Here is a 60,948-nt window from a genome sequence, read left to right on the forward strand (position 1 = left end):
AGATCCGCACAGCCTCCAGGCACTGAGACATCACTTCAAGGGCATCGTTGGGGTGGCCTGGGGTGGAGATGTACAGCTGGGTGTCATCAGCATACTGGTGGTACTTCACCCCAAAGCTACGGATGATCTCACCCAGCGGCTTGACATAAATGTTGAACAAAAGGGGCGAGAGGACCGACCCCTGAGGCGCTCCACAGATGAGAGGCCTCGAGGTCGACCTCTGCCCCCCTGCCAATACAAACTGCGACCGGTCAGAGAGAAAGGAGGAGAACCACCGTAACACGGTGCCCCCCATCCCCAACTCTTCCAGCCAGTGGGCAATATCTTAAATATTGCCCAATCTCCAACCTTTCATGCTGGGAAAGGTTGTGAAGATAATTAGGGAAGGCTCTGGGTGGAGTGGATACCGTATTTTTCAGGCTATAAGATGCTCCGGACTGGAAGACGCACCTAGCTTTTGGGGAGGAAAACAAGAAAAAAAATCTACCTCTGCCTCCCAGCAATTTGCTTCCTTGCAGCAAACAGCCTGGTCAGCTTCAGTACAGCCTGATTTAGAATGAGCAGCTGACTGGTGGTTCGCTCTGCCTCCTGGAATACCACCTATCAGCTGTTTCAGGCTGCAGGGATCGCCACCGCCCATCGCTGCCGATCGCTGCCACCATCTATTGCTGCCTCCACACACCCCGTTTTCGGCCTCCATGCACCCCACCTATCCCCGCCGTCTGGAATGGGCCGAAAATGAGGCGCGCAGAGGCTGAAAATGGGGTGCACAGAGGCGGCGATAGGTGGCAGCGGCAATGGGAGGCGACAGTGGAAATGGCTGCTGGTGATCCCTGCAGCCTGGAACAGCTGATAGGTGGTATTCCGTGAGGCAAATCCAACCACCAATCAGCTGCTTGTGCTAAATCAGCCTGTGCTGAAGCTAACCAGGCTATTTGCTGCTTGCTGCCAGGAGGCAAATTGCTGGGAGGCAGAGGCCGAAAGATGGGGGCCGGCGGGTGGGCAGGGCTTTGGCAACATTCGCACTATAAGACACAGACATTTCCACCCACACCGAAAAATATGGTAATCTTGGTCCTTGTCAGGAACAAGGAACAAAGAACAACACAAGGAATTACTTTGGAGCTGTATCTTGATTGTTGCTTGCCTATAGACAGGAATCTTGCCAGACTAAAGCACAAATCTGCATAAGTATTAAAAATACCCTGTGAAAGGATAGGAACTGTCCTCCCTGGCTCTATTCCTGCATACCAAAGATTCCATACTGATCTGCCTCTTTGCTTTTTAGTGACTGTATACATTCCACCTCAGTCTTTCTGGTCTAGGTTTAAGCCTTGGTACTGAATGAAAACTGCACTGATTGCTCTTATGGAAGACTTGTAGTGGGACTAGGATGAGGGGGAGCTGTATTCCTCCTTCTCCTACCATTTTCCATGTATTAAAATATCCTTTTGGACCACTGCAAGAATTGGAGATTGGGACATTTTTTCAGAGGTTTTACTTCTTCATGAGGGGTGATTCCAATTAGCACTGTTTGGGTGGATAGGTTGAACCACACCTCTGTGTGAGCTCCCCAAGCCTTCATCCTCCCCATCTCTGAAACAAATCATCATGGGGAGGTATCATAAATATGCTGAAGATAGCTACCTGAAAGTTTCTACCCCAGGCCAAGCAGGAGATGAAGTGCAAGTTTTGATCTGGTTGTTCGAACCTGGGACAGATTGGATGGGATTGGACAGGCTCAGAAAGAATTCCATCAAAATAGACCTACTTTATTCAGAGAGCCTCTAGTATAGGGGTGTCAAACTCACATCGTCACGTTGTCGTCACGTGACGTATCGGGACTTTTTTCCCCTTCGCTAAACCGGGCGTGGGCGTGGCCAGCACGTGATACATCTGGCCCATGGGCCGGGAGTTTGACAGTCTTGCTCTAGTTCTAGGCTAACACCATCTTTAGTTCATGACTGAGTAACATTCTCACTGAAGCACCATGCATGGATTCTGGATATCCCATACAGCTTCAGCTGGTTCACCATTTGCAACTTTTTCAGGGCTAACAAATCTTGGCTACCAAGATTTATGCCTTTGTATTTTCTTGGTTAGATTATTGCAATTTACTTTACATGGACACAATGGAAACTATAGCTGGTAAACAGGGTGGCTTCTTCCATCAGTTGCTGACTGATGGAACCCAGTACAGCAAAGATAGATATTTTATTTATTTCCCGCTCTTATCATTTTTACAAATAACTCAAGACAGCAAACATATCCAACACACCTTCCTCCTCCTATTTTCCGCACAACAATCCAGTGAGATGGGTTGGACTGAGAGAGAGAGTGACTGGCCCAAGGTCACCCAATCTTCTGCTTTCTGACTGGTGCCTTAACTATTAGACCAAACTGGCTCTCATTAGATCATCAGATATTGTAACTACTGGTTGCTGAGAGGCTTCTGGGACTAATTCAAAGTACTAGTTTTTTCCTATAAAATTTTTTATGATTCTAGTCCTCATTATCCTTAGGACCGCTCCTCCAACTATAATCTGCCTGTGCAATATGTGCAAGCTAAGAAGATGTGTGCCACATTTCTATCCCCAGGGGTAAGGGAAGGACCTGGCTTTTTCTAGTACATTCCCATCACTTTGGAACAGTTTGCCCCCAAGGTTAAAATGGCCAGGTGTTGTTTTTCCCAAAAGCAGTGTAACAGATTAGTATAGTACTTGGAAAGGAAAGAGATCCATAACAATGGCACATCTAATCGAGAGAGTGGCTACTAGGATGGCTTATTTGATGTTGTTTAATTATTGTCGGTTTTGTAGCTTTCCGGGTGATTTATTCCTGTACTATGTAGTACTAGGAATTTGCAGCATATAAATATTTGTATAATTGAAATATTTAAAATATTCATAACATGGCTAGGGACAAGTAGAGTGCTGTCTTGTACACAAAAATCTATGCTGTGTTGTTATTAAATCTGCAGTTGGACTTTTATAACAATGATGTAACAGAAAATAGAGATTTCCTCGATGTATTTGCTCTCTATTTACGGTATGTATATATGCATTTGAGATTGATTTCCTGACCTTAATGTTAGTCACTTGAACATCTTTTTAAGCTATTTATTGGCATGATGCCCATGATTAATTTCCTATTTTTATCTTTGGATCATGATCATTGTATACAATGTCTTTATATATTCATTGCCCTGCGTGTATATTCAAATGTTCATATGCATTTTATAGCCCTGTTGTTGTCATCTCTGAATTTTTATGTAGTAGTTTTAGTCAGATCCCAGAGGATTTTGTGGGGGAAATTGCTCATAGTACTTAGGAAAATAACCTCAGAAAATATTCCGAGACGAACTCTCAGAATCTTAGATTTACCACCTTGGCAACTTGAGCCCTTCTCAATAATTTATTTTCCTTCCTCGTGAACTGCTTCCTATCTTCCTGAAACCCAGGTGCTCCATGGAACTTGGAGTCCCACTGGCACTATTTCCCCTTGTCTTCCTGGGCCCCGGAACTACCAAACCCACAATCCCAGGCGTTCTCTCGGCCCTCCGTGGCAACTTGAATCTTACCTCTTCGCTCATCTTTAATTTACGAGCAGGGAAAGAGAACTACAACTCCCGGCAGCACTTAGAGCTCCACCGGCCTCCGCCTCTTCTCAGCTGGCTTGAAGGCTGTTATTGTTGTTACTAAAAGATTAGTGGACCAGCTGGTTGCTCTCTGGGTAAGAGACGTCTTCTGTACTGGGGAAAGGGCTTTTCTATTTTCTCTCCTCCTTGCTTTATCTTTGTTAATTGCTCGGAAGCATCAGATTTGGGGTGCATTTGGGGAGGGGGAACACCCCTCCCTCCCTCTCTCCCGAGTTCAGGAGTTTTTAACCAACTGTACTTCCTGTCGGGACAGAAATCAAAATCAAAAAGGAGGCTGTGGATGCACAGGTTTTCACTTCTCCCTGCATGAAAGGGGAGAGAAAATGTACGAAAGGCTTCAGTGGGCCTTTAACTCTGAACTTGCTGCACAAAAAGCAGGCAATTGGGAAGAACACTGGTTGAAAAAGAGAAATTCTAACCTGATTAGCTTGAAAACTCTTTTATTAACCTCCGTTTCACATCGATCTGCCCGTTTCCTTTATATACAGACAAGTACTGTTCGGTGTTGGGACACCCCAAATCTTTTCTTCCCGTTTTAAGTGCTGGAGATATTCGCTGCCTGCGATCTTTCGCTCCTTTCTACTAATCTAACTTCGGGATCCATTTTGACTCCCAAAAGTCTGCCCCCTCCCCGAGCCCCCAAATCCCCTCCCATTCCCAAATCCTAAACGTAACTGCGACGAAGCTTCGAGGTTCGCACGATTTGGTGTTTATGTGGGAGAACTAGGCAGGACGTGATGAGACTTGTGGCTTCTTGCAAGCTTACAGTCATTTTCTTTGTTTGGCTTGAAGCTGCCCAGTCTTAAACCGTGTGACGCCAAGAGGACGGCGCCTTTGCAGCAGAAGAGTTACAGCTTCCCCCCCCCCCCCCACCAGCCCTAAACAAGGAGGGGGGAGGGAATGAAGAGCTGCCTCCATTCCCTAAAAGTCCATCAGAAACCGGGAAGGGAGGGGAGGGTCTTTGCGCAAACCTCTCGCATCAGGCCAGCGAGGCGCAACATCTTCCCACGCCTCCGTCGTCTTTTCCCATAAGCGGCTCCCCGATCGCTAGTTTGTTTTGCTGGGCTCCTTCTCGGTCTCTGATTGGCGTTTGTCTTGGAGAAGCCCCGCCCCGAGGTTCTAGTTGCTCCCGGGGAAAGGAATGTAGCAGCAGTGCCGGGAGCTGCCAGGCTTGGGTTTCGTGCCCACGTGGCTCGTCTGGGTCACGCGGGGGAGGGGGGAAGCTCCTTCCCTTGGCATGCGGTGGAGAGGAGAGAGACTGTCTAGTGCGGGCAAGCCTGGCTCCACCTGGTTTCATAACAGGCCTCTCTTGTGAGGGAGGTTTGCCACGTCCGAGCATTCCCCACTCTCCCACCCCCGGTTTACACTAGTAATATGGAAGCCTAAGAGGTCTTCACAAGAACGCCCTTATTTATCTGAAAAAAAAAGATTCCTCCGTTCCCCCGAAGATTAGATAGAAAAATATCTTCTCCCTTTGCTGTATTCTCAGCTTATGTAAGATCATCCCCTGTTGTAAATATAAATTATCTGCAAGGACAGGAGGATTGGTCTTTTCAGCTGAATACTGCAGCTGGGGAGGGGACAACGAGCTCTCCCTTTTGCCTTTGAAATAATACAAGAAGCTGAACGTCGGCTAGAAAGGTAGAAAAAACCACCACTGCGGTATCTCCGTGGTTAAAACCGGGAAACAGGGCATTGGTTGTCACAAGATGTAATACTTAGTAACTTGAAAAGGCAATTAAATTCAGAGAAGATAATCATAGGAATAATTAGGAAAAAACATCTTCAGGCCGAGTTTAATGTTAACATTCAAGAAAGACAACATAACAGCGAAAACTCAGCCACCCAGAGTTGCATATGTATGTGAGATGGGCAGCTGTACAATTTGAATAAATAAAAAGAATGGAATAATAGAGCTTAGGAAATGATCGGTGGCCACAAGCCGCTGTAATAACATTAAATGTCAAAAATGCCAAGATGAATAAAATGTGAATGAAAAAGGATTTTTCCCTATGCATCTTGACTTTAATGACAGGGAAATCCTCTAAAGAGGAGGCTGTTTCTCAGGATGGGAGTCTCAACAGAAAAGCTATTCTTGTTTCTTGATACCCAATGTCCATAGGATGCAACAGAACCAACAGCACCTTGTGCGATCATCATGGCCATTAGGCAGAATTCTTTGGGAGAAAACACTCAGTCATCCTGATAGGACATAAAAATACAAATAACTTTAATACTATTTGCTTTCAAAGCAAGCAGTGTCACACAAAGTCCAGAAAAGGAATAAGCTGCAAACAAAATAAATTAAAAACATGAGATAAGAAAGATAGCTAAATAATTCTCCATTTCTCTCTCTCTTACAAAGCACCTTTGTTTTTACCATATCCATACAATGCTTGGTTCATAGTGTGTTTTGTACTCTAAATCTGTCATCTGTCATCTCTCTCTTATCAGCTCTATGCAAATAACAGTTTTTTGGGTCTTCCCCTTCTCAATTTATTCTTCCATATTACTTTGATTCACATTCATTCTTTCTATATAACCAAGCTACCAAATGTACTTCTTTCATACTGGTCACTTATTTTTATGTTTAGTCCACATTCATTCATCACCTGTTTATCTTGACCCCTTATTTTTTAGTCATGTTTTCCTATACTGTACATGCTTCTTCAGTAACTCATTCCCACAACATTCAACTTTTGTGTTTCTCCTTACATGCCCTTCTCACTTCGGTGTTACTAAAACATTCCTAGGCCTGCCATTTTATCTGTCAGCAATTTTCTGCAAATTATTTGGTGTAGCAATGTGGCGGCATCTGCATACAAGTCTATATACATTTCACATCTTCAATTCACATACTTTTGATGTCATCACATGCATTATTTATACATTTTGTCCACAAATGCAATCAACTATTTTTGTCTTAATCCATGCTCAACATTGAATAAGTATTTCATATATTCTTCTATATTATTATATGTTTGTTTTACTTTGTAATTGAAGCCTATTTATTATATCATCCACTTTCTCTAAATCACCCATGGACATTCTCACATTTTTTTTCTGTTTCAGACTTATATCACATATGCCTGGCTGATTTACAAGGAGTTTACTGGTGAGTAGTTTTGCAGTAAATTACAAAGGCATAGTGTGGCCAGTGCAAGTGCATGCAGTGCTCCAGAAAATATAGGGAAGCATGACCTTGCTGATGGCTGCTCAGATTCCAGTACATCTTGAGCCTGGGTTATATACCAGGGTTTGACCTTCATCACTTGACTTCTTCGGCACCTGTTCCTACTGATTTTTCTGCTGATTCAGCTTTAGGTAATTGATTGTCACTGATTTCTGAAGCTGGCACTGGAATGGCTCATACCTCTCTGTCCAAAACACATTCACACAATTCTGAATGACCTATCAAAGAGCAAAAAAGGTAATCTATATGCCACCTGCAATGCGTAAAGCTACACCGCATTTACAAATTTTTCTCAATTACATTTCTCACACCTTTTCATTTAGAATTTTATTAAATGCCTTCCCAGACATGCTTAACAACTAATCCCCTTTACCTCTTACAACCTTTCCCATTTATTTATGAGATTTATTTATTTACTACTACAATCTGATATGAACTATAAGTGAGTGATGAAAATAATAAAAAAAAAATTGGCACAGAATTTTGGCACTGATGACTCCACACATATCAGTTCATACATGTTTTCTGGAAGAGCAGAGTTTTTACAAGCCTGTAGAAAAGCATGAAACATCTCCAGTTACACCATGTACATTTGCAGTTTTATCATTTTTCAACACTTTCTTACTTATGATTTCTTTTTCCCCATTTTTTAAAACATAGATTGTATCTATATCACTTCAATTCTGCAACGTATTACCATTTTCACTTACGTCTCTCAAATATCCCTTCCAGCATTTTCTCACTTCAGTTTCTTCCCAAATTAATTCTTAATCTCAGTCATTCAGTTGTAGGCCCCTTTGTTTAGGATTTTTTGTCCATTTTCAAAAGACTGTATTTTTAAAGCAAAACTATTCTGCATTTCTTCTGACTCTTAACTGTGTCTAGCTTTCTTTGGATATATTCTTTGTACTATCTGATTCTCTGCATATGCATTATACAGCATATTTCTTTCATCTTCATTTTTGCGGCAATCACTCTTCTGTAAGTGTTTTTTCTGAAACACAACCTCCTTTATGTCATAATTTTACCAAGCACTCTTCTTCATACTACTGTTAGCATAACTCCACCTGCTTCCATGATGCAGTACTCAGTAACATATTTATTTTAAAGGATACTCCACATTCCTTACATCCATATTCTGTTCAATCTACTGGGAAATTGATTGGTATTCTAATACTTTTTCATAATGGATGCTACATTTTCTTCCTGCTATCTTATGTTCCACTCTTATTTCTTTCCCTTCTTGCATTATCTTCCATATCTATCTTTCATCAAAATCTACTTTTATCTCTATCCCAAAAAAATGTCTGTCCCGCATTTCTCTCAATCCTTCATCATAAATGAATAATGCTTTAAGATTTATATTCATTCCATGGATGTATAAACAGAGTTATGTTTAACACTTGCAAGTGAAACAAGCTTATGTATTCAAAAGCAAATATGTTTAGTCCTTTGTCTAAGCAGCCATTTACCAAGATCACCATCTCCTCTGATCATCTTCTCTGAATGGCACCATCCTTTTTTCTGTAATTTTTTTCTTGTTCCAACCAAAACATTCATGTCACCTAATGGAATAATTTCCCCCTTCATTACTTTCAATCTGAATAATGCACAAGTTTTCTTCTAATTCATCTTTGGTCCTTCCGTTATCATAATTCATTGGAGCATAACATGCAATTATCACCAAACTCTGAAGTTTTACTTGCATATGAAACAGTGGTGGGTTTCAAAAATTTTTACCCCGGTTCTGTGGGTGTGGCATGGCTTAGTGGGTGGCTTGGTGGGCATGGCAGGGGAAGGATACTGTAAAATCTCCATTCCCACCCCTCTCCAGGGCAAGGTTACTGCAAAATCCCCATTTCCAATAAGGTGGAAATTGGGAGGCAGAGAATAGATGGGGGCGGGACCAGTTAGAATTTTTACTACCGGTTCTCGAACTACTCAAAATTTCCACTACCAGTTCTCCAGAACTGGTCAGAACCTGCTGAAGCCCACCTCTGATATGAAACCTGTAACATCCTAAATAGCACTATTTCATACTTTCTGACATATGTTTTAGCTCTTTCATTCATAATTAACCTACACTTTCACTTGCATTTATTCATCAGACCACTTCCTTATTCAGATCTATTGCATCCTTCCCCTTCCTTAAGTTTCACAGATATACACCATATATTGTCCCTTCCTTTTTATTCATGTTCCTTAACATGTGACGTATCCTTTTACCTTTCAAGTTGCACTCTTCCCTTGCCATGGCCGTGGCCATCTACCCAACTTGCAGCTATGATTTCTACCACCATGGCTTTGTACAACTTTGTACAACTATGGCTTTGACATAATATTTTTATTATATTTCACATAATGCTTTTAGTAAATTTCACCTAAGAGGTTAGCTTTAATTATATTTATGCTACTCTGCTAACAGTAATGACAGTATGGTACCAGTTAGTTTTGACATATTTTGATTGTATCTTATAAACACAACCAACATTTTTTTCACCTCAAACATGCCCAGACTATTAGTACAAACTCAAATTAGTACTTTGCAAATCAACGTATTGTTGTTCGCATTCCACCAACTAAGAGGTACATGCAGTGTACTGATCTACAAATAGGATGCATTTTCAAGTCCCTTATTTATTAAAATTATATAGATTTCCCAATTTTGAGGCCTCCTGATTTGCTAAAAGTACAACTCCTACCACTTCTAGCCAGCCTGACTTGAACTATTCTGAAACATATAGGCCCAAAATATCTGGAGGCATATATGCTAACCACAAGCACCAGATATCTATTCTGAATGCTAGTTGCCAGGTATTACAGCTATCTTGCCACTACATGTTCTGGTTTTGACTCCTTTCAAGCTCATTTCTTGCTTCAGATGTGGTGAGATTATGTGGCTGGTTTCATCCAGTATGATTCCTCTTAATGCTCCAGAATTAATACCGAAAAAACTAAACAGAGTCAGGTCCACATAGTTGTGGCCGTACAGACAGGAGAATTACATTCTCCTATCCCTAGGCTATAAATTCATTTCTCTGACGATAGCATACTGTTCAGGTAAACAATCCCTAATCTACCTTCTTAAGGTACGACCTCATTGGAAAAAGCCAAGGTTTTTATTCTTGTTTCTGCTTCCAAACGTTTATAACTGGATACCTCTGGAAACTTGATGTATGGAACAAAAGGGCTCCTCATCTCTCGGTTCTTGAAACTGGTACTCCAAGGTCCAGTGTTTATATACATGGATGTTCCAGTTTGTTTTATGTGTTTGATCTTGTGATTTACCTACACACCAAAAAAAGCTCCCATCCCCAACTTGGGTTTTATCCTATGTTTATAATCTTTAATCTCTTTGAGGGAAGTGGTGTTCTGACCCAGCCTTAGCAGAACCAAGAAACAGACTCCTTGTCCCGAAAAATCCCTCTTTATTTAGCTACTGTGAATTCATGGCATTCATACACTGAAAAGTCCAGACAATAATCCTTCCAAAGGTTAATTGCAGTAACAGACCTTATAATTCCTTGGATAATTGCCAGGCCGAGAGCTCCCAGTTGCAAAAATATGAACTGTTGTTTTCTGCAACCACCAGTCCCCTTTTACTTCTGTTTATTCCCCATCCAGGGAGGGGCCATTCGGTGTCCATGTGTGCCTTTCTTCCAGAATCGACTCCTTGTCCTCAGTTGTTCTCCTCTCCTGACAGCTCTGCGCATAGGCATCTGGAACAGGCCCCAGCTGTTCTTCTTCCCCACTTATCTCCGACTCCGAAGGCAGCTGGGAAATGTTGGATGGCCCTGGCTCTATCTCTGTTTCCGACGCAGAGCATCCATCAGAGCCTTCCCCAGACTCCACGACTGGCCCAAATTCCTCCCCAACCTCCTCATTGTCCGAGTTTGTTACCAGCTCTGCTGGCAGCTGGTGGTCCACAACAATGGGCAGTTTAGAAATCTAAAATATAAATTGATGGATGAATAAGTAAATAAATCTCATCTGCTGCAGTCAGGATTTGCTGGGATGATGATGATGTATGTTTGCATGCCAGGTAGGCTGATTTAATCTCTTTCTTAAAGCAGTAGCCATTGCGTTGTCCAGTGAAATTAATTTCACAAGTGGATTTTGTTGGAGACCATGGTTGGGATTATGGGTGCATTAGTTATGAAGGCTGTAGCTTGGTTTGGCTTTCCTGGAACTCCAATAGCCAGATGTCTGCCCAGGTGCTCAATCTGTGAGCTCATATGCTCTAGCCCTGTGTTTCCTGCCTCGGGCAGAGAGTTGATTTGATGGCCTAAAATGAGGGTGAACAGAATGCAGATTTGGCTCTGCTAATAGATCTCTTAACTTGAAGTAGAGTACCAAAAATTTCCAAGTCCCGATTGGGCAACAGCAACAATAGAAAAAGTCTTCTGCTGGCATAAAACCAGGCTGTTGAAACAAAGAAAGTTGCACGGAAGTGGATTTTATATAGGCAAAATTAATTCTAATGCAGTCCTGACCTGGACCTGGCATGGTGCTGAGAAACATTTACTTTTGAGTATTTCAGGCCCAGCCCCACCATCATTTTGAACATCTAGTCAGTGGATTTGGGAATCATGTAAAAAAAAAAAGAGAGAGAGCATATCCAATACTTCTGAAATCTTATTTTTCCTGCCACCTCCTTCCTTCCTACTGATTTATAAAGCAAGGCAGTTATATATTTCAAGCGTACATGTCTTACACACAAAGGTGTGCATGGGTGTTTCATCATTTTCGTGATGGAGCTTTCTCCTTCTTTTGAAAAAAACCCCAAAACACCAGTATATCAACTCTGAAGTGCTCTGCTGTACTACAGGGTGGCAAATTGTCACATTAGGCCTGCTTGCTCCTAGATCTCCTGGGTTGAAGGAGAAGAAGGATTGTCAAACGCAGTTATATCGTTGAGAAACCACGCTGGTTGCCATTACAATTTCATGGCCAAACTTGTTAATACTTGCTGTGACCCTTTGCTTCTGTTGTAAATGCCAGAAACAAGCAGCTATTATCTAGGCCACATCCCATTGTGAGGGGCTGATCCCTTGCCTTGTTGATAGCAAATCTTTCTCATCCTGTCCTTGTAATAATATGGTGCTAAAATGCCAGGGCCACCGCTTGGTTGCCTTCAAACAGATCTGCCCTTCATTGTGAGGTTCCAACAAAAAGTTTCATTTCCACTAAACACTACATTAAAAAAAGCCTTGAAATTACATTGCAAGTGTATATTGAAAGGCATAGGGGGAAAAAAGTCTTTTTAAAGCACTTTGTAAGGTCATGAACTGCTTGGGATAAAGAGCAACATCCTTTCTTGCTGTATGTTGGTCTCTTAAGAAAAGCTTTCACAGATTCAGGATTCTCTACAACAAAGGAAAGTTTGGGTGCCTCCCACTTCATTTTTGATCCCAGGTAACAAACTTGAAGGAAGATGTTTCATGCAGGCTATGTTGTGGTCCAACCCAAGCTTAAATTGATTGCCTGACGCCTTTATTCACTTTGGGAGTGCGGTGGCTAAGATGCTGAGCTTGTCAATCGAAAGGTCGGCAGTTCAACGGTTCGAATCCCTAGTGCCACGTAATGGGATGAGCTCCCGTTACTTGTCCCAGCTTCTGCCAACCTAGCAGTTCGAAAGCACATAAAAAATGCAAGTAGAAAAATAGGGACCACCTTTGGTGGGAAGGTAACAGCGTTCCGTGCACCTTTGGCATTTAGTCATGCCAGCCACATGACCACGGAGACGTCTTCGAACAGCGCTGGCTCTTCGGCTTTGAAACAGAAATGAGCACCGCTCCCTAGAGTCGGGAACGACTAGCACATATGCATACACAAACACAAAAGCGGGGGGGGGAGACGACCCAGATTGAAAAGTGCTGGATCCTTAAGAGCAATTAAGTTTTGAAAAAAATAAATAAAAAACTTCTTCATGTATAAGCTGAGGTTATAGAACAAAGATAAAGAGCTATTGTGGTCCTTTGGACATTATTATCAGATTGCAGCTCTTTTATCATCCCTGCTCTTTGGCCGTGCTGGCTGTGCCAGATAAGAGTTGTAATCCTACATATCCGAAAGGCCCCAAGTTAAATGGAGACTGTTCTAATCTGACTTATTTTTCCCCCTTCCTCCTCTGAAATGAAATCCCTTAGCACAGCCTTTCTCAACCTAAGTGCTCCCCAAATTGGAGGACTTCTTTAGTTCCTCAAATTCACTATCCATGATGCTAAGTAACAAGTCCACACCAGTGGTGGATTGCCCCCGGTTCAGACCGGTTTGCAAGAACCAGTAGTAAAACCGGCGGAAGGCTCCGCCCACCAACCCGGAAGTCATCGTAGGTGATCTGCGCATGCGCGCTCCCAATGCGAACTGGTAGTAAAGATAAGTAGAACCCACCCCTGGTCCACACATTGGTTGTGTTTCCAAGCTGGGGAAACCTGTCATAACAGCATCATTGCCTTCTACGCCCAGTCATAGTGAGTGAAAAATGGGCAGCGGTATGTACGATTTCAAGGAGGGAACCAGTTACAGAATATAAAGAGCCCCACATTTAATCTGTATTTGTTTTATTTGTATTTGTTTTTTTTTTATAATAAGTTTTTATTTTATTTTATAACATAAAAATTCCAATTTCAATTGAAAGTGTGTTGCCTGAGTACAAATCATTTTAGGAAATAATAAAGTGTTTACAATAATATTCATTGCCTTAATATCAATTATATTAATAATCATCATGGTTATTATTTAACCAAGTTAACATATCTTCCTTAGATCATTGATCCTTCCATATATTTCCCAATTTCTAGCTCCTGTTTTTATCAGCTAGCCACTGATAAAATAAGTCCCAAAAAGTAAAAAAAAAAAATACTCAGTTTCTTTCTTAATTGTGTTAGCTTACTTATTTCTGCACGTTCTAATATTTTTCTAATCACATCTTCATCTGTTAGGATCTCTTCACTTTTCCATTGTTGTACAAAGACTATTCTCGCTGCAGTCAATACATGTAAAATCAGATTTAATCTGTGTTCGTTATTGGCACCAATTAAGCAAGCTATAAGAAAGCACCAGCTTCAATGCATGAGGTTTATTTCCTACCAGTCCCGTACTTGTACCAGCAATCCTTGTTCAGTGACTGCCTCATTTAGCATCTGTTCACAGTTCTGATGGTAATGAAAAAGTAACTTTGCGACCAATCCTCGCAAGATCTGTAAAGCAAAGGAAAGCTGAAGTAAGTCTGTAAGGACAGCTGTGGTTTCACTTAGCAACCACTTTACTAAATGACCGAGTTGCCAGTCCCAATTGTGGCCTAAGTGAACTGCAGCAAAATAGTAAGAATTGGAAAGGCATTGATCATTCTAGTCTTGTTCAGCCATGAAATACCATTGCAGGGACAGGCAAGGAGGTGTTTTGAATACGAGTCCTACACAAGAGAAATCCTTGAGAAAGAATAATATTACTAATAGATTGATGAAAGATTAATAAGGATTAAGAGCCTGGTGGCACAGGATTAAGAGCCTGGTGGCGCAGCAGACTAATAGCCTGTTATTAACGTTCAGCTGCCTGCAATTACTGCAGGTTCGAATCTCCCCAGGCTCAAGGTTGACTCAGCCTTCCATCCTTTCTAAGGTAGGTAAATTGAGGACCCAGTTTGTGGGGGCAATAAGCTGACTTTGTATAAATATACAAAAGTATGAAGGCTATTGCTTAACGCATTGTAAGCCGCCCTGAGTCTCCGGAGAAGGGGGCATATAAATCAAATTAATTTAATAAATAAAGTGTTGGGTGTGGTTTCTCATCCTCTTTCCACATGGAGGTATAATTGTAGGGAAAAACCCTGCCATTGATTTAAAGTTTCTTGCTTTCCCTCGGCCCATCTATACATAGGATTAGTCTACCTCTATAGATTCTGTGGCCGATTCCATACATAGCATATAACCAGTCCAGAGTCATTGACTGAGATGAGCGGCTATAGAAAATGAATAAAGAAATAAAATATAAATAAATAAATTCATGTTGCTCCAGGATCAGTTCTATGTTCCCTTGTGACCCCACAATAACGCTCCTATTTGACAACTCAGTAATTCATTTCTGGCTCAAATGCAGTGCAGCTCAAAACTTACGAGTCCAGTTTTATCCCACTGAAATGCAGAGAGGTGGGGGGGCACAGGTGTTCCCCCCCCCCAACGCTGGGTCCTCCTGGTGCTTGTTCTCTAATCAAATACCATCTTAGAGGCCATGGATCAGTGAAAGGGCGAGCACAAGAATGCTACTAGGGTGGCCCTTCTGTTTAATGAATTGCTGCAATGTTTTTCTAAAGCACCAAATCAGTGAAATTGGGTGTGTGTCTGTTTGCTGCTGCCATTTTTTATACTCTCTTCTTGGAGGGAGGGAGGGAGCACTAGTTGCTTATTGGGCTTCTCGGTGTCTTGTGGCAATAAGAATGATCACAAGCTCGGTGTGAAAGCATCCCTGAGGGCTTAGGGAGCGAAAAGGATGACAGATCTATGTTCAGACTTTTTATGCAAATAAGAAAAAAAAGGGTTTCAGAGCTTTTCTCCTTCAGTTTTATTCTCTTTCCGTCCCTTCTACATCCATCCTTTGAACCGTTGGCTCTCCTGCTACCTTTCCCTGAACCCTGCTGCACTCCCTTTGCTGAAATTAAGCCATTGTTCTTACAGCTCTGAACTGCATTGGCTGACATTTTTTAAAACCCTTTTTTCTCTCTCTCTCCTGCTGCTGCTTCTTTCCATCATTAACTAGACTGTAAGTGCCTTGGGGACAAAGATTTTTCTTTTTTATGTACCTACTCTGTGTGTGTGTGTGTGTGTGTGTGTGTGTGTGTGTGTGTGTGTGTATAGGCTGCAATGTACCATGTAAACTGATGGTGTGGTATAAATAAATCATTATAACAATCAATAATTAACCAAAGTATCCCAGTGATGGAAAAACAATCTGCAAAGATTAAGAAGGCCATCCTGGCTCTGTCCCTTCCTCCTGGCTTCCATCCATGTTCCATTGTACGTACGCTGCCACTCCTAATGCTTATTCATATTTCCTTTCCTGTCAGAAAAAAAAAAAACCCTCCCCAAAATTGTTAAACGCTCCTTGTTGTTTCAGGAAAAAAACATATACTTTAGGACCAAAGTATGTGGATTAAACTCATTCGTGTGCAGTAAGCAGTTTAATGCAATTACATAATTTAATTTGTGTCTCCCATCTGTAAGCAATATTGTGCGCAAAAAAAAATGCTTGCAAATTTGAGGAAAATGCCAGGGAAAATATTAAGATGAATGACAAGTGGGTAGATGTAGTAGACTCTTCCATATTTACCATATTTACTCCATATTATTTTATTTTATTTCTTATAAACATATTGTAAATGTACATTCTCTTGTCCAGCCATATTTACTTTTAGAGCATGCACTTTCACACATACCCATCCTATCCTTACCTATGCCCAGCAGAAATCGAATTCTCCAGGAATAATCAGAAATAATATGAATTTCAGCTTTTTCCTGGTATATTTTTTTTTAAATCTATAGATACTGTATAGATAATAACTACAAATTTCCTGTTCTCTTCTCTGATGAGTAGATGATAATTTCCTGTCTTAAGACAGATTTCTTTTTCCTTTATCCTGTCTTTCTGCTCCAATTAGCAGTGGCTGTCAAGGGTTTTTAGCAGGAAGAAAGGCTTTCCTCTGTTCTGCTACTGAAGGTGGCAGGACCTGAGTGGTGTGTCACTGCGTTTTTGTATTTACCAGCTGAGCTCATTATTTCTGGACTGTCAAGACTTTCCGTAGCTTGCCAAAATTTCTTATCAGTAACTGATACTACGCATGTCCGCATTCTTTCACTTGCTTCTTCACTTTCACATTAAATATTTAGATAGTTAGATGTTTTATTTTCTTTACAATAAATATGAGTTAATTAGAAGATGTATTCCGGTCTTATTTTTCAAAGGTATACACAAGGAAAATGCCACGATCCAAGCAATTACCCCAGGAAGGTAACGGGGCTAATTGCCTCTGACATGGTGGCCTTTGTCAACACTGTTTTGGTGCATAAAACTAGCCTTGCTCATATTTCAGGTCATGCCCTGAGATGCATTTGCAGGGAAGCCAGTAGAGCAAGACTTTGGGGCAGAAAGCTAGGTCTCCCATCTTCAAAGAAAGAGCAGAACTAATTAATTAATCAAAGCAGGGCTATCTTATGACATCATAAAGTTAAGTTAAATAATATGCATTGCAAAAGACATCCCTTCCTCAACTAAGGGCAGAATCTAAAACAATCCACCTGCACAACAAGATGGTTTGCCCATTAAGTGCCCATCTGGCTGATTTAGCACCAAATCATGTTTCTTGCACTATCAACTACTTTCATTTACTTTACAGCTCAAGTTAATAAGATGGAAGAGGCGCAGTCCCACCCCAGGGTAGTTTTCCTGAATGTGGCCTCAAGTTACGTACCCCACACCAAGGTGGAGTGCCACTACAATCTGCTACCTGGCATGAAGCCATCGACCAGAGATTGGATCGGGATCTTTAAGGTACTGCCAATGGGGACAAGTGGGATGATTACATTTGAATGCGTATGGTCACATTTCAGGAGTTTTGGAGAAATTGTAATCAAGTGTATATGAACACCACACTTTTTGTTAGCTATTATTTTTACTACTTGCAGTTGTGACAGCACTCAGGAACTGTGGAGTAAAAAGCTGAAGACTCATTCAAATCCAAATCCCCTTCTTGTAGCATCAGGAGAGGACATATCTTTTTCTCAACAACAGCATTCAAAGTAGGAAAAGCCCACAGACAAGATTTTCTGGTGGTCTCTCATCCAAGAACTAAGCAAAATCTAAACCTGTGTAGCTTTCCAAAACCAGCCAAAGCTGATTGGTGGTGCCATCTAGCTGGGTCCTTCATATTTACCAGGAGAATATATCTTCCTTCAATTAGCAATAGCAATAGCACTTAGACTTATATACCACTTCATAGTGCTTTTACAGCCCTCTCTAAGTGGTTTACAGAATCAGCATATTGCTCCTAACAATGTGGGTCCTCATTTTACCCACCTGGGAAGGATGGAAGGCTGAGTCAATCTTGAACCAGTGAGATTTGAACTGCAGCTAGCATTAGCAATTAAGACATACTCTCTTCTGCCCATAATCAAAATACCCTGCAAGTCGAAAGATAGCACAGCTCAGCTAGAACTTTGCATTTCCAATGTTCTGATTACCATTGTCTTCATAATTCATAAGGAATTCTATTTATTAAATGTATATGCTACGCATCTCACTATCAAGCAACTGGGCAACTTTCAACATGATAAAAATAACATTATAAAACATTAAAACGTTAGATACCGTGTTCCCCGAAAATAAGACCCTGTCTTATATTTTTTTGAACCCTGAAATAAGTGCTTGGCCTTATTGCCATGTGCTCAAAAGCCCAATTGGGCTTATTATCAGGGCTTGTCTTATTTTGGGGGAAACAGGTTAATTAAAATTAACAAAAGTTATCTAGGATAGGAATTTTGTGTAAAGAGCAGCATTAAAAACATACATTCTCGCACTCAAAAGGTGGTTCCATTCAAAATTGTTGGGTTTGCAATGGTAGACCTTCAGGGAGAGTTACACAAGTACTATATCTTTTACTGCTACTTTTCCCATTCCTTGCTTCAGGCGGATGCTTCTTCGGTACGTGACTATTATACCTTTGTGTGGGGCATAATGCCAGATGGTGGAGCTTCTGAAGGAACCCTTCATTGCAGCGTCCAGTTCCAAGGTAGGCATGTTACAAGTGATTCAGAGCAGATTCATCAAAGCATACATGGCTAAATGTTTTGAGTAACACTTGAAGAATGACTTCCTGCCCAAGCAGAATGGTGACACAAGATAAAGGAGATAAACAGAACAACTAGTCTTATTAAACTTGGCTTCAGCAATCTATCTGGCCTGCCCTTTCAAAACAGCTATTCAAAACAGCTTAGGGAAAAGTTCATGGGAAACAATAAAATGGTCCGGAGTGCTGAAATCAATTCCATGTAATGAAACTGGGAGCAAAATAAAATGCCAATTTGTACTAAAAGCAAAGCAAAAAGATCTTTAACAGTTCATCAGAAATTAAGAAAAGAGAATGTTAATCAAAACTGAGATCCTTAATTTCCTATCTTTGGTTTTCCTTTTATCTGTGACTCATTAGGAGTCAAGAAATAAAAGAAAGCCTCATATTCAGAAGTCAGAAAAATAATACAGTAAATATATTTGTCTTTTCACAGCCAGCTACTTACCTAAGCCAGGTCCGCAGCAATATCACTTTCGTTATGTGGATCATCATGGGGAAGTGCGTGGCCAAAGTTCTCCTTTCCAATTCAGCGAACCCCGTCCCATGGATGAGCTCGTCACTCTAGAGGAGGCCAGCGATGACGGAGGAGGAACTGATATGCTGCTGGTAGTTCCCAAGGCCGCTCTACTTGAGGTAAGATGCTCTAAGCAACCCTTGGTTCTCACTGTAAGCCAACATTCTTGACCCTAAACCCACTTGAGATATTCCCTTCCTTGAATATAATTTTTTTCATGACTAGTTGCTTGCTGCCTAACTACAGCATTCAACTCAGCTCAGGAAATTCTAAATTCAGGCTTTCACTCAGCTATGAAATGCTCTAGATTTTAGGCCTGTTTTTACATTTTTTCAACCCAACCAATTTTGTGAGGTTATTGTAGACATTCTTAGCACCCTCTAGAGAAGGGGTTGCTTAGAAATAAACTGCAACAAACTCATGTTTCCTGGTTTTAATTCTGTTCCATATCATCTCTAATACAAAGGGAATGTTATCATTTCCATATTAAATATACAGTATCTTCTGATACAATTAAAGGCTAAGCAATACCAGCAATGAGGGAAAGGCCCTATCCCTGGTGATTATTGGTGGAAAAGATACTGGTTGCTTCCTTTGAGTCTGCATCTTCACTTTCCACATTCAAATTTGGAGGTACATCATGGCACAAATTAAAATATTGACCTATGATCTGATGTTTTCCTTAGCATTGGTGTCAGAAGTTGGTCTTCTTAATGTGCTTGGGCTCCAAATTCCATCCATCTCAGCTAACTTGGCTAGCAATCTAGAAAGTAGTCCAACAACATCTCTGTGCCCAGTCTGTCCTCCTAAGGTGCCAAAATGAATGAGATGGAGCAAGAGTTTCAAGATGTCCTGGACCATCCATCCAATATTAAATGGCTGACCTTCTGCTTTCATCAAGCCAAGATAGCAGAGTTTTTCCAATCTTCTGGAATTATACCAGAACCATTAAACTGCTACTGAGACATTCCTTATTTGGCTTTGCTGTATAAAAAATTAAGTATCTGAAGGCTGAGATAAATGCTTTTCCCTGGCATGTTGAGTTTTCCTTGTGCAAAGCTGTTTTGTAAAAGCAATGCACCATACAAATAGCCTTGAAATATTTCAGCCTCGAAAGATTATATCATGATTTAATTTTTTTAAATCAGCTTTTATTTCTAGGATAGCAATACAAAGATGGTAAAATTCAGTCCACTGAATGAATGTGTCCCATGACTTTGTAGTTTGGTACCGTATCTCTTTCTCTCTACTTCCCCACAGACTCAGCTGGAAGAGAGTCGTCAGGAACAAGGAGCCCTGTTGCGTGAGTCCTGCCGCCTGAAGGAAGAGGTTCAAGAACTGAGAAGCCGCACAGCGGATCTAGAAGCAGCACTTAACTCCTTACGTGATGAACACACCAAGCTGGCTGCACAATATAAGGCAAGGCAGAAAGCAAGGTTCTGCAGTAGGACTTGCCAGCTCTTCCAGATCCCACTTCTTCCCAAGCTTCAGGAAAGGTGTTGTGTTCCCCTCATCTTACTAAGCAAAAACTCAGGTGGCCACAAAACTTTGTGCAACATCTGACTCCAAGCCTGAAGCAAGATCTGGGTATCCCTTCCTCACTCGAGTATAAGCCGAGGGGGGCTTTTTTCAGCATAAAAAATGTGCTGAAAAACTCGGCTTATACTCGAGTATATACGGTATGTCTCCATCTCATACTTTTATGTCTGGTTGGGCATTGTGAGAAATAACTATTCTGGATCAAAATGAGCCTTACTTTCATCCAGTAGGGTTATTCATATGTTGTTGTGTTCAATTTTGTCAGCAAAACTAACTGCTGGATTTTTAGATTTTATTCAAATGTTATAATGTCTATCATGTCCCTCACTTTTCTTCCTCTCTATCCTCAATCAGGAACTGTCAAATTCTTACACAGAAATCTCCAAGCAGAGAGACACTCTAAGCATTCAAGAAACTGGGCACTTGGCCCGAATCCAGGAACTGGAGGGAGATATCCAGAGAATTGGAGAGAAGATGCTTCAGAGGGAGACGGAATTAGACAGGTCAAGGCCATGTCAAAGAAAGCACCTCAAGTACAATCAAAAGGGAGAAGGATGGCAGGAGGGAAAAAGAGGAAGAGAGAGATGGGAGTGTGGGGACAATATCTTCTGAGCTCTATCTTCTCTCATGCTAAAGTCAGAATCGTCATGGAATCAGTTCTCGGTGCCATTCTAACTCAAATCTCAAGGAACTGTCCCAGGATTTAATATATTGTGTCCTAGTTTCCATATCTTTGGTTTTATCAGAGGATGTCCACTACCATTCAGATCACGAATTAAACGTAGGTGGAGGAAGTACAGGAATGAAGGAAGTTTAGGGATCAATATTGTTTTTTACATTGTTTGTAACAAGCCCACTGTCCGTGAATTAGATTATGTTGGGGAATGTTTTCATACAGAGATCTGTTTAGTAACCTAGTGATGCCTTGAAATTAATAGGTTGTTGCTAAAATATCATCTTGGAATTAGGCTGCTGGGCTAGTAGATGCTTGTGCTATATTGAGGAAGATGCAAAGATGAAACCAGGGGTGAAATCCAGCAGGTTCTGACAGGTTCTGGAGAACTAGTAGCGAAAATTTTGAGTAGTTCAGAGAACTGGCAAATACCACCCCTGAATGCCCCAGAGTGGGGTGGGAATGGAGATTTTACAATATCCTTCTCCCAGGAGTAGGGAGGGAATGGACATTTTGCAGTATCCTTCACCTGCCAAGCCCGCCAAGCCACACCCACAGAACTGGTAGTAAAAAAAATGGATTTCACCACTGGATGGAACTAAAGGGTGGTTTCTAAATAGGTACAGTAGGTTAGGTAGGTAGGTAGGTAGGTAGGTAGGTAGACAGACAGACAGACAGACAGACAGACAGACAGACAGACAGACAGACAGACAGACCTATTTTAGAGATGCCCCTGACTTAGAAAGAGCACAGTGAATATTCCTCACACGTACATATACTGTTTGCATAATTTCTGCTGCAGGGTGAAAGACACAGTGAAGTCACTCCTGAGGGAGCAGGAACACATCCACCATCAGCTCAAAGAAGAGAATGCCGAGAAAGAGCAGTACCAGGTGAGCATGGAACAACAGGTTTGAAAAGAGGGACACAAAAGAGGAGCAGGAAACCAGAGCTGGCATTGTTAGCCAAGCAGCTGGCATGTTGGAAACACGTCTCCTCTCCTCTCCAGGTCAAGCTGCAGGCTTCCAAGGAGGAGAGCCGTAGCCTGGCCTCCGACTTGCAAGAAGCCAAGACTCGTCATGGTGAGAAAATCTCCCAGGCTCTCATGCTTCAGGAGGATATTCAGAAGTTGCAGCAGAAGCTGGCAGCTGCTAACCGCCGCACAGTAAGTACCTGAAGACAGGAAGCCTCTAGGAATATTAAAAATAAGGTTTATCAAGCCCAGCACTTGATAAATGGGAGATGATCTTGGTGTTCTCCCAGAACTTCTCAAGACACCCAGTCTTGATAACCTATCTCCAGCACCTAGTAATTTCTGTCCTTATGCAAGGAACCCCCTTTTTGCCCATCCTAAATGCAAGTAACCGTCTCATTTCCTTGAGTATGGAGCCTTAAGTAGCCATCCAGTGGATATCTCTAATCCAGTGGTCTATGCTATTTCCATTACCAAAAGAAAGGTAGTAGCTTACAACAAGAAAGAATCCAGGATTTCAGAATGATAGCAATAGCAATAGCACTTAGACTTATATACCGCTTCACAGTGCTTTACAGCCCTCTCTAAGTGGTTTACACAGTCAGCCTATTGCCCTCAACAATCTGGCTCCTCATTTTACCCACCTCAGAAGGATGGAAGGCTGGGTCAACCTTGAGCCTGGTGAGATTCGATCTGCTGAACTGCAGCTAGCAGTCAGCTGAAGTAGCCTGCAGTACTGCACTCTAACCACTGCGCCACCTCGGCTCATATTTCAGACTGATAAAAAAACAAGGTTGGACAAGCAAAGCACAGATCAGGACATGTCATAGGCAGAAAAAAAAATCTAGGGTGATGTTGCTTCAGGTCCAACCCTTTTTCTCCAAACTTGTGTTTTGTGGAAGAAGATTCATGTACAAAATGGCACCAGGTTCTACTGGGCACTTCATGAATTAGTTTTTAAAAATTCTAGGAGAAATAAGGTATTTTAATTATGGGTGAAGTCCCTTAAACCCATGGACTTTGTTTCATAAATAGACTTGGAACAAAGTTACAGCCAACAGAACTGGTTTCATGTTAGAGAACAAGAAAGAACTGAAAAATCAGCCAGCCCTGATCTAGGCAAAACCACTTGTTCTGTCAGGACTTGCAGGGCAGAGGAGTGGATGGGTGGGAACCAGAACCCAGGGATTTATTCTTGGCCCAGGGAAAGAAACTAGATCGATATTGTTAAGGATATTGTTGTTGTGTTACCAACCAGCAGAGTGTAGAGCACAGAGAAACGTTGCTGAGAGCAATGAATAAGAGATGTGCAAACTGGTTTATCAAAAGTTTACTTATAGTGAAAAAACAATCTCATAATCTTTAAACAAATCCAAGTCTTTGCCAGTTAAATCAGTCCAGTGATACAGAAATCTTCTTACCACACAAACAGTAGTTGGTTAGAATAACAAACTCACTCTGGTAACAAATCACGATGGTAGCAGATCCATCCAACAATGATAGCACAATGGTTGCAACTCCACACACAATGGTAGCTTATCAACTGAATACGTTACAGTACCTTTCTTAAATACGTTCACAACTAATTACCGTATGACTCAGCATTACAATGAATCAGCAGGAAAACTTTAAAGTCACACAATACATATTCATATTAAAGTCACAGAACACATATATTGCCTGGACAACGTGTTAGGCTCAAACCATATCCTAACAGATATCTCTCTCTTTCTTTGTGAAAATTAGACAAGGTTTTTTTTTTTTTTTGTACAAGAATTAGATTAGAGCTTGAAAACCTGAAATACATCAAGTATTGGAAGACCTTCCCATCCTCCATAATCACTTGCTTGGGCAGGTTCCCACTTCAGGATTAGAAAGTGTGCTGAATTCTAATGGCTGCTATTATAGACCACTTATTCTCTTCCTGGGGTTCTCCTAGTACCATAAAGGTTGGATATGGCCTCTCCACCTTCTCTTAGGCCTCTTTCTCTCAGTCCTCTCTCTTTCCAGGCACAGATGGAGTCCTTGTGTGAACAGTTACGCACCACACAGGACGTTCTGGCTGCCAGCCAACAGAAAGTGGCTCTTTTAGGGGAAGAGCTAGCCAGTGTGGCCTCCATCCGAGACCGCACCATCTCTGATCTCCACAAGAGCCGCCTTGAGGGAGCTGAGGTCAACATCAAGCTTGCTGACATGACCCTCAAGTGGAAAGAAGGCAAAGGCCAATGGTGGAAGGAGAAAGCCATGCTGTTGCAGAACGTAGAGGTATGTGGGACACCTGTGCATGTGATCCCCTAAGTCAGTTGAGCAAACTTCTGTGGTTTTGGGTTTTTTTTTTTTGGTCTTCATCATTTATGTTCCTTCTGTCTGCTGGGAAGTCTAAAACATGCATGTGGAGCCTCATCTCATTTACCTTCTCAGCAATCCATGGCTGAGACTGGACTGAGAGGGAACAAATGTTCTAGAATTATCTATGATTGCTTATTTGTACACCATGACTATCATTAAGTGTTGTACCTTATGATTCTTGATGAACGTATCTTTTCTTTTATGTACACTGAGAGCATATGCACCAAGACAAATTCCTTGTGTGTCCAATCACACTTTGCCAATAAAAAAATCTATTCTATTCTATTCTATTCTATTCTATTCTATTCTATTCTATTCTATTCTATTCTATTCTATTCTACTGTCAGCACTTCAAGCTGCATTTACTCTAGTGCTGACATAAGGAGGAGCGGAGGCATCTGGAAAGGGACGTTTGACTTTTCACCTATTTATTTTCCCTGGAGATAATATCCCCTAGGAGATGGGATGGGAGGGGGGAAATTCCTTTGAGTTGGAGCAGTAGATAGGGGTAGAGTGATTTGGAAGATGGCCAATGAGTGCAGAGGAGTGGGGAACGGAAAGGGAGGGTTTTGGGTCTGGAAGTCAGTGTTGGCTACGATGAGTCGGGCTTTGAATGTCGTGCTTAATAAATGCGAGTTTTCTTCAAAGACTTTGTTTGAAATGCAATTTATTTGAGATGACCTCAAAACTTGACAGATGGCCAACACTCCTTTCCAAGCCAAACTGGCTGACCTCCAGATCTCCAGCTTCCTGCCAGATGTATGGAGTGAGTGGAGAAGAAGTCCAGACGTCATGGCGGAAAGCAAACTCTCTGAAGAGAGTTTAATCCAGGCAACTGGAAAAGAGCCAGTCTTGATCCCAGCCAGTTTGGGTGCAACGGAGCCTCAACCCCTCCCTCCTCCAGCGAAGCTGCAAGACAGCCAAGATCAGACAATCATGCCACAAACCAAGAAAAAAAAAGATGAGTATTGGTGGGCTTTGCCAAAATCCGCAGAGACTGAGTTTCCCTTCCCGAACATGCAAGGGAAGGGGAAACCCCTGAGTGAATTGGGGAGGGCAGATTGGCTATGGGACTGGCAGCAAGCCAGGCACCAAGAAGCTTCAGGGAAGCTACTCGAGAGCCCCATAGACGAATTGAAGGAGAAATTTCACCATGCCATCATTCGGGAGGAGGGGCCATCGGGCAGGCCAAAGGAGAAGGGGGAGCCAGTTTGGTCTGCTGAACCGAGAGGCCGTAGACTGAAGCACAGCCCTCCCCACTCCCATAGCAGAAGGAGAGGAAGCTCAAAGATGCATCCATGGGTTCCCCCCTTACACAGCAAGCCGAGCAGCCTAGATGGGACATCACCTCCCTACCCTAGAAGGAGAGATGAGGAAGAGGACCAGCGGCACCGAGGGCAGGCTTACAGAGTCCCGGAGTGGGAGGAGAGGGCAGCGAGGGAGGACCCACCCCGTTTCAGAGGGAAGTTCGATGGTGATCCAGATCAGCTAGCGCAATTCCTCGACACAGCTGAGATCTACATAGAGTGCTATGGACACCTCTACCCATTTCCCAGAGCCCTAGTGAATGCCATTTCAGAAGGGTTGGAGGGAGAAGCAAGGAGGTGGTCAGCAGCCCTCTACAAGAACAGGGCCCCCCAACTGCAAGACACAGATGGGTTCTTACAACTACTACGAGCCCGGTTCGAGGAGGCAGAGGAGGACCCCTATGTGGAGGACGAGCTCAGGAACCTAATGCAGAAGGGGAGGCCCATCAGAGAGCATATCCGTGAATTCAGGAGAGTCATTGGGACCTTACCTCCCTTACCAGAGCGACTACTGGTGTATTTCTTTAGAACAAGCCTAGACAAGCGAATCGCCCAAGTGACCGCTTATCAGGACATCCCGAACCAACTCTCCGAATGGTTCCGAGTAGCGATAAAAGTCGACAGAGGGTTGCAAGCCAACGACATGTCAAAGCAACCAGATGGCAAGCAGAGAGGCCAACCAGACCAGGGACCACCCATTAGACGAGAAACCACAGCACCACGGCCTACCCAGAGGCCTGTCGTCCCACGGAGCCCGCTGAGGTGCTACAGGTGTGGGGGGATTGGTCACCTGGCCGCAGCGTGTGGAACCCCGAGGCCGAGATCAGACCCACCGCCCAAGGCACGACCGGAACGAGGGCCCAAGCGCGCCACCAATGCGCCACGGAAAATCCCCCAGGGTCCAGAGGTCTTCGCCCACCTATTCGAAACAAGGGGGATCCCAGATGATGGAAATCAATCCCCTGAATCATATGACAGCGAGGACGAGGGTGAAGACGACCCAATGGTGAGTGGACCCATCCACCCTTTTCTCTTCCCTATACGCCTAACGGCCCCAAAAACAGGGACCCAAGGGACTTTCCAAGCCCTAATAGATTCGGGCTGCACGAGGTGCCTGATTAACCTACCCACAGGCCTAAAATTGGGGATCCGAGTCAAAAAGCTCAACCACCCAATTTGATTTGAACAAGTTGATGGGTCTCTAGTGGGGGGAACTTATGCCACACACCTGACCGAACCAGTGAAGCTGGAGCTAACAAATCACTGGGAAACGATTCGGTTCATAATAGCCCCCAAAATGACAGATCCAGTCATACTGGGACTCTCTTGACTAGACAAATGGGGCCCCATCATCTGGTGGCAAGAGGGAACCCGTAGGCTGAGGATAGCAAAGGGTCCCCAACCCCTGACGCTCCAACCAGGCGAGACGCCCCCCATGCAGGGGCCCCAATCCCTCCCGCCACAGCAAGGGAAGAAGCCACTGACACAAGGGTCCCTCCCTAAGGGTACACTAGAACAACTGGCAGCCACACCCGACAGCTCCCATGAGACAGAACAAATCCCAGAGGAGTACCAAGACCTTGCAGAGGTGTTTAGCGAGGCCGAGTGTGACGTTCTGCCCCCCCACCGCGAGGCTGATTGCGCCATCTAGATCATCCCTGGGGCGAAACTACCTAAACCTAAATTGTATGCCATGACGCCCCGTGAAATGCAAGAAATGCGGAACTACATAGACAAGAACCTACAAAGGGGTTTCATTGAACCAGCCAAACCACGGGTCGCGGCACCGGTCCTCTTCAAAGAGAAGAAAGACGGCTCTATGTGCCTGGTGGTTGATTTTAGAGATATCAACACTGTCTGCGTACACAACTTATATCCCCTTCCCCTCATGAAAGACATGCTAGCCCACTTGTCCAAAGGGAAAGTTTTCACCAAACTAGACCTCCGCGAAGCCTACTACCGGATACGCATCAGGGAAGGAGATGAGTGGAAAACAGCATTCAACTGCCCCCTAGGGAGTTTCCAATTTAAGGTGATGCCATTTGGACTGCAGGGAGCCCCAGCGGTGTTCATGCAGTTGATAAATGAGGTTCTACATGAGCACCTCTATAAGGGGGTCCTCGTCTACCTAGATGACATTCTCATTTACACAGAAACCATAGACGAACACATACCCCTCGTCCGCCACCGCGAGGCCGATTGCGCCATCGAGATCATCCCTGGGGCAAAACTACCTAAACCTAAATTGTATGCCATGACGCCCCGTGAAATGCAAGAAATGCGGAACTACATAGAAAAGAACTTACAAAGGGGTTTAATTGAACCAGCCAAACCACGAGTCGCGGCACCTGTCCTCTTCAAAGAGAAGAAAGACGGCTCTATGCACCTGGTGGTTGATTTTAGAGATATCAACGCTGTCTGCGTACACAACTTATGTCCCCTTCCCCTCATGAAAGACATGCTAGCCCACCTGTCCAAAGGGAAAGTTTTCACCAAACTAGACCTCCGCGAAGCCTACTACCGGATACGCATCAGGGAAGGAGATGAGTGGAAAACAGCATTCAACTGCCCCCTAGGGAGTTTCCAATTTAAGGTGATGCCATTTGGACTGCAGGGAGCCCCAGCGGTGTTCATGCAATTGATAAATGAGGTTCTACATGAGCACCTCTATAAGGGGGTCCTCGTCTACCTAGATGACATTCTCATTTACACAGAAACCATAGACGAACACATACCCCTCGTCCGCCACCGCGAGGCCGATTGCGCCATCGAGATCATCCCTGGGGCAAAACTACCTAAACCTAAATTGTATGCCATGACGCCCCGTGAAATGCAAGAAATGCGGAACTACATAGAAAAGAACTTACAAAGGGGTTTAATTGAACCAGCCAAACCACGAGTCGCGGCACCTGTCCTCTTCAAAGAGAAGAAAGACGGCTCTATGCACCTGGTGGTTGATTTTAGAGATATCAACGCTGTCTGCGTACACAACTTATGTCCCCTTCCCCTCATGAAAGACATGCTAGCCCACCTGTCCAAAGGGAAAGTTTTCACCAAACTAGACCTCCGCGAATCCTACTACCGGATACGCATCAGGGAAGGAGATGAGTGGAAAACAGCATTCAACTGCCCCCTAGGGAGTTTCCAATTTAAGGTGATGCCATTTGGACTGCAGGGAGCCCCTGCGGTGTTCATGCAATTTGTTAAGGATATTGTTGTGTTACCAACCAGCAGAGTGTAGAGCACAGAGAAACGTTGCTGAGAGCAATGAATAAGAGATGTGCAAACTGATTTATCAAAAGTTTACTTTATAGTGAAAAAACAATCTCTTAAAGTACTGTTCTTAAAGTACTAGCACGTAAACTAGGAGCAAAAACCTCATCAAAATCTTTTTCAGTCTGAGAAAAACCTTGAGTTACAAGGCGAGCTTTATAGGTTACTGTCCCATCTATGCTTTTCTTAATTTTGTAAACCCATCTACAACCTATTAATTTTTCACCAGGTGGCAATTTCACAGTTTCGTAAACACCTAACTTAGTTAAAGAATTAATTTCCTTACTCATTGCCTCCTTCCAAGCATTCTGCTCCTTTTCAGGATAAAGCCCGATATCCTCATAACTTGAAGGTTCTATGTTAACCTGGCAAACTACGGTTGCTTTATATCAATCAGGTGGATGCCTTTCCCTAGTAGATCTCCTAGATAATACAGGACTTACCGCAGATGGTTCATCTGGCTCCTCCCCTAAAACTACCTCCTCTAAACCTACTTCCTGTTCTTCATCCTTGATAGAGGATTCTACATCGTCTAAATCCTCAGGAATATAATCAGGAATATGATGCTCTATACTAACAGTATTATTATCATGTCTATAATCTGCACGTTCTAGTTTATCCCATCCTTCGTGCTCTAGAAATTTAGCACTTGCACTACAGTAAACACTAGTAGTTCCCTGTGCCCAAAATCTAAAAGACCTATGATTTGATTCCTAGCCAACGAAAAACATTTTTCTGGCTCTCTATTGATCCTTTCTCCTTAAAATAGATGGAATAGGTACCCAAACTGGGGCTCCAAATGTGTGTAAGTAACTAAGATTTGGTTTCCTCCCATGCCATAAGGTCAATGGTATTTCACCTGTAGAGGAATGAACCACGTTGTTTAACACATGGTTAGCACACATAACAGCCTCAGCCCATAAATTTTCAGGCAAACCAGAATCTGCCAACATAGTTCTAGTCATGGCTTGTAATGTTTGACCTCTTCTCTCGATATATGGATTGTGTTGTGGTCTGTACGGAGCAGACCGTTTATGCTGGATCCCTGCATCCTGCAAAAACTTTTCCAACCTTTGGTTGGTAAATTCTGTACCATTATCAGTCACTAAGCATTTAACCTTAAATTTCTGTTTCCTTTCCACAAAACACAGCCAGTTGTTAATATGCTGGAATGTTTCACTTTTTGTTTTCATAAGATAACAGAATCTGTATCTTGAATACTGGTCTACTATGCTTAGAATATAGCAGGCACCTCCTGTGCTGGGTTTCTTGGGTCCAATTAGGTCTACAACCACTACCTCTAATGGCTTTTTGGTTTTAAAATCATTAACACGGTTTGCTGGTGTTACCCTACTTTTTTGCTGACTACAGGCATTGCAATTCATATATTTACTACATGCTTGTAGTTTTATCCCTTCAGATAACTGAACTGTTTTCTTTAACGTCCTGAAATTTAAATGCCCAAGTCTCTGGTGTAACAGATGAATACATTCATCATGTAGTTTAACATTCTTATAAACAGACTTAGACTTAACCACCAATACTGGGTTATCCCTTAAAATAAATAAATCATTTTCTAAACTTGCAGTAACAATCTTGCCATCTTTCTCAATAAAACACTAATCATTTTTAAATGTTACTGTAAACCCAAATTGCAATAATGATTTAACAGATAATAAATTGAATTTTAACCCAGGAATATATAACATAGGCAATGGTTCATTACTAAATGACCAACGAGCAACACCCTCTCCAGCTACCTTAACCTTCCAGCCATTTGCTAGTTTAACATGTTGGTTACTCTTCTCCATTTTAACAAAAAAAATTCTATTTCTAGAAATAGATTGAGAAGCACCACTGTCAACAACTCAACAATCCTGGTTAACATCAGTAGTTGAATTGGATATAGCTAAATTACAACCCTTCTTGGGTCTAGTATTGTCCCTAACAGACATTTTCTTATTTTTACAATACTTAGCTATATGCCCTTTAGCCCCACAAGCAAAACTATGTTTTACAAAATAGGCAGTTGAATAAATTTTTTCTTCTTTTGGTTATTGCACTCTCAACTGATCCCTTTCTTGTCTTCTTTTGGATTCTTCCAATAACCTACCGGTTATGCCAGCCAATGTCAGTTCATCTCTGGACAAAACCTCTAACGAAGAAACATAGTCGTCATAAGTATCGTCCAAAGAAGAAAGAATTATATAAACTTGTTGTAATTCTGAGAAAACAAGTTCCTTTTCATGAAGCTCCTGGAAAATTCTGGTCATGGATTCCAAATGAGCCATCATATCTCCACCTTTAAGATGTTGTTTAAATAATCTCCGTGTGAGATAAATATGAGCACCCACAGAGTCACGAACATATAGTCTCTTCAACTTGGTCCAACACCTAGCAGCAGACTCTTCGCCATGAATATGGACAAGCTGCTGGTCACCCAGTGTTAGTCCAATAATGCAAAGAGCTCGTTCATTGTCTCTGTTAAACTTGGCTATTTTCTTCGCATCTTCCTCATCAGCAGGATTCCATGCTGTTAGATCCAGTGGATTATTAACTATGTCCCACAGTCCTTCTCTACGCAAAAGTAGATTACATTTTGTAGACCAGGATATATAGTTTGTTCCATCCAGCCGGGTTATCATGGAAAAATTTGCTGCTTGTTCTAGTGCCATCTTCACTTGGATTGTATATCACAAACACAGTTTGTACTATTCACATTAACTCTCAGTTTAACTCTTAACAATCCTAGTTAGTTCTGGTTGGCTCTGGGCCCATAACCAATGTTAAGGATATTGTTGTTGTGTTACCATCCAGCAGAGTGTAGAGCACAGAGAAACGTTGCTGAGAGCAATGAATAAGAGATGTGCAAACTGGTTTATCAAAAGTTTACTTTATAGTGAAAAAACAATCTCATAGTCTTTAAATCAATCCAAGTCTTTGCCAGTTAAATCAGTCCAGTGATACAAAATCTTCTTACCACACAAACAGTAGTTGGTTAGAATAACAAACTCACTCTGGTTACAAACCACGATGGTAGCAGATCCATCCAACCAATGATAGCACAATGGTTGCAACTCCACACACAATGGTAGCTTATCAACTGAATACGTTACAGTACCTTTCTTAAATACGTTCACAACTAATTACCGTATGACTCAGCATTACAATGAATCAGCAGAAAAACTTTAAAGTCACACAATACATATTCATATTAAAGTTACAGAACACATATATTGCCTGGACAACTTGTTAGCTCAAACCATATCCTAACACAATTGATAAATGAGTTTCTACATGAGCACCTCTATAAGGGGGTCCTCGTCTACCTAGATGACATTCTCATTTTCACAGAAACCATAGACAAACACTTCCGCCAAGTGCTGGAAAAACTGCTGGGGGCGAACCTATATGTCAAGCTATCAAAATGCGAGTTCCACCAGTCATGGCTAGACTACTTAGGCTACTGAGTGTCAAACGAGGGGATAGAAATGGGACTCAGCCAAAGTACAATCAGTCCTAAACTGGCAACCCCCTCGCACCCGCAGACAACTACAAAGCTTCCTGGGGTTTGGGAACTTCTACAGACAATTCATCCCCTCTTTTGCAAGAATTGCCAAACCTCTGATGGACCTCCTAAAAACAGGGAATCCAGCAACAAAACCCCTCCCAGGACAACCTCTACAGTGGGACCTGGCCTGCCAACAGGCATTCAAAACACTAAAAGAAATGTTTGCAAAAGAACCGGTCTTAAAGCATCCTGACCCTGAACAACCCTTCGTCATCCAAGAAGATGCCAGCGATGTGGCAGTGGGGGCTGTGCTACTGCAAAAGAACAGCCAAAGGAATCTACAACCTTGTGCCTACACATCCCGCAAACTCACCGACACAGAAAGACGATGGGCGACGTGGGAAAAGGAAGCGTTCGCAGTGAGATGGGCGCTGTTGACCTGGCAACACCTGCTAGAAGGAGGCCAGAGACCGTTCGAAGTTTGGACTGACCATAAGAATCTGGAGGCCCTCAGGACCCCACAGAAGTTGTCGCCCAGGCAAATCCGGTGGGCCCAATACTTCAATCGTTTCAACTTTGAGCTGAAGCACATCCCAGGGGGGAAAAACTTTCTGGCCGATGCCCTCTCCCGAATGCCCCAATACAACAATGAGCGGGAGCAGGTAGTGAATGCCATCATCCCCTCTGCCCAAGGAGTAGGTCAGGTAGTCACCAGACGGCAACGTCGCGACCACCATGACCAATCAGCAAGTGACTTAACGACAAGACTCAAAACGGAGACATTGGCGGACCCCTCGTTCCAAGACAATCAACATCTCTTGACAAAAAGGGATGACCTAGCACGGAAGGGGACAAAACTCTTATGTCCCAGAGACTCTATGCACCCTGGTCCTCAAGAGGAGCCATGATGTTAAACCAGCGGGGCATTTCTGCTTCCTAAAGACTCTGCACTTAGTACGAAGACAGTTTTGGTGGCCCCACATGAGAAAAGACGTAGACAGTTATGTAAAAAGTTGTACCATCTGTGCCACGATGAAAAAAAGACCAAGAAGACCTCCCGGGCTGCTGCAGCCAGTAGCTGAACTGACAAGACCATGGGAGGAGATTGCAATGGACTTCATAGTAGAACTGCCAAGGAGTGGTGGAAACACAGTGATCTGGACTGTAATAGACTTATTCTCCAAACAGGCACATTTCATACCCTGCAGCGGGCTACCCTCAGCCCACCAGTTGTCCAAACTGTTCCTGAAACACATCTACCGCCTGCATGGAGTACCCAGAAGAATCATCTCCGATCGAGGTGTCCAGTTCACAGCAAAATTCTGGAGGGAATTCCTACAGTCCATAGGGTCATCCCAAGGCCTCAGCTCAGCGTTTCACCCAAGCACCAATGGGGGAGGGCGGAGAGAATGCCATGATAGAGCAATACCTGAGGTGCTACGTCAACTACCAACAGTCTAATTGGGCGGACCTCCTATCTTTTGCGGAGGTTGCGTATAATAATGCTGTCCACAGTAGCACAAGACTAACCCCATTTAAGGTAGTGATTTAAGGTATGGATTTCGTCCCCATGCCAGAGTACCCAAGGGAGCCTCCTTCCTCAGTCCGTTTGACCGATTGGATGGAAATGTTGAAAGAAACCTGGGAGAACGTCAAGAAGGCATTAACCAAGGCGGCACAATCCTATAAGAAACAAGCAGATAAGCACCGAACTCCCCAAAGACCATTCCGAGTGGGAGAGAAGGTCTACCTCTCCACCAAGTATTTGAGACTCAGACTCCCGAGCAGGAAACTGGGCCCGAAATTTATAGGACCATTCCCTATAGTAAAACTAATCAACCCGGTTACAGTACAACTGCAGCTGCCCCGACTACTAGGGAGGATACACCCCGTTTTCCACAGTAGCCTCCTGAAACTGTGGTGGGGTCAACTTTAAGGCCAGTGCCACGTGACCCCCCGGGCCCCTGGTTATTGGGGGCCACACTCACTATGAGGTACAGCAAATTCTCGATTCGAGGTGGCACAGGCGACACCTCCAATACTTAATCAAGTGGAAGGGTTACCCTTTGTCAGAGGCTTCCTGGGTGAAAAGCAGAAACATCCAAGCTGACCGCCTTATAGCCAAATTCCGTGCAGATCACCCGGGCAAAGCGGGAGGGGGCAGGACCCACACCCCTGGATGGGGTAACAGTACTTAACTTGTTGTTTGTCTTACACAGGCCACCCTGGAAAAATGAAGGGGGAGGAGCAGCACTTCAAGCTGCATTTACTCTAGTACTGACATAAGAAGGAGGAGCGGAGGCGTCTGGAAAGGGACGTTTGACTTTTCACCTACTTATTTTCCCTGGAGATAATATCCCCTAGGAGATGGGATGGGAGGGGGGAAATTCCTTTGAGTTGGAGCAGTAGATAGGGGTAGAGTGACTTGGAAGATGGCCAATGAGTGCAGGGGAGTGGGGAACGAAAAGGGAGGATTTTGGGTCTGGAAGTCAGTGTTGGCTACAATGAGTCGGGCTTTGAATGTTGTGCTTAATAAATGCGAGTTTTCTTCAAAGACTTTGTTTGAAATGCAATTTATTTGAGACGACCTCGAAACTTGACATCTACTCTACTCTACTCTAATCAAGTGGAATTTCGACACCAGATCCCCTTTACCCATGGCCAATATTTTCAGCACTATACATAATACTACCTTCCCCAATCCACATAAGCATTGCATTGCCTATTTTCTTCGTAGTATAGAGGGAATAAAGCAAAAAGATCCTGACATCCATTAATGCAATCATTGATCTTTTATTTTGGATTCAAATTAAGTTCTGGGGAATTTTTTTAATTAGTTGTGCTTGCAGAAAGAACAAAATCCCCAAGTAGTTGAATGCCGAGATTTAATGTTTGGGAGTTTCAAAAAAAGGAAAGAAGAAGAAGAAGAATGATATTGCTTTGGAACTAAATTATTCTATATTTTAAAGAGATCAAAGAGAATATTTGTAGCTCAGGGTTGAACTGTGGGGTCCTTGGTGCACTCTGAGCTTGGTTGTTTCTTGCAGATGTTTCATTACCAAACTAGCTAACATCATTAGCACATCCTTAGTACTGATGATGTCACCGAGTTTGGTAACAAAAAGTCTGCAAGAAAACAACCAAGCTCAGAGAGCACCAGGGACCCCACAGTATTTTAAAGCATTTAGATGCTTCCCCAGATTCCCTTTCTGGGGAACGTTTCTAGCAAGGGATAAACTTTTCCTAGTATGCTGCACTACATTATCTTCTATAAGCTAAATAAAGCTAAGTCTATTGAGAGGGATGTGTTAAAAGGTGCAGGTTTCCATCATTTCAGATTTTATGTGTTAGGAATTTGGAATATTTGAATTTGAAGGTGGGTGTTTTGACTCTAGTGTTCTTCCGACCATTCTGAAAGTGTTCTGAACTTAAAACAATCCTATAGAATTGGCATTCTGAGATTAAAGTGGGGCTAGTTTGAATTTCAAACACTTCTGGTAAGGTCAAAACAGTTTTGAACCATCCATTGAAGTCTGAGTAGCTGTTCCAAACTCCGATTGGGATGATTTGCCTTGAAAGTTTCAAATTTGAAGCGTTTTACTTAACTATTAAAAGGAATCTCATTTTATGTTTGAGTTTTGTACATGTGTCAATTTTTTCCAGTATGACCACAAACAAAAATGTTCAGCAATCCAGTTTGCTCTGTGGGACCCCTTTTATCAATAGTGTCGATCTTGTGGAGAACTATTCTGTCAGTATTAACTATGTTGAATCCTCCTTGCGGTCTTCCTTCCTTCCTTCCTTCCTTCCTTCCTTCCTTCCTTCCTTCCTTCCTTCCTTCCTTCCTTCCTCCCTGCCTCCCTGCCTCCCTGCCTCCCTGCCTCCCTCCCTCCCTCCTTCCTCCCTCCCTCCCTCCTTCTCTTCCTTCCTCCCTCCCTTCTTCCTTCCTTCCTCCCTCCCTTCCTCCTTCTCTTCCTTGCTCCTTCCTTCCTTCCTTCCTTCCTTCCTTCCTTCCTTCCTTCCTTCCTTTTCCCACACTCTGTTAAAACAGGGACAAAATTGCTGGGATAACTAAATCAATGGACAAATCTATAGATGACTCCTTCTTAACCTAGCTGCTCTTTAGGGTTTTAGATGTCCCTGAGCTAAAACTTTTGCTAGCTCTGTCAACATAGTCATTGCTGAGGAGTTGGTGGGTTTATATTTGTTTATTTAATTATTGAATTTCTATGTATATAGTTGCCCATCTGACTTTCACGTGACTCTGGGCAGCATACGCAATTAAAACAAAATTTACAGAGTTTACATAATTTATTAAAACCAATTAAAAACTGTAGTAGAGAACCATTATTGTCGTTAAGTAACATCTAGACTTCCTTGGGTTTTCCATCCCTGCATATTTCACGAAGAATCCAACCTTGCCAAGTACTTTAATAGCTTTCCATAGAGCAGATGGGGGGAGGGGGGGAGTAATCTCATCCTGCACTGACCCTTCCTTTCAAATTTATGTTTTGTTAGGCCGAGAAAGATAAGATCCTGAAGCTGAGTGCTGAGGTTCTCCGTCTTGAAAATAACTTGCAAGAAGAGCGGGCACAGCGCCAGGTGTTGCGTATGGAGCTGGTACAGGAACGGGATGCCAGCCTGGTAAACTATCTCCCCTGGAAAAAGGATTCCATCATTCAAGGAGGGAGGGGAAACAGAGCCGTTTACAGATTAAGATTGCCAAGCTTCCAGGAAGAAGTTTAACCCCCTTGCCTGCTGTCTAGATGGGTTGCAAGACATCTTTATCTTGCAAGGATCACCAGCAGAGAAAGTTTTGAAAAGAACTCTTGATGCTCTCCCTCTCTTACAGGATGCATGATTCTTTCTGTGACTTTTGGAATTATTGACTAATGGCTAACAGAGCCTATCCTTCCATTTTATTTCTTCCCCCAATTTGCCAGCCACTATCTTGTTGTCGAAGGGACAGCAATCCTATCTATCTATCTATCTATCTATCTATCTATCTATCTATCTATCTATCTATGATATATAAATATCTTATCAAAGGGACGCGGTAGCTCAGTGGCTAAGACGCTGAGTTTGTCAATCGAAAGGTCGGCAGTTCGAATCCCTAGTGCCGCGTAATGGGATGAACTCCCGTTACTTGTCCCAGCTTCTGCCATCCTAGTTCGAAAGCAAGTAAAAAATGCAAGTAGAAAAATAGGGACCACCAGCATTCCGTGGACCTTTGGTGTTTAGTCATGCCAGCCACAAGTCTTCAGGCAGCGCTGGCTCTTCGGCTTTGAAACAGAGATGAGCACTGCCCCCTAGAGTCAGGAACGACTAGCACATGTGCGAGGGGAACCTTTACCTTTACCTTATCCTGTTGTCACTGACCATCCTTAGTCCTCCCTGAGAATTTTTTTGTGCAGACCTTCAACAGTCCTGTATATCCGATTATTTGGTTAGGTGCATCTACAGAATAGGTCTTCCTAACTTCAGTGCTCTCTAGACTGCAACTCCTTTAGATCTGTCTTGACCATCCTGGCCAGGAGGTCAAAGAGTTGTTGTCTCACTGTATCAGGAGACCACCAAGTTAGGAAAGGCTTAAATGGATCCAGCATGCCAGTTCTTTTATTTTGTTTAAACCTTTGCTGGCACAATCTCTAAGACAAAGCTGGACCACATAAGGACCATGGACAACACAAGGCTCATCAAACATCCTTGTGTGGTTTGATGCTGCTTATTAAAAAGTCATTAAATTCACTACCATTCAGAAAGGTGTGTTGCTGAGCACCTCGGGCCTCATTGCTACCCTTTGTTCAAGCGCTGCCTCCTCTCTACTGGCAGCTGATTGGCCCACCAGGTATTGCTTTGCACCCACAAATATTTTTAATTCATCAGTGTGGCCCTTTCCCCTCTCCGGGTTATGCAGGCCTGCTGTAAGAGGCGAGTGCAGTGTGACAATAAATCAAAACAGAAGCCTAAAAGTCCTTTAGGAAATGGAGTTGGCCAGCGATGAAGGGGAGGCTCTGCCCCATGAATAAAATAGAGGCCCTAGAAAATGGACAGAGCTTTCCAAAAAGGAAAGGAGCTTTCTTAAAATCCCAGCATTGGGCATGAGCATTAACTACAGATAGTCCTTGGGTTACAACCACAATTGAGCCCAACATTTATGTGGCTAAGTGAAACACTTGTTAAGTGGGTTTTGCCCCATTTTACGACTTCTGTTGCCACAGTTGTTAAGTGAATCACTGCATTTGTTAAGTTATTAACACGGTTGTTAAGTGAATCTGGATTCCCCATTGGCATTGCTTGTCAGAAGGCCGCAAAAGCTGATCACATGACACTGCAGCCATCATAAAAATATGAACCAGCATCTGAATTTTGATCACATGACCACAGGGATGCTGCAGTGTGTGTGAAGAATGATCCTAAGTCACTTTTTTCAGTGCCCATTGTAACTTTGAACGGTCATTAAATGAACTGTTGTAAGTCGAGGACTACCTGTATTTAGTTTCCTAGTGGGCTTCATAACTCTCTATACGTGTTATTCTAAAATTCTGCTTTGGCAAATGTCACGTTTGCCCTCATCAGGTTCAAGTCTCTGAGAGCCGCCGTGAGCTTCGGGAACTGCGGGCCGCCCTGCAGGTTGGCCAGAAGGAGAAAGAACAACTGCAGTCCGAAAAACAGGTTGGTGTGGCATCCAAATGGAGGGAAGGAAGGCCGACCATAGCCTGAATTTAGTATGAGAAGAAGATACGAAGTGGCGAGAGGAGGAACGCAGTGCAGTTCAGGGCTTAATGCTGATGTGTTGTTGCCCATTGTCTGCCTACAGGAGTTGCTGGTGTACATACGCCGCCTTGAAGAACGTTTGGAGAAAGTAGCAGATGAGAAATGGAGTGAATCAGTTCTGATTGACGAAGAGGAGAGAGCTCTGGATACTCCTGGTTAGTCCCACCACCATCAGCTGGCAGCCCTGCCAATTACCGTACTTTTTGGAGTATAAGACGCAGTTCCCCCCCCTGCCCCCGCAAAAGAGGGTGAAAATGTTGGTGTGTCTTATACACTGAATACAGCCATTTTTGGCCTCCAGAAACCCTGTCCCGTTTTCGCCAAAAACAGGCCCATTAACGGGATGCGCAGAGGGTTTGGGAGCTGTGCAGAGTGCTCCTGGGGACTGGGGAGGGCAAAAACGCGACATGTAGGGGGTTTGGGAGGCCAAAAACGGGCCCTTTTTCACAAAAACGAGCCCATTTTTGCGAAAAATGGGGCATGCAGAGGGTTTGGGAGGCCTGCAGAGTGCTCCTGGGGGCTGGGGAGGGCAAAACCTTTTTTTTTTTTCTTGTTTACCTTTTCGAAATCTTGGTGCGTCTTATATTCCGGTGCGACTTATAGTCCCAAAAATACGGTATGTTTAGTGAGCCCGGTCCATGCTATCAGTGACAAAGGCAAAAAAATATAAAAATGTAGGGATCAACAGACATTGTTGAGTTCTAAAACTAGCCTTGTGAATCTAAATTTTCAAGCATCCTTAAACTTACTCAGAACAAAGTGGTCAGGGATCTTGATGGAGTTTACCTTGAGGTTGAAGCTGCTTCTCCAGAATTTTGTTCAGCTAAACCTTTTCTTCCCATATTTAATCTGAAATGTGCAATATGTGGTTGATTGATTTTAATTCCTGTGAGTCTGTGGCCCAGGGACGGGTTCAAAATCCCGTCGCTACCGGTTCACTCGTGCATGTGCGCTCATGCGCATGCACAGTGCTTCTGCACATGCGCAGAAGCATCCGGGCGGGTGGGTGAAGCCTCCGCCGCTATCAGTTCGCCCGAACCGGTAGCAACCCACCACTGCCGTGGCTGATGGTGAGGAATGACAGGAGCTGCAGTGCAGCGATATCTGAGTACTGAATGTTTACTACCCTGGTGGTTAGGGCCACAACTGGGAAAATCTATTCTCTCTGTCGCACTTTGTAATTCTTCCATTCTTTTCTTACTCTGCGGGAACTCTTTGGAGTATTCCATAATGAAGCTGTAAAGTCAGACTTTAGATTTTGTGAGATATTTCTTCTGGGTGGATGGAACATCCTTTCCTAGGAACTTTCAAAAAGAGAGCTTTTTGCTTCCCTTCCCCAAATCCATGCCAAGCACGTTAGGAAATATTTACTGTCCTCCTTTTTCTTTTTCTTTTTCTTTACTTTTCTTGCCTTCAAGTCTGAGGCAAGGAGGAGCCTGAGTGGCGTAGGAGGCTAATGCCTCCTACTAAGGCAGCATTTAACATCCAGCTGCCTGCAATTACTGCGAGTTCAATTCTCACCAGACTCAAGGTCGACTCAGCCTTCCATCCTTTCTAAGGTGGGTAAAATGAGGACCCGGTTTGTGGGGGCAATAAGCTGACTTTGTATAAAATATACAAAAGTATGAAGGCTATTGCTTAACGCATTGTAAGCCGCCCTGAGTCTCCGGAGAAGGGCGGCATATAAAAATAAACAAAAATAAAAATAAAAAATAAAAATAAAAATAAAGTCAGCATTGATTCCTGAGAACTGCCCAGCGAAGTCTCTGCGGGTTTTTCAGCAAGGTTTTTCAGAAATGGTTTGTCCTTATCTCCTTCCTAAGAGATATCCAGTTTCAGGTTCAAGCCCCAATAGGAGGCTAAGGCAAATTGCCCTAGAGCAAACTGAGCAATGTTTTTCTCTGCAAGGTCAGTCTCTACTGGGAGCATCATTGCTCTCTGGGAGAGATTTTTTTACACACACCCACACATACACCTAACGCCATCTCCTTCATTTTCATCTTCCAGGCTCCCTGGACTCCCTGTCTGATTCAGAGGACGAATGCCCTGAGGACATGCGCCTGCCTACCCAGCTCAGTTCTTACAGCCTGTGTGACACCCGAGCAGTGACCACCACGCCTCCCTGTGCCCATGGGTTATCTCACACAGTGGTGATCAGCCAGCCTGCTCCTATTGCTAGTCAGATCAAACAGCTGCCTGAGGATTCCAGTTCTGACTCGGTGAGGCCCTGAGAAGCACGGAAGGACCTAGCCCAGCCCGCATATAGCTGTCCAAGGCGAAGGGCGAAAGAGTTGCTTTGGGGATCCAGGCAAAGAGATGAACTAGCCCAGGGATAGAGCACCTGTTTTGAGGTTTTGAAAGCATACTGAGAGTGCCTTGATGCCATGGAATCCTCGAAGGAGGCCTGGCACTTTCACAAAATGTTTACTGTTGGAGCATAATCACTAGGAAGATGACGTGTTAAAAATGCTGCCCATCAACCCACTGGCCTCTCCTAAAGGATGCTTCCTATCACACTGGTTTAGTTTTTTACCTTTTTGGGGGGTGGGCAGGAAGATAGCAGGTCTACAGCTACTCATCATTTTTATTTTCTCAGTGTCTGTCAGATCCAGGGGCATTATGGGTTTGTGTGTGTGTGTGTGTGTGTGTGTGTGTACACGCATGGACATCTGCACTAAAGGTTGATGTGCTTACTTTTCGTGATACCAGCTTCCAATTTTGTAAATTCAGAGAAACAATAATAATATCCAAAAGGGACAAGAAATGCGATTAGCACCAAGAGACCGTTGAACCTAGATATTTTCTGTGCAAATCAGGTGTCCTGAAAGGAGGATTCTGTATGTATGCATATACTTATCGAGGCATAGGAGTTGCGGTGCCCTCCCGCATAGGAAGAACAGGCCAGTTGTTGTGAGCATGAGCCAAAGTCAAACATACTGAAAACATGCCTCTCTTTCTATTTGCAGGAAGCTGAAGATGAGAAGGCAGTTCTGATGGCAGCTGCTCAGAGTGGTGGTGAAGAAACCAATCTACTCCTTCCAGAACTGGGCAATGGCTTCTGTGAAGTGGCCAGGTGAGGGGAAGTTATTCCATCTGTACTGCATTTTCTCTTCAACCTTGTCCTCTCTCAGATGTATTCAGTGGTAGGATTCTACCAGTTCGGACCGGTTCAAGTGAACCGGTAGTTCCCACTTCCTACTGAGAGCGAACCAGTTCTCTGTTGCTGTGAAAGTGGGCCCGTCCACCCACCCCCGATTTATACTGATCTTTATTTCTTCTTCTGAAGCCCAGCTGATCAGGGGCGGCAGATTGAATTGGCCCTCCTCAGCTGTTTTCCTTGCTCCTTTCCTTGTTTGTAACACGGAAGTTCAATTTTATGGAAACTGCACAGTGCGCATTTGGCGCGTGCGCTATCAGCAATCCGGTTGTTCAACCAATAGGATCCCACCCCTGGATGTATTGGACTATACCTGTAATCACTCCTGGCACCCACCTTCTGGGCAAGTGCCAGATTTGGGAGTATGCTGAAGAATAAGATGAAAATACAGAAACTGCAATTATTTCTGTAAGAATCTTGGCTTTCTTCATGGGTGAGGGGAGGAAAAGTGTTACCGGCAACATCTGAACATTTTCTAGATAGTACCTGTCAAAAGTTCAGAACCGAGAGGGACCTGGCCAAATTAGGGTTCCAGTAATTCGGTAATCTCCAGTCCTCCTTAGCCACTTCGTAAAAATTGCAAAGCCAGACAGGTCATGGCTTGAAAAGAAGAGAAAGAAAGAAAATGCTGATTATGCAAAATAAGAAATGCATGCAAATGTACCCAGTTTAATTAAGGGTTTCATCTTAGTTGCCCAGAGTGCCAGTCTGGATTGTCTAACAGCCAAACTGTATGTATATATAATGACTCAGAGAATATACACAGCCTTAGCTGTGGAAACCTGAGATCAACGTTTCCCATATTTTTTTCAGAGTAAAAGCTGATTCTTTGGTATGTAAGCTTCTTTTTCCTCTGCCCACTTTTCTGTCCTGTAAATTCATCCTGTCTCAGTATCCTCTTCCTTCCCATCCTTTCTGCACCCCTAAGCCTCCCACTTACAGGTGTCTTTTTTTTCCCCCTCCACTGCTTTTCTTCTCTCTCCTTGCTGATTGCCACAGGTGTTAAGCTCTATGCTTAGTGAAGGACTTGTTTAGCTTAAGGGGCCCTGTGTATCTGAAGGATGAAACCTTTCCCCTGCCTTCATTTGTGATGAATGTATCTTGGCCTACACTGGAGGTCAAATCTCACTGACCTTAATTCTGTGACTCTAGGCATTTTGGACCTTGACTGCCTGAGCAACTCTTCACTCTATTCTGGTTTTGCACAATGATTTCTACGGAAAAACATTCAGAAGATCAGTTTATTAAATTTCAATTTTTGAGCGCTCCTTTTAATTTTTTCTCTCTCTCTCTCTTTTTCCCATACTTTTCCTCCGTGCTCAGTGGGCTGACAGGGCGGCAGATGTCAGAACCATCCGGAATGGGCGCATCTCCCTTGGACCTGCCTTCTCCAGGCTTTTGGAAGGAGTGTCCCATCTGCCACGAGCGCTTCCCTCCTGAGAGTGACAAGGAAACTGTTGATACGCATGTGGACGGGCACTTCTTTTTCAGCACCCACGACCCCTTTATTTTTGAATAAGCTTCTTGTCTCCATCACCACCATCATGCACCCCCTTGTTTCCCCCCCCCCCCCCCGTCGTTTCAGTAGGATTCAGGCTGGTTCCTCCCCTCTCTTGCTTCCATAGAGAGTTTCTTAAAAAGAACGAATTATTCTAGCACAATTCTGTCATTGGGTTGACGGCTGTAAAAAAAAAACACTGTTGTCTTCCAAGGCAGAACAGTCAGAGCCATCTTGCATCAGGAGTTGTATCCTCAGGGATTGGGACTAGGTGAGATTAAACAGTAGCAGGATGGGCTGTCTATCGCCATAGAGCGGTAGTTGTCCAGGCGTTTTGTGTGATCTTTTACAGAGATCCACAATGACTTTGCCTTCTTGTTTGCCTGCCAGTGAATCGGTGCTGCAAAATTCTTGAAAATGCTGGTATCCACAAAACCCATCAAATAATATGTAAGTCCTCCCTGTGCATATGCCCAGAAGCTTTAGGGTCCCTATGCCTTGCAAGAAAGTCAGGGGTCCCTATGCCGTGCAAGGAAATCAGCTGTTTTCATACTGTTCAGTGACCATCAGATCTCCTCACTATGGAAGGTAATGATATTCTGACCTTTGCCCTGAAAGAACTCTGTAGACTTTATAGAAAGTCAGGAGCAATTGCAAGTGAGATATGATAATAGCACTTAGCACATAGGCTTATTTACACCACCCCCACCCCAATAGTGGTTTACAGCTATACAGCACTCTCTTGGGCTGTTTACAATGTCAGCATATTGCCCCCAATCACCTGGGTCCTCATTATACTGACTCTGGAAGGATGGAAGGCTGATTGAGCTCCCTCAGGATTAAACTCCAGGCTGTGGGCAGAGTTTGCCTGCAATACTGCCCTCTAACCACTGGACCACCTGGGTTGCTCATTAACAAGCAAATGGAGACAGAAGAAGAGGTTTCAGTTTCCTTATTGATAGCAGCCATATTGAGATGAATGGGGAAGGAAGGCCTTTAAAAGTTGTGTAGGTATTGAGGCTCCAGTCAACCATGCAGCACCATATCTGGTTTTCCTATTATAAGGACTGCTTGATTCCTGGCCTCCAGGTCTAATAAGAGTCCTTGTGGCTGATTTCAGCTGGAATCCAGCCATATCTGGGGAGGTACAGTCTCTGCACCCCTGGAATAAACCAAAAGTCAGTATTTGAGAAGTTCTCAAATTAAGGATGTAAATTCCTTGGTTATAAATAGTTGGGTGAATTTATATCTACAACACAAGAGTTTGGGGAAAAGAGTCGGGGGGCAAAAATGTCCATGTTTAGAGGGTACTCCCCTCTCTTCTCAGTGTTAAATATAGAACAGCTCCGTGGCAGATGAGAGCTTGGCCCACCTATTGTTTAACTCCTCAGTATGTAAAAAGAAAGAGAACAAATGAAATGCAAACGAACGGATTGTCTATTTATTGGTTTAGCTACTGGTAACTCTTCCAACAAAACCTCAAAAGGATTTTATTGCTTATATTTATATATTATATGGCATTGTATGTGGGCTTTTTAAAATAAAAGCTAAAGCAACCATACTCACAGACATGTAAATTAGAATAAAATAGAGAAGAGATTCCATAAAATCTCTTTCTGCATATCTCATCACCACGAGAGAACAACATTATACAAATTCACAGGCAAGGTTGTTTTTCTCCCTTAAACATGATCAATAACTTTCCTAAATGTGGCTGTTACCTTTACATAAATAGCAAAAGGCAAGATTATTCTATTATAATTCCCGTTCTCAAATATTCAAACGCTACTATTTAAACTGAAGAAGAAGGGACAAGGACATTACAGTAATGTACAGTAACTGCTATTTCTCTCAAGGAATGGAAAGGGGTGAGGAAGGATATTCGTAAGAGATATCTTTAAATCAGAAATTAATTGAAGTGGTTTTAATCAAGTTAACTTTATCTCCCACCAGAATAGCAATCAGTGCATTTTCCTTCCAAAAGGAACCAAAATGAATAAAGAGCAGAAAAAATAGCATTGGCTAAGGGGCCGGTTTCAAAACCCATCACTACCGGTTTGCTTGTGGGTGCTCGCGCGAATGCGCAACAGCATCAGGGCGGGTGGGCGGAGCCTCCCGCTGCCACTGCTACCAGTTCACCTAAACCAGGGTGAACTGGTAACAACCCAACACTGCACTGGCTATTGCATGAGAACTTTGCAGCATGTAATTAATTGATCAGATGATTCACTCTAAGAATTAGCAACAGGAATAGCATTTTGCCATAGCATTAGTGTTATTAGTATTAAGCAGAAATACATATATTTTTGAGCTAGGGACAATGCACCTGGAGAAAACATCGAAGCATGCTTATCTCGATGCTTTTGATCGTAGCTGTGCGTAAATGTGCTTTGGCTCCAGATTTTCATTTTCTCACCACAGAATAAATTAGCCCCATTATGCAAGTCAGCTCATACTAAAATAAATTATGCTTCCAGAATAAAAGATAGCAAATGTATCTGTTTCAGAAGAAAAACCAAATTAAATTACCGTAAGATATAGAGTCCCAGGTTAGCTTAATTACTCAATATATATTTAGCACAAACATATATGATACATTATATTAGCACAAATATATACAATAGATTTATATTTGCACAAATTTCATCATAAATAACACAAATCCAATGTAGCAAAGAATGTCAATAGCAGAAAAAGGCAGAAAATGGAGTTAAATGATGTGAAGAGCAGGGATGTTCTACAAATAGCCAAAGATCAAGTTATGAAGAGTGCCAACACCAACTGCCTGGTATGCAAAACCTCATTGATTAGAGTTAAAGCAACCTTGCCAGTCCTATTCAGATTATTTTGCCTTAAAATCTAGAAACATGGGTTGCTGTTGTTTGCATTGTACCTACAGTTCTGAACTGTTGAGAATGTGTAGTTATTCCCTGACACATGATTTATAATTCAAGGCTCCTTCCCCCTTCAAATCATAGCCTTTGGTGCAAACCTCAGGTGAGGCACTGGGGATGCATCCATATGCAATGCTAGCTCTGACTGGTAGGCATCTAGAGGCCCACCCATGAGTATCTTTCTTCCAGCAAGGATTCCGTCTCTTGGACAATACCTGCAGCTAATCCCCCATGGAGGCATAATCTGAGGCTTTGGAGATGGAATGCACCATTTTAAACTGCAAGTGAGGGAACCTATGTTCACATGTTCCGACGTGAACATATCTCCCTCTGTGCAAAATAATAATGGCAATTTGCAGGATGACAGTGGGAAAGGTTCTAGGATAATGCACCTAATACATCGTTGTAAAGAGAGTTTTGGAGGAGCACTGGAACCTGAGACATGGCATCAGTAATTTGATCTGGTTCTTTGTAGAAGAAGCTGTCAATCATGATAGGGCTACATGAGTAAATGAGATCCAAGACATACAAGAAGAGACAAGTGCAAGGGGGCAAATGTGAAGGTGGTTCTCGACCAGCCACGGTTCCTTAAGTAGACTTGGTTTTTGTTTTGTTTTTATTTTGTTTTTGGTTTTTTTGTCTTCACCTCTTTTCTTAAGTTGCTCTTTCCCAATGCTGTGCTGAATCTATTGCTTCTTTCTCAACTTGCTGCCGTGTGACTACTGATGCATGTGTCTCCTTTCTGTGAGATAGCGCCTTTGGCTTTAGTTGCCTCTCCTTTGACATCATAACCCTTGTATATATATTCCCTTTCCGGCACTTGCTGAATTTTGCATTTGCTTCCTTCTATTTGTGAGGTGGGATGGGTGGGTTGCAGTTTCTTCTTGCTTCTGCCTTTTGACCTCTCATTTGAGTCACAAGAGAGGAATGTAAGATCCAGATCCTGCTGTATCGATACAGAAGGAGAGAGAGAGAGACAAAACCTCTCTAAGGACTGTGCCTTTTGAAGATATAATGCTACAAAATGCCTCTTCATGCCTGAACAGCTATCAGATCCAGGATGGAAGTCAAAATGACCACTAGATGGTAGCAAAGAGTTAGAGGGTTTTTTTTTTTTTTGTATCTTTGCTGCCATCTATCAGACAACTAAACACTCACAGCACAGGTTTGATAGCTATACATTCACATTTTTTTGGAAATCCTTTTCATTGTTACCTGCATTTGTGGCTTTGTGTTCTCCTCGTCTGTTTTTTTTTCCTTTTCCTAAACAGTTGAGGGTTTTTTTCCCCCACTAAATATAATAGCCGCTCAGAGCAATAATCACCCTTTCCCCCAGCCTTGACCTTTCCCCAAGTCTATGTATAGGGTGTATATATATATGTATATATTTATATTTATATTTATATGACATGTTGCAGCTATTCTAATAAAATGCGGTCTTTCTGCAACTCGCTGGTTTTTGTTGTTTGTTGAGTTGAGCAAATTATGATTTGGAAAACGTGATTTTTTTTTTTTTTTTTTCTGATTGAGGGTCCTGCTGCACATTGCTGATGGCGAGTGGAGCTGAAGGAAGCTGGACTCCAGCTGGACTGGAGAAAAAAAGGGGGTGGGGTTTGAGCACCAACTTTTTTTTTCTTTTTGGCATTCCTTTCCCTTCTCATGTAGCCAGACAGGAAACTATGATTGCCAATAGACTTTGGTTCAAGTGAAGGCTGCTTGGAATTGGAACGTAATGAACAAGCTTACTCATGCTGGCAGAGAGGGCCTACTTTGGATCCAGTTGACCAAAAGAACTCCCGACTATCAGAATCCAGTAGAAGAGCCTTCTCTGCTGCATCACCTGCCCTTTGGAACATCTTACCTTTTAAGGTTATATCTGCCTCCTTCCTTCTTCCACTAGAGCCTAAAGACTAGGCTTTGCCGGTTGTCCTGGGGACCAAATGGGGGAGTTCCACCCAGGAAATGGCTGCTGGATTAATGGCAGACTTCACTTCCCCTACACACACTCTGCTCTCCACCTATCCAACCCTTTGGTTATCATATTGATGTATTCTCGTTGTGTTCTATTTCATTGTTCATTTTCTTGCTCTGTTATTTTACTTCTGTTTACACTCATATCTTTCTTTTTATTGTTGTAAGCCACCTAAAGTAACCTTACGGCGAGATAGGTGGCAAGTAAATTAAGCAAACAAACAAAATTATTCCATATCACTTATTCTGGCAGATTGCCCACTTCAGTGTTTCCCAACCTTGACCATATGTGGACTTGAGATCCGTGCCTTGTCCTACAATCCAAGCTAGATCAAGAGAATAGGGTAGACCAACCCCTGGGGAAGCTTCTGTCTCTTCAGGAAGCCCACTCCTGCTTCCAGAGCCCTCAGTCTGTGTGTTTCTGCATGCAGCAAACATAGTTAGAAAGAACAGATGAGCTGAGAATGGCAGCCTCAATAGTAAGTGAGGGAAATCCTACTTCTCAGCAAGTCACTTTCCATGCAGAAGGAGGCAAAATAGAATAGAATAGAATAGAATAACAGAGTTGGAAGGAACCTTGCAGGTCTTCTAGTCCAACCCCCTGCCCAGGCAGAAAACCCTACACCACTTTAGACAAATGGTTATCCAACATCTTCCTAAAAATTTCCAGTGTTGGAGCATTCACAACTTCTGCAGGCAAGTTGTTCCACTTATTAATTGTTCTAACTGTCAGGAAATTTCTCCTTAGTTCTAAATTGCTTCTCTCCTTGATTAGTTTCCATCCACTGCTTCTTGTTCTACCCTCAGGTGCTTTGGAGAATAGTTTGACTCCTTCTTTGTGGCAGTCCCTGAGATATTGGAACACTGCTATCATGTCTCCCCTAGTCCTTCTCTTCATTAAACTAGACATACCCAGTTCCTGCAACCGTTCTTCATATGTTTTAGCCTCCAGTCCCTTAATCATCCTTGTTGCTCTTCTCTGCACTCTTTCTAGAGTCTCCACATCTTTTTTACATCGTGGCGACCAAAACTGAATGCAGTATTCCAAGTGTGGCCTTACCAAAGCATTATAAAGTGGTATTAACACTTCACATGATCTTGATTCTATCCCTCTGTTTATGCAGCCCAGAACTGTGTTGGCTTTTTTGGCAGCTGCTGCACACTGCTGGCTCATATCTAAATGGTTGTCCACTAGGACTCCTCTCACAGTTACTACTATTGATAGTAACTGAGTACTATTGAGAGTACTATTGAGAGCAAAGAATCAGGGAATGTCCTGCAGGGAATCTAGTACATCCAGGATCACCTCCATCTTCCTCATCCTCAGCAGCAGCAGATATAAAATTCTTATTAGTAAAACTAATTATTGCATTCTGTTCAACATTTATTTGCTCTTTCATGTGTGCAGTTCATATCTATGCAGTATCAGTGCATTCTACCATCTCTGCTTCCTGGTATTTTGAGAAGCCCATAGCAGTGTTTCTGGCCTAGTCCAGAAAAACTGCTTCAGCCATGCCTGTTCATTCCCACCAGTAAGTCCCAGTTTGCTGTAACTCTTCACCATAGTCAAATCCCATCTGGGGAAACCAGCATGCCTGGGAAGGAGGGAACAGCTTTTCCTGTTCCAGCACTGGAGCAGATAACGACAAAATCAATTTTTATCACCCTTGGCTTTTATGGACCCTTTAAAATATAACAGCAAATCATTGAGGAATTCATTATCCCTCCGCCCTTTCTTTCCCAGTGTGTGTCTGTCTCGGGTGTCTGTGTGTGTAATTTTATTTAATTAGAAATGTAAAATACAAAAGACCCACAGGCAGGTGAAGATGGACAGGCAGAGTGGGGCTGAGTGATGGCCCAACGAGGCTAGATTTATGGCTGTACGGATGGAAGCTCTGCCCTTGTATAGCCAATAGTAATGGAGTGTTGCAATTCAAGTCTTAAGCGCAATGGGTGACCTGGGATCTATAGATCATTAATACAACCTGACTCATGGCTGCTGCAATTATCCGGGGTGAATAAGATGGAAGCTGAGCTGGGCAGGAGGGGCAGTCAGCTGGCTTCAGAGAGGCCAGGTGCTGTGTTGGGAAATTTCTACAAGGATAATCCAATGGCTGGAGAATATGGATGATAAGAAATGGGTGCCAAACATAGGACTTGTAGGAGAATTTCCTCAGAATAGATTCAGATATATTTACAAGCCGAGTCAAGGGTTTGCCAAGGGATGCCTGCTCCTTGATTTAACTTGTTCTCATGCTCTTTGGGTATTTGGGTGGTTCAGGAATGTACCAGCTGCTTTCTAAACTAGGAAGAGGGGAGAAGACAGGAATATAACTTTAAAATAATTTATCACTACAGTGTGCCTAAAAGTCCCTTAACACCACTGAAACACGAAACAAGTATAGCGAAGTCTACTAATTTCAATAGGAGAAAGGCATTAAGCATACTTGCTTGGAAGTTGGACTCTGGGACCCAGTCAATACAAAATCAATACATTCAAAATTCAGTTCTCCCCATAGGTTAAACATTAAACAAGCGGGTGACCTTACAGAATGCCTTTACCCAGAATGAATTAGATGAGTTTATGAAATAATTCAGTTCTGCAACGAGTCAAGGAATCTTCCTTTTTATTATCTGTTCTGAAACAAAGCGAAGGTGGTGGCCAGCATCTTAGAGGTAAATTCTGTATTGCAATAGCTAAAGGTGACAGCGTCGGAGACTTGCATCCCAAGGATAGTCTAAAAGTCAAACAATTGTTTATGTTGTAAGCCACCCAGAGTTGGCTGTGGTGAGATGGGCAGCAAATAAATTTAATAAATAAATAAAAATTGTGCAAATCTTTTGCATATCTAAACTAGAGGGGAAAGGGAGAAAGTCCCTTTTCTCCCAGTCCAGTTTGATATGAAACGAAGAGCTTTCAAAAATATTTTAAAGGAAAAGAATATTTCAGAGAAATTCTTACAGATGTTTGCAGAGTTGACTGAACTTAACATTGTGACCAAGTAGTATGTATGAATGCCCTTTATTTCATATCATTTCTTTTATCGTATAATCATCTCTATCTGGTCACCTTCAGACACAAAATCAATTAAATTCCAAAGGAATTATGTGGAAATTGTTCCCTTTGAGCTTAAGAATGGCATAAGGAACAGCATTTTCCATCTCCTTGCAAGAATAAAGTAGGTTCTGAAACACTTGGAGAAATTAAACAAAAGTCTTTTTGATTAGGGAAAACCCCTGAAAATTGAAGGACATACTTTGTCATAGATTTAATCTGAAGCAAAAGAACAGAAATACATATCGTAATATCCAATTTATTAGCTTCTGCACTTTCCAGTGTTCCTGCTCCATTACACCACTACTTAACAGCTCAAAGTGTACGCCTTTGAGAGTCAGGTTAATGGCCATGCTAGCCGGAAGATTATGGAAGCTGAAACCCAAAGTATCTGAAGGTGAACTTGAGAGAACTGGCCAAGATGCTTTTGCAATCCTATCTATAGCCACTATAGAACACATTCTTTGTGTTCAAAAGCCCAAGTAAACTGGAATGAAACAGCCTCAGGTAGACTTCTTTCTTCTCCTCTGTCCCTCAAATCACATGCTATAAGAAAAATAGCACTAGCTAAAGTCTAATTCTGAAGATACACCACTAAATATTATCAATTGCACCAGGCAGTTCCACTGAAAATGAACATTTGGGGAAAAGATCTTGGGATATTGATTGATCCTAATCTTAGTGACCATAAAGTTCCAGGACAAACTGCCCCCAATATCATTCTTCGGGTCTTCCAAAAGTATTCCCATCATTGCTATAGTTCAGTGGTGGGTTTCAAAATTTTTTACTATCGGTTCTGTGGGTGTGGCTTGGTGGGCATGGCAGGGGAAGGATATTGTAAAATCTCCATTTACTCCCGAATCCAGGGGAAAGTTACTGCAAAATCCCCATTTCCTCCCTTATCAGCTGGGACTTGGGAGGCAAAGAATAGATGTGAGTGGGGCCAGTCAGAATTTTTACTACCAGTTCTCTGAACTACTCAAAATTTCTGCTACCGGTTCTCCAGAACTGGTCAGAACCTGCTGAAACCCACCTCTGCTATAGTTGGTGATATAATAAAAGGAGCCAATTTGGTCTGGTGGTTAAGATATCAGACTAGAAATCAGGAGACTGAGTACTAGTCCTGCCTGGGGCATGAAAACTGGCTGAGTAACTTTGGGGCAGTCACTTTCTCTCAAATTAACCCTTTTTCCTTTTTGGGAAAATAGGAGGAAGGAATATTATGTATGTTCACTGCCTTGAGCTATTTATAAAAATAAAGAGATATAAATAAATATACATAATTGAGTCCATTTTTCTTGTTGCTACTTATCCTCATTTTTTTTTCCTATAACCTTTCCTAGCATTAAAAACTTCTTCAGAGAATTAAGTGTTCTCATCATACATCTATTGTATGATATTTTCACGCCTTGAGTAATGCCTTGGATTGATTTGTTCACTTATGAATGTATTTTTTTTTTCTTGGCTATGTGTGCAATTCTCAGCTACATATTCTAATTTTCTCCAGCACCAAAGTTCAAAAGTGTCACTACTCTTGAGATATTGATGGAACATAAAATGATTACAGGGTACCAATGTGGCACAAATTAAAAAGACCATCAAGATCTTTCCATGAGATCCCAATGCAGAACTACGTACGTACTGTAAGGGTTTTTAATATTCTTTGTATCTTATTAATCCCAGAAGGTACTGGAACAGCACATTCGGTTTCCATCAACTGTGATTATGAAGCATGGGTTATAACAGCTCTTAGAAGGCACTTGAGTGAAGGACAGCTTTAATAAAATATAGCAGAATTCCTCAGCTTGAAAATAACACTATAGAGGACTAAATTTCAACTTTGAAAAAATTCTCAGAAAGGGGATTTCTAGGTATGGAATGCAATACCCGTATGCAAACCACAATGACACAAAAATGATGACATGCATGTGGTGATGTCATGATGCACATCTGGCTTCCCATCTCTGGTGCAAGTATGTGCATCGTGACACTTGCCCCTCCCAAATATCTGTGCACATCTAGAAGGTACTCACCTTGGGAAGGGATGGAATACATGTTGTCACTTTATAATCATTTACCTGACAGTCAGTTGCATTTAAAAGCATGAGACTTATTGTCAGACTGTAAACCCAAATCTATTTATCTGTACGTTTGTCCCCTTGAATGAAATTGACTTCCGAAGGTATGAGCAAAAGATTGCACTACAATCCTTTCAGGTGGGGTTAAGAGGGGGTGATATAACCACAGATTACAGCTACCCTTTCTAGAGCAATAAAATAGGAAAAAATGAAGAGGGGATGAAAGATGCCACATGAGAAAGAAGCTAACAGCAAATCTAGATGGGATAATTCAAAAATTGGCTTGAATCCTGTTCCTTGATCAGGCAATAAAGGGCCTCAGTTCTTTCAAGGCCATTTCATAAAGGAAGCCAAACTTCATTGCTGTTTAAATGGTGGCAGGTCACATGTTTATGTGAAGGAAATTTAGCTGTGGACAAGCATATTTGCAGTAATCCTTGTGAAAAAAAAATTCAATAATAATAATAATAATAATAATAATAATAATAATAATAATAATAATGATGATGATGATGATGATGATGTCAGCGTTCCAAATTAGGCTCTCTTCCAGCGCTGACATAACAAGATGAAGCAGAAGCTGGATTTATTGCTGAGATGAACTTTTACCTAGTTTTTGTATGTACAGATAGTGTTTCCTGGGAGACGAGGATGGGGGCTACATTCCTGTGAAAAGAACATGCCGGGATGTAGAGATGGATCTGCATGATGGCCAATGGGACATTGGGGTTGGAGAGCGGAAGAGGAGGGGGTTGGAAGGAGGGGCCAGTTTGGCTGCAATTTGAATCAGAAATGTCAGATACTGCTATTCTTAAAATAAAAATGATTCATTAGAGAGTTTGCGCTTGAGAATGAAGTTTATTCAAGATAGCACCGAAACCTGACAAATTAATAATTAATAATAATAATAAAAAATTTAAAACATCCAATTTAAAATCATTACATTGATAGCCCGGCCTGGCGGAACAGCGGGGTCTTAAGGGCACAGCGAAATACCCTGAGGTTGGAGATCTTACGCATTTCCGGGGGCAGTTCATTCCACAGGGCTGGAGCTCCCACAGAGAAGGCCCTCCCCCTCGAGAAAAACAGTTTTTCCTTTTCTTAAAACACATACATAACTTCACCTCTTAAGAATTCCTCGCTTTCACTTCCTCTAAGACTTGGTTGCCTCTTCATAAACCAACAGCATCTTTTACCCAAAATCAAGTCAATTCAGCACATTGTCCTCTAGTGCATCCTGGGAAAATCTCAACTTTCAATGCTTTGGTTCTCACATTGAGCCAAACTAAAAGTATGCTCTGTTCTCTCCTACTTGCTCTATTGCCACCTTTGATTCTGTAGAATTCCCATCCATTCTACTGATTAGTGGCATTTCACACACACACACACACTTCCCTCTTCCATTCAACTGCGCTGCACCCCAATGTGAGTTTTCTAGCATGTTGTTTTCTCTGCGAAGCATAGTGCCTCAGGTGGGAGGGGATGGCTGCAAAGGGAGAAGGATATATGATGTCGTCAGTACCCTGTGACACTCCTATTTGTCAGGGGAGCAGAGAAACACTTTGCCTGGGTGATGAAAAAGCTTTTCTAATGAGAAGTGATCAATATCGCTCCTGCTGCATCATCCATCAGGGGCTGTTAAGGAGCCAGCGTGTCCATTCCTGACTAACTCCTGATGTTGGGGGATTGCAGAATGGAAAGGATGTTGGGGGATTGCAGGGTAGAAAGAGTAGAGGAAAGGAAAGGAAAGGAGAGCCTATGGTATCTGGGAAGGAATTGGAGCTGCAGTGATGTCGAAAATCCTGATCGGATCCATGGTTGGAAAGGAAGGAAAGATTGATGGGGTTGCAGAAGATGCATCCTCCATTAGGACAAGAATGTGTTCTAATGTGGTCAGTTTTAAACAAATAACACTGTTAACCAGGGCCTGTAAAGGCATCCCCAAACATTGTAGTCCTGAGTAACTCAACAAGCTTTCTCCAAATACTGTTTTCAATTTCCACCACAATACCTTGCAACTAAACTGATCTTGGCCTAGATCTGGAAGTTTTCCTCTCTCGCAATTAACTGGGCCACGAATATATTCCAGCAACTTTCTGTTTCCCACTGTTCCCTCGTGAGATTGCTTCAACTGGATCCTCAGCACATAGCTTAGGCATCCGCCACCATGCTTGACCTTGTTTTCATTTGGGAGGGAGGGAGGGAGACACAGAGAGAGAGAGAGAGAGCGCACTACAGATTCAAAGTCTTTTTAGTATGTGAGTTTATGTGGTACGATATCAATTAGCCCATACTCAGAATAATTAACTGGGCAAGAACTGAAACAGACTATTTCAATTGTCATTCTTCAACTCTGCATACTGATACTATCCAGATGAAGTTCAACACTTAAGACAGGCAGTTCACCACACACAGACAAGCATAGTTTGATTTGAAATATAGAAAATTATGATCTAGCATTTTTAAAGAATATTAGGCTGGACAAAGCTGGCAACCAATCTCTGACATGGCAGATTCCTCCCTGCTTAGAGAGGTTCCTGCAACAATCTCCCCCAAAGCCCAAATTAGAGTTTAGTGTCTTCTCTTTATTGTAACTTCAAAATTGAATTTTTCCTGTTTTGCTTTTTTAAAAAAAAACCACCCCATTTGGCCTTCTTAGATCATTCTTAACTAGTGGAATGGCAAGGCACATTCAATTTTTTTCTGGTTGAGAAACCCATTTTAACGAGTTTTTCTTTTTTTTTTTTATAAAGAGATATTTGCTTGCCATGAAGGAGTATCAATCAATAATAGTGAATGAAAGCACACTTTCTTCACTCCCCACATAAAGTAAACATAACCGAATTAGATAGCAAGCATGCAGTAACTGATACAATAAGAAAAATGTTCAGAGTAGTTCCTGAAAACCAAACTGTTAGTATCACTACTCTTTTCAGCATCAGGGCTTCTGTAATTGCACAAAGGAGAGAAACTGATGTGAACTGCTTTTGCCAAATATTCTTTTTCTCTCTCCAGGTCTATCCAAAGGTCAAGAGCCCCAGTGACGAATGCTGGTACAGTCAATACCAAATAGCCAGAGCGACAACAAACTGCAAACTCTGTCTATCTATCTGATTTTCTACAACATGAGTAATTAGCTGTCATATGCACATTATCTCACCAACTTGTTTATTCATTAGCATTAACATTATATTTTGAGGTAAAAAAAGTGAGGCTAGAGATTTTTGTGAGAATAGAATAGAATAGAATAGAATAGAATAGAATAGAATAGAATAGAATAGAATAGAATAGAATAGAATAGAATAGAATTTTTTATTGGCCAAGTGTGATTGTACACACAAGGAATTTGTCTTGTGCATATGCTCTCAGTGTACATAAAAGATGATGTAGACAAGATGTGGCTTTCATTTATGTTGTAAGATTACAATACTCCTCGTCTCCCAGCCAGCATAACTATAGTCAGAGGATTGATTACGTGCAGCCCTCCATATTCCCCCAATTTAAATAGCAGCCTTATAACTGGGATAGAGGCAATGTGCATTCCCTCGCTCTTTCAGCTATGAAGCTGCCCTTGATTGATTGGTTGATTTCCCATCCTGCAGCCTCCCAGATAATATTAGAACTGCAATTTCCAGAATTCAGTCAACATGGTTGAGAATTTGGGTTTTTTTCTCCTTCCCACAAAAGGATACCACTAAGTGGAGAAGGCTACTCTATATATGCCCCGCTTCATCTTTGAAGGCAATTCAAAGATGATTGTCATTTTCTTTCTCCAGTGAAAGGGAATCCTGGGCTGTGTAGTCCTGGAAAGATTGCAAGCCACTCACCAACCCATTGTAAGGTTCGATAGTTGTTAATTATTACTAACCTGATGTAAAATTGATTTAGGTTTACATTGTAGACACATACAATGATTAAAGAAGTGAAGAAGTGAGGTGAAGAGGGGAAATGAATGTGCTGTGAAGCTTTCATCCATACAGCTTGATGTGTGGGGGATGTGATTATAAAATAGGAGTCAGAGTGAGAGAAATGTGTTTTTTTTTTCCATACTGGCTAAGGGCAGGTGCAGGCAAGGGACATGTTTTTTTTTTTTTATAATCTGTGATTTATAATACTACTGAAGTGAGCTAAGAAGCCTTGACCCTTACTAGTAATATTACTACTACAATGGCTTCTTATTTATTCAATTTATATCTCACCTTACCACTCAGAGAACATTTTTCCTATTACTACATCTTCATCACCCAAGGAAAAACAAATTTATTTAACCTATTTTAAAAATGGATCAATGGATATACAGTAAAATAGAATACACTTTATGTCATAGTCTTATTTCAAAGCCACTTCTTGACCTTTCATAGACTTTGTCTTATCGGTTCTAGAATCTTCAGTTCCCAATCTAGTATTAATTATTGTTGCTGTTTCTGCTGTTGTTACTACCGTACATCCTGTTTTCCCCTTATTTGGGAGTGTACCTTTCTATACAGAAGCATCTGCTCACCATTAAGCTTCAAACAACCTTCATATGCAAATCTTCCTCCACTGAGTTCCTGTGCCAGAACCATTCCTCACAATTGTGGTCTGCTGTAAAATTAATACGGTAACCAAGGTCATTGATTATAGCTATTTGTTTTGTTCAGCTGGCACAAATATAATTCTGTGAAGGTTTATGTAACTGGTTTAAACCCACCTGGCATCCTGCAACTCCCAGAATCTGTTGGCCATCCTAGCTGAGAATTCTGGAAGTTGAAGGCCCAATTTGAGGGAAGGCTAGTCTAAAAACCTATGTATGTATATGTGGGAAACAGATCCTATGAAATCAAGGTTACTTATTCCAGAGAGGTTTGGGAGCCACGAGGAAAAAAGTGCATAAACATTCCCAATACTCCTGCCTCCTATTTACCCCACTACAACAAACCTGTGAGGATTGTTGGGCTGAGATAGAATGACTGGCCTAAGTCACCCAACCACAGTGGTGAAATCCAATTTTTTTTACTGCCGGTTCTGTGGGTGTGGCTTGGTGGGCGTGGTGTGGTGTGGCTTGGTGGGCATGGCTTGGTGGATATGGCAGGGGAAGGATACTGCAAAATCTCCATATCCACTCCACTCCAGGGGGAGGATACTGCAAAATCTCCATTCCCACCCCACTCCAGGGGAAAGATACTGTAAAAGCTCCATTCTCACCCCACTCCAGGGGAAGGATACTGTAAAATCTCCATTCCCACCCCACTCCAGGGGAAAGATACTGTAAAATCTCCATTCCCACCCCACTCTGGGGCCAGCCAGAGGTGGTATTTGCTGGTTCTCTGAACTGCTCAAAATTTCCGCTACTGGTTCTCCAGAACCTGTCAGAACCTGCTGGATTTCACCCCTGCCCCACCAGCTTTCATGCCTAAAACAGGCCTAAAACTCACATTAGATCCTGGGCCAAATAACAATTCTTTTAATGTTATTTAGTATTAATTATTATTACAGTATCATTTTCAGTTCTAGACAGCACCAGTACTAACCTGTAGTCAAAGAATGTGTGTTTTCGCATAGACGCTTAATCTCATAAAAATATCTTGGGTCGAAGCCATTCATGTTTCAGTATCTGAAACAGTTAAACATCTATATAAAAAGAAAAGATAGATAGATATAGTTTTTTATGAGAATAGATTTTCCAAGGGGTCTAGTCCCTGTTAGCTTGTTGCATTGATTGAAAAGATAGCAACCAATTACTCATGTTGAAAAAAACCCAACCAGATAAATAGCTAGACAGTGTTGATATTTTAGAAGGGCTGTGTTACATAATACACAATTACACACATTGTGATTCCTATGGTATGTGATTTTTCATCAGAAGTACTTATCTTTCTGAGTATTGTGAGTTTTAAGGAGTAAGAAGCATGGTTAATATCTGCAATATATTTATAGGCTGGATTTGCACAATACCTGTTGTGCATACTCAGCCAACAGAGTTCAGCCAACTAGGTTAATTCTTCAGTTAGTCACTGGTAAGCATGCCATGAGATTGTGACCTTAGTACCTACTCAAAGCTAGGACCAACCGTATTTCTGAATTTTTTTTATCTGCAGATCTGGACTGTAAAAATCCCCGTTTCCATTGGATAGCAGCAAAAGCATGCAGAAAATTCCAACAAGTGATTATTTTGCAATTTGTAGCCCTAATCTAATTTATGACAGTTTTAGAAGGACTTTTGTCCTATTTATGTTAACATCACCTCCCAATAATCCTACACCTTCAGAACTGATGGACAGCTGAGCAGATTTTCTTTTAGTTGCAGCCCAGTTCCAATGGCAAAATTTGCCATGCTGGAGCCCACATTTTGGGGTGGGCTGCAATCTCTCTGCCAATCCCCATCTTCTGGTGCCTTGATTCTCTCCCTCAGCCCCCAGCTACTAAGCCACCATAACACCCCAAAGTCCTTGTAACTAGCAACCTGCATATTACACTTTTCTATCATGAAAGACCAAAGGAAGGATGGGGACAAGGGCATGGGGATAGCCGGAGGGAGCACTGGTCACCTTTGGTAGGCTTGTCCTGAATTCCCACAATAGGTTCCCCTCGCACATATGTGCAAGTCATTCCCAACTCTAGGGGGTGGTGCTCATCTCTGTTTCAAAGCTGAAGAGCCAGCGCTGTCTGAAGACGTCTCCGTGGTCAGGTGGCCGGCATGACTAAAC

General features: G+C 42.5%; 1 protein-coding gene across 6 annotated transcripts; it reads left to right on the forward strand.

Annotated features, from left to right (window-relative positions):
- The first annotated feature begins 3,541 nt into the window (after positions 1 to 3,541).
- Positions 3,542 to 46,257, forward strand: CALCOCO1 (calcium binding and coiled-coil domain 1). Of its 6 annotated transcripts, XM_034412125.3 has the most exons (16): positions 3,564 to 3,732; positions 6,731 to 6,773; positions 17,242 to 17,396; positions 18,531 to 18,633; positions 19,127 to 19,326; positions 20,468 to 20,626; positions 21,101 to 21,249; positions 22,222 to 22,312; positions 22,429 to 22,584; positions 24,403 to 24,657; positions 37,351 to 37,476; positions 39,412 to 39,507; positions 39,653 to 39,764; positions 41,617 to 41,828; positions 42,576 to 42,682; positions 44,090 to 46,257. In XM_034412125.3, exons 3-16 carry the CDS (start codon positions 17,256 to 17,258, stop codon positions 44,283 to 44,285), a joined length of 2,103 nt encoding a protein of 700 aa, XP_034268016.2. In that variant the 5' UTR covers positions 3,564 to 3,732; positions 6,731 to 6,773; positions 17,242 to 17,255; the 3' UTR covers positions 44,286 to 46,257. The 6 variants fall into 6 exon arrangements, with proteins under 6 accessions (XP_087742894.1, XP_087742892.1, XP_034268016.2 ...); XM_087886770.1 differs by lacking the exon at positions 6,731 to 6,773 and having other exon boundaries at positions 3,649 to 3,732; XM_087886768.1 differs by lacking the exons at positions 37,351 to 37,476; positions 39,412 to 39,507; positions 39,653 to 39,764; ... (1 more) ...; positions 42,576 to 42,682; positions 44,090 to 46,257 and adding exons at positions 25,438 to 27,054; positions 35,052 to 35,386 and having other exon boundaries at positions 3,542 to 3,732.
- Positions 46,258 to 60,948: the final 14,691 nt, after the last annotated feature.

The sequence above is a fragment of the Pantherophis guttatus genome, chromosome 2, assembly GCF_059756535.1.
Source record: "Pantherophis guttatus breed Tessera chromosome 2, ASM5975653v1, whole genome shotgun sequence".
In the NCBI taxonomy this organism is placed as follows: Eukaryota; Metazoa; Chordata; class Lepidosauria; order Squamata; family Colubridae; genus Pantherophis; species Pantherophis guttatus.

What these genes read in the sequence shown, in the direction of transcription:
- CALCOCO1 (XM_087886766.1), top strand. Translation starts at nt 17,256, where the DNA reads ATGGAAGAGGCGCAGTCCCACCCCAGGGTAGTTTTCCTGAATGTGGCC. An exon ending in CCAAGGCCGCTCTACTTGAG is followed by an intron (nt 19,327 to 20,467) that starts GTAAGATGCTCT and finishes ACTTCCCCACAG; the next exon opens with ACTCAGCTGGAAGAGAGTCG. An exon ending in AGCTGGCTGCACAATATAAG is followed by an intron (nt 20,627 to 21,100) that starts GCAAGGCAGAAA and finishes ATCCTCAATCAG; the next exon opens with GAACTGTCAAATTCTTACAC.